General features: G+C 42.0%; 1 protein-coding gene across 1 annotated transcript; it reads left to right on the top strand.

Annotated features, from left to right (window-relative positions):
- The first annotated feature begins 23,303 nt into the window (after positions 1 to 23,303).
- On the top strand, positions 23,304 to 41,519 carry LOC126100799 (cuticle protein 8-like). Its single transcript, XM_049911423.1, has 3 exons — positions 23,304 to 23,431; positions 29,444 to 29,662; positions 41,186 to 41,519. The coding sequence occupies exons 1-3, from the start codon at positions 23,417 to 23,419 to the stop codon at positions 41,426 to 41,428; spliced, it is 477 nt and encodes a 158-aa protein (XP_049767380.1). The 5' UTR covers positions 23,304 to 23,416; the 3' UTR covers positions 41,429 to 41,519.
- The last annotated feature ends 30,570 nt before the right edge of the window (positions 41,520 to 72,089 follow it).

The following is a 72,089-nucleotide window of genomic DNA, read 5'->3' as shown; positions in this document are numbered from 1 at the left end:
GCTGGCCAATTCACAGGAACTGCCCTGCTAATCCAGCGACCATGGTAAAGTCGATCTATCACATAGAGCGTTACTAATGAATAATGAGCTGGACAACCATCATGTTGAAACCACATGTTTTGTCGACGTTCGATACTCAGGTCTTCAAGTAGCTCTGGCAGTTCATTTTCAAGTAGGTTTCGGTATTCGTTGCCATTCAAATTACCGTCGATAAAATATAGACCGATCAATTTATCGCCAGTTTTACCACACCAAACATTAATTGACCAAGGTCGCTGATGGTTGACTTCTCGAATCCAGTGTGGGTTCTGTTCACTCCAGTAATGCATGTTATTGCGATTAACTTCGCGTGGTTTGTGAATGTTGCCTCATCGGAGAAAAGTGCTATGGCCCAAAAAGATTTGGTTTGTTTGCATCCGCTGAACTGACCAGTGACAAAACGTTGGACGCTTTTGGAAGTCGTCACCATTTAGTTACTGATGCATGGATACATGGTATGGATGAAATTTGTGGAGCTTCAGAATTTTCCAAGCACTCACGTGTGAAATTCCTGATTGCCTCGATACTTCTCTTGTGCTCGCATGTGGATTATGAGCCACAGCACCTAGGACTGCCACTTAATTGTTTTCTCCACAAACAGTAGCTGCACGGGTTCTTTTTTTCTGGTTTACACTACCTTGCGCAGTAGATTGTTTAATAACGCTAACAAAAGAGGACCGTGATCGTACTTGGCCAGGAATACGTTGCGCATAAGGCGCGACTGCATCGTCAAAATTTCCCCCAATTTCTTCACAAATGTACACCATCTCAATTTTTTTTCCACAGAAAGATAATTCATAATAACATATGCCACCTATTAATTTCGAGAGAGGAAAGATAATGGGCGTCGAGAAAGGCAGGGTTAGAATTTCTATGAGCGAGAAGCGGCCCGCTCGGTGTAATTCCACCTAGCAATACTAACTCCGCGTCAAACGTGACTGGCAGCGAGCAAAACCCGTGAACGCAGTCACAAGGTATCAAACATAAGTCGACCAAAAGACAATCGTTATAACCGATGTATTGCTGTCTGAGTGCTCAGACGGGTAAAAGATATAGTGCGTTTATTACACTAATACTTATAATTTCTAAAGCCCGGTCTTATTACGAGAAAGGGCGAATTTCTCGTCCATGCGCTACCTATCGGCGGCACTCCGAAACATTGCGCCGTTCATCAGCAAGGGGTGGGTAAGAACATCGATTATCGATCAGGAGTGAGTGGGATATTGATTATCGTACATAATTCTAAAACTGTAAACGACGTAACAGCCGCGATATTCCGAAATAAAATAAAGGTGTGAACAATGTTATTTAAGTCAATAAATTTATGAATGTCGTTTACTAAGTTTTTCCACCCGAAACTAAAAGACTCAAATTAAGGAAGCACCCTAGTTGTGAGACTTCTCGACAGACTCTCCTCCCCCTCCCTCCTTCTGAGCGGCTTCCCCCTCCTACTCCCCCTCCATCTCTTGTGCCTCATTTCAGTGTCTCTGCGCTACCTGCTGCCCTGTCTTCCCTTTTCGTCTTCCACCCCACGTGTCTCCTGCCTCTTCATGTACCCACTGATGCCCCTCCTCTCTTCATCCCGCTGCTTCCCCTGCTGCCCTTTGCTCTCCCCTCCTTTTCCATACTCTCTGCCCTTTCCCTCTGCAGGTCCCACCTGGCAGTTTTCTTCGTCGTGTGTGCTCCAAGTGGGTTTTAAGTGTGTTGTTCCGGAGTGTTTTTACTACTGTGGCCGACTTTTAAAGTGCGCATGTCCATTCAGTGTCTTCTCTGAGTTTTGAAGAATCGCCAACTGTGTTTTTTAACTTTCTGGTGACTTTTTTTAACTGTCCTCCATGAACGTCTCCGTGTTAGTCTATATTTTTTACCTCCATTTTCTCCCATTATTCTGTTTTAAGTTCCCCTTTAACGCCTTATGTATGTACCATTTTATTCTTATTTTAAGTTCATGTCACTTGGCTGAAGAGCGGCGGATTGTGCCACTCACAGCTCTCCCCTGTCCATATGGGGCAGGGGAACGAAATCACAATAAAGAAAAAAAAGTTCTCGACAGACAAGAGTGATTATTCCGAATCTAATAAAAAATTAGGTTCATGAGTCAGTTAGTTTTTTAGTAAATGAGTTCACTCGTTAGTAAGTAGGATGTTTGGTTAGTAAGTTGGCTAGCCAGATGATTTGTTTGATAATTAAAAGTTGTGTGGCCTCATGATCGCGAAACAAACGAAACTTATCCGAATCTGCGGAAAAAAATTAATCTTTGGGTCAACATTTGCAAAACTCTAATTCCTCTCTCTCAAACCCCACCCTGTGGGGAGAGAGGAAGAGTTTTAGTTTTAACGAATCAAAATTTACGAAGTAAGTATTTTTATTTATCCATAATCATTTTCACCACTACCAAGAAACAAAACAAATGTTTAAGACAAAATGTAAGAAGTTTGTATGTAGAATCTGATTCTGCAATAAAAAAGTGGGGGTACTCATTTGAAATTTTAAAGTTGCCCCCCGCCCCACCCCCAGGGAGCTGTGGTGGTATGCTAATTTTAGCACCACGTTTAAATGGCTCTAACCACTATTGGACTTAACATATGAAGTCATCAGTCCCCTAGTCTTAGAACTTCTTAAACCTAACCAATCTAAGTTCAGCACACACATCGATGCCCGAGGCAGGATTCGAATCTGCTACCAGCAGATGTCCCCCTAGAAAATAATCAACTTTGGATTCTACACATTTTTTCGTGTGAAGATTATTTTTCGAGTTATTCTGGTTTGTCAACTTAAAATTTACACCCTGTATATATATTAGCCCTTCAGGCTGTGTGTGAAAAATTATATCTGGCTAGGTTGTTACTGCCTACCACTGTGGCCGAGTGGTTCTAGGCGCTTTAGTCCGGAACCGCGCTGTTGCTGCGGTCGCAGGTTCGAATCCTGCATCGGGCATAGGTGTGTATAATGCCCTTAGGTTAGTTAGGTTTAAGCAGTTCTAAGTCTAGGGGACTGATGACCTCAGATGTTAAGTCCCTTAGTACTCAGAGCCGTTTGAACCATTTAGGTTGTTAGCAGTGTTTTTAAAATAACTCATAAATCGTTAAATATCACAAGCTTGTACTGTGAAGGCTAACTTAATGTAAAATAAAGTCTACGTTACCTACCCATCAAGTATGTGCAAATGAACAAAAATCGGCCCAGTTCTTTAGTTGCGTGGCACCGGGTTTGGATACTGTTTACTTGCAAACTGAGTGCAAAAGTCCCATATATCACATCAGATGCAAAGAAAATGTGACACAAATGCTCTTATCCCATGTTTTTCAAGGTTTCCGTCTAATTCAGATGCAAAAGGGAGACCTTTGGTCCGATAGAAGAAATGTAACCTGCGAAAATTGAAGACCTCGGCTGTTTACGAATGTAGGGGAGATGTTGATTGTTCTGAGAAATTGTGTAGTAGATTTATAATAAAATCGCATAAACAAGGCATTTCAAATACATCAATTATGATTTTTTATTCAGATAACTCATTGTTTTACGTATTTCTAGAATATCGAAATTTGTATAAAATCGAAAATTCTACTCAAAAGTATATTCTTAAAAATGTGCAAACTGAGTGCACTTAACATGGGCTAGCTTTGACTTACCGTTGTTTACTTGCTGCGCGAGCAAACGAAAAATTCCTGTGGAACATCTGAAAAATACAAATTTAAGAGGTCCCAATTTTTTTCAGTGTATCATACTAAGATTAGCATCACCATTTTTTGCAATGAAGAAGTGTAACAGCCTCAAAAATTAATCCATGATTCAGCAGAAGTTATTAGTTCTCCGCCGAACTCGATTCTATGCAGCGAACTCGACTGTATGCAGCTCATTAATTAGAATCTGCCTACAGTTTAAAGGAAAGTCACCTACATATACGAAATAGTGCAACAGTTCCCACCAAAACTTTCAGGCGCAAAATATTATACATATGTATTCAAATTTATGAAAAAATTGTGTTGCTTTGAAATATATAGATACACTTCTGTGTGTAGCCATTATCACATAGGAATTAATCTACAGTCATCTTCAACACTACAGTCATCTTCCTCTACCATAAACCCACCATACTTCATCGAATGACTTACATAGTCACTCCATTTTTATGGTACTCAAAATTAAATTACTCCTAAACGAATTCCCATATGTGTGATAAATACTTGTAAATAGAGATATCAGGAACCTCACGATGTTGGCAAACGAAAAGTCTGTCTGGAGATGCGTAAAACAATTCATAAACCCCTGTTGATATAATTCACATTTGCTGTTACATACAGTAGCTGAGTATGGTAAACAGTTCATCAAAAAACAAATAACAAAACCATCTCGACTATGTAAAACTGTATATCTTTTGTACTGGGTGACTGTTTCAAAGCAAAGGCTGTGCTCAACACATATGACGAACAGTAGCCGAAAGTGTGAGAATTGTCGCACAATGAGAAACCTTGTCATGACGTACCCCAGGTTCCAAAAATGATTTACACTGAAGCGCCAAAGCAGCTGGTATAGGAATGCGTATTCAAATACAGTGACATGTAAACCGGCAGAATACGGCGCTGCGGTCGGCAAGCCGGCCGCGGTGGCCGTGCGGTTCTGGCGCTGCAGTCCGGAACCGCGAGGCTGCTACGGTCGCAGGTTCGAATCCTGCCTCGGGCATGGGTGTGTGTGATGTCCTTAGGTTAGTTAGGTTTAAGTAGTTCTAAGTTCTAGGGGACTTATGACCTAAGATGTTAGTGCTCAGAGCCATTTGAACCATTTTTTTGCGGTCGGCAACGCATATATAAGACAAGTGTTGGCGCAGATCGGTTACTGCTGCTACAATGGCAGGTTATCACGATTTAAGGGAGTTTGAACATGGTGTTACAGTCGACGCACGATCGATGGGACACGGCATCTCCGAGGCAGGGATGAAATGGAGATTTTCCCGTACGACCATTTCACGAGTAGACCGTGAATATCAGGAATCCGGTAAAATATCAGATCTTCGACATCGCTGCCGCCGGAAAAAGATCCTTCAGGAACGGGAGCAACGAAGATTGAAGAAAATCGTTCAATGTGACAGAACTGCAACCTTTCCGCAAATTGTTGCAGATTTCAATGTTGGGCCATCAACAAGTGTCAGTGTGCGAACCATTCAACGAAACATCATCGAAATGGGCCATCGGATCCGAGACCCACTCGTGTACCCTTGCTGACTGCACGCGAAAAAGCTTTACGCCTCGCCTGGGCTCGTCAACACCGACATTGGACTGTTGATGACTGAAAACTTGTTACCTGGTCGGACGAGTCTCGTTTCAAATCGTATCGAGCGGATGGACTTGTACGGGTTTGGAGACAACCTAATGAATCCATGGACCCTGCATTTCATCAGGGGAAAGTTCAAGCTGGCGGAGGCTCTTTAATGGTGTGGGGCGTGTGCAGTTGGAATGTTATGGGACACCTGATATGTCTAGATACGACTGACAGGTAACATGAACGTAAGCATATTGTCTGATCATTTTCATCCATTCATCTCCATTGTGCATTCCGATGGATTTGGGAAATTCCAGCAGCACATTGCGACACCCCACACGTCCAGAGTTGATACAGAGTGGCTCCAGGAACACTCTTCTGAGTTTAAACACTTCCGCTGGCCACCAAACTTCACAGACATGAACATTATCAGCATAACTGGAATGTCTTGCAACGTGTTGTTCAGAACGCATCACCAACCCTTCGTACTCTTACGGATTTATGGACATCCCTGTAGGATTCATAGCGTCAGTTGCCTCCAGCACTACTTCAGACATTAGTCGAGTCCATGCCATGTCGTGATACGGCACTTCTGTGTGCTCGCGAGGTCCCCACACGATATTAGGCGGATGTACTTGTTTCTTTGTCTTCTCAGTGTACACTGCAGTATGCACGCAAACATGAATGAAATTTTCACTCTGCACCGGAGTGTGCACTGATATGAAACTTCCTGCCAGATTAAAACTGCAGCGCGGACCAAGACTCGAACTGAGGACCTTTGCCTTTCGGGGGCAAGTGCTCTACCAACTGAGCTACCCAAGCATGTCTCACGCCCCGTCCTCACAGCTTTAATTCTGCCTGTACCTCGTCTCCTACCTTCCAAAGTTTACAGAAGCTCTCCTGCACGCAGTTTTAATCTGTCAGGAAGTTTCATATTTTGCACGCAAACATATTAGCCGAAAAATCTGACGAACAACGTGTGCAGGCTGCTGAACGCAGCATATCCATCTCAGCCAGATCGATGTTTCTCGCCAAAATAAACAAGAGAATTGCTCTCCAGGAAGAGTTCGAGTTCGAGGGAGGGTTGAAATACGGCTCTGATATTGCAGAGTAACGAAAACATTTTCTTTTGCTCATAGTTTGGTCAAAATTGCTCAAAAGATAATTTTTGGCCCACCATATTGGATAAGACAATTCTAATTTTGAAAATATAATTTCAAATTTTTGTTCAGCGACATCAAATATATTTAATAAAATGTAGATTTTATGCAAAGTGAAGTGATAATACATACAAAGGATTTCCCTAAATGTTAAACAAGTTTTTCTCCAGAAACGATTTCCCAAAACTGCGTGTAGCATAAAATAAAAGTAGTTTAATTTATTAACTTCTGCCTTTGATCCCCAAAAAGTAGACACTTTTCTTGAGATCTTACACCTACACTATATTAAATATGTTACTATTAACTAGTTTTTGTAAAGACATAAAGATAAATTTAAGGTTATTTCATTGCGGTCCGGTATAAGCTCCCATAAATTTAATGTAGTATCGACTGGTGTTTTCAGTCTTTGATGTCAGCGTACTTCAAATTCGCAGGACCTCAATCAAACCATAATTACTTACACCATTTTTAATTTAAAATTTAAAATAAATTTCAGAGTATAATCAATTATAATCCGCGTATAGATTCTTTGTATGTGTTTTCATTGTATCAAAAAAATCCAAATGTTGCCTATATTTTGATAATTTGAATGAGAACCTGGCCTAAGAACCATATCGTGCTTTTTTTTCTTTAATATCTATGGTTCACCATAAATCGCGTTGACTTCAGTGTAATTATTACGTCTGAACAGAAGAGTGATGTCTGTTCATCTTACTGTGTATTTCTTTCAGGTGCCTTCATTACTATACTGTGTCAGTTCTTTCTGTGGTTGCTCCTACTTTTACCGAGCTATATTACATGACAGTGACGCATCATTCGAAAGTTACTTTCGTCCGACAAACTTCGCTGATGCTAGAATTACGCTCACTTAACGTGAGGAAGAACTGCACAGCACCTGATAAATTGAACGAACAGTTTGATGTGCACACACTAAGGACTGAAAGCAAACTGAAAAAAGACAAAAATTATGACGATTTGCAGTAATGTGACTACCGATAAACTGAATGCTAAAATTGGAGATTAGAAGCAGACAAACTGAAGGAAGTCTGCTAACTTTGAAGCAAAATAACATATGACGACGGAGCAAAGAGGACATAGAAAGTAAACTATCGCAGACGAAGAGAGCATTCCTGTGCGAAATAAGCCTATTAAAGTAGAAGATTTATCTGAATTTGGGAACCAAGTTTCCGAGTATCTATGTTTGGAGAACGACATTGTACGCAAGTGAAATGTAGACTGTGCGAAAACCTGAAGAAAACTGATCGAAGCGTTTCAGATGTGATGTTAAAGAAGGATACTGGAAATTAAATCAACTGATAAGTGAAGAAATGAGGAGGATTTCCGCAGAATTGGAGAGGAGAGGAACAGTAGCAAGAAGGAAGGTCAGAGTGATATGACGTGCACTGTAACATCAGCGAATGATTTCCATGGTACTAGAAGGAGCTGTAGAGGGTAAAAATTGTAGAGGAAGACAGAGATTGTAATACGTCCAGAATACAACTGAAGACGTTGAGTGCAAATGCTACACTAAGATGAAGAGGTAGGTACGGAGAATCACGCTAAACGTAGTTTATAACCAGGCGTTAGAAAGGCTAACCACATTGTACTGTACACTCAAATTTTGTAACACTAAAGTAAATTTCGAACATAAATGTCAACCGTTAGAACACAAAGATTTCCATTTACATCATAAATTAAATGTAGAATCAAATACGCTGGTTCTTAATGCAAAAACAGACACACTTGATATTGTAAGTACAATGCCATCTACCACGGATGGAAAACAATAGATTGAGAAAATCGTACGTATTTTTTTGCGTAGAATCCGAATATGCAGAAATTTAGATCGTACAGTAATAAATTTTGCGAAACTAGGATAAAAAGTTCTTCTGTACAGTTAAAATAATATACAATGTTCCACCGAGAATCCACTGCTGAATCAATTTTTCTTTATTGCCATTTCATCGGTAATCTATGAGCTAACTTCAACTTGAGACGACAAAATATCTCGAAAACGACACATCATGCGAAAAAAATATTCTAGGTGAAATGTTGATATTAGTAAAGGGGACATATGTCTGTTCTAGAACTGGTCACCTCACAACCACTCTTCCTGAGTAGTTGGGGTCAAAATTGTATTTTCAAATGACAGCTTCCCAAATACAATTTTGACCCCAACTACTCAGAAAGAGTGGTTGCGAGGTGACCAGTTCTAGAACAGACGTATGTCCCCTTTACTAATATCAACATTTCACATAGAATATTTTTTTCGCACGATGTGTCGTTTTCGAGATATTTAGTCGCCTCAAGTTGAAGTTAGCTCATAGATTACCAATGAAATGGCACTAAAGAAAAATTGATCCAGCAGTGGATTCTCGGTGGAACATTGTATATTATTTTAACTGTACAGAAGAACTTTTTATCCTAGTTTCGCAAAATTTATTACTGTACTATCTAAATTTCGGGTTATAAGCCCTTTTCTAATACTGGAAATGGCCTTATAACCTGAAACCTAGCTCATACAGTAATACCAAAGTTTGCGAAACAATATTAAAAAGGTGTTTCGTTTAGTTAAGACAAAAAATAGTTACTTTTGCTCCTTCGTCTGTCAGTGCTACCCAACGCTTCTGTGCGCCTGCCGTATAGGCAACTCAAAGTATCAAACTGCACTGCGTGTTGCGTGAACTAGGCGAGGGTTCGAATGCTTCAATAAATATCAACTCTCCAGATACGTTGCTAAGAAAATTGTACGAACGTGTTTCTCATTAACGAGTACTATACATTTTAGTTTTAATGTCACTAATCAGACCAAATTTACGTGGCTGTCCAAATAAACGGTCCTTTCTCTTAAAGGAAAAACAGGAATGCATTCTACATTCACATACAAAGCAAGTACTTTAACATTCTGGATATGTTTTCGTTCGAAAACGCAGCGTATTTTCATACATAATAGCCTAGTAATAAACTGTAACTAAACAGCTGTTACTCTCGCGGGTGAATTGTTGCGCCAGTTCGATTTTGGAACGAACCCACCTGTGTCCAGTGGCTGGCCAGGCTCGAGGTGGGGCCCCAGACTGCCCCTCACATCCCACCAGGCGAATACCTGGCTGACAAGTCCCGCCTCACTTACACAATTCGCAAATACTTAGAAAACTTTCGCTTGCTTTCACAAGGATAAAAATTCTGGCTGCTCCTTGCGGGACAAAGGGACAACAAAAAGAACAAGTATCACTTTGTATTTCCACATGATCAGGTGCCTTGGTATCCATGTGAACGGCTGTTTGTGCAGCAGTGAAGGCTTAGTATTCATGTTTCAATACAATATACTTCTATATTAAGCAATATTCTTTTGCTGTTAGTTTCAATTCCGAACTAGTAATTGACCTCTTCAGTATCGGTGATTACTACTGTAATCGATTTAAAAGTGAAGAAACTAGCTTCTTCCGCATATTTTCATTCACTGCTGCTTTACTGAAACTTCCTTTTGGGGATCTCAGAATACAGAAGCATACCATAAGAATTACATGTTGTTAGTTGCATAACACGTGTAAAACAAAACTAGATCTAGGAAAATCTCTGCTAAGATTTCAAGGGGTTAAAATTGCAACAGAATTGAGTCAGTTACATGAATACTCATCAGCTATATGTCAAAGCATATAAAATTTTCTGTAGACAAAGTGGGAAAATTTAAGAATGACCTAAATAAACTTCTGTTGCTTAAGTCTTACTCTGTCACATCTACATAGAAACTCTTAAAATTAATGTTTTAGATTATTTAATATTTAAGGTTAGCACTACAATACAATAACGTTTCACAACGTTGTGCCATTTTCTTTGCATTTGTCTCAAATGGAATGTATTTTTTCAGTTTCTTCCCATATCTTAGATACCTCACTCCGAAGGATTCATTGACTAAGATTGCTGTAACTTAATTTTTAAGAATGTTTTCAAATGAAAAGAATTTCTTGGTTGTCAAATCTTGCTATCCTTAAGATGTACATGGATATAGCGTCGGGAATGACTGGGAAAACTAAATACTCTTACTGTTCGTCAGCTGATTGCATAGTCGTCTAGTGGAAGGATGTTGAATTCAGCTGAATACATTACTGTATGACTTTTTCTCTTTTGTGAACGTAAATTGGACATGGATTATTCTGTAGTGGAGTACATGGTGCGAAACAAAACTATGTTTCAGTCTGGATGTAGAAGCCGGGTGTCTGTCTCCCGCGGGCATGTAAACTTCGCTATACCCTAGTGGATCTCTTCAGGCATGGCAATTAGTTATTTAATCGATAACAATTTAAGCATCTTAACACGAAAAGTAATTCATAATTTAGAAATAATTTTCCACAAAAACTTCTAATATTTTTGCCTTCATTAGATCAAGATAAATCTCCTAGTTATCGAATGCTCTATGTGGCTTCAAAGCATCTTCTGCGAAGGTAAAATTCACGTACGCAGTGAGTTAACATCATAGATCGCTGTTCAGCCACAGTCGATCAGTGGACGGAACGAATTTATAATGGGCGAGGATTGTAGGGGACAGCAGGTTTGGACATTCTGAGATGTTACGGGTGGAGCACACCGAGAAAATCTTGTAGTGACATGATTCTGAAGTGGAAATATGAGAAAGCGCCTATCATTCTTCAGTTTGCCAAAACTGTGATGTGTACTGAAGATTTAGCAACCAACGTAAACATATTTCTCTCAACAACAGCATAAGAAACGTGTTGTACAGGATGCGACATAGCCGCGAATCAAGGAATCTGTTTAACTCTAGTCGATGAACAGAAAAACTCGTTAGACTATCGATTTCAGACCATAGCGATCATCTTCATATCTGTAGACAACATACAAAGCCTTATATTATCATGTTACAATAAAGCGAAATTGTCATATCTCTTGGCGATACACTATGTTTTTATTAGGATAACGTAAGGCTGCGTATGTTTTAAACAGATATGAAGATGGTCACCACAAAGCTAAATCGACAGTCATTTTTTGTGGTCTTCGATTGAAATTAATGAAACAAATGTATGTTCTACCTCATGTACGGACACAGTGACAAGATGATCCGTCAACAGTTTACAAAATCCAATTGTTTCCATGGTCTGTTTGTTGCGAAGCCAAGTGATCACAAGGCAGAATGCGCAGGATAGGCTACATGTCAGAGGACGTATGGTGAATTACCATTGTGCATAATATTATGTAACAGAAATTTCGTTCTTTTAATTAGGCAGCAGAGCATAATCCCACCTGAGAACCTTTAACACTTAGTTATTGTTGTTGTTGTTGTTGTTATGGTCTTCAGTCCTGAGACTGGTTTGATGCAGCACTCCATGCTACTCTATCCTGTGCACTGTGCAAGCTTCTTCATCTCCCAGTACCTACTGCAACCTACATCCTTCTGACTCTGCTTAGTGTATTCATCTCTTGGTCTCCCCCTACGATTTTTACGCTCCACGCTGCCCTCCAATACTAAATTGGGGATCCCTTGATGCCTCAGAACATGTCCTACCAACCGATCCCTTCTGCTAGTCAAGTTGTGCCACAAACTTCTCTTCTCCCCAGTCCTATTCAATACCTCCTCATCAGTTTCATGATCTACCCATCTACTCTTCAGCATTATTCTGTAGCACCACGTTTCAAAAGCTTCTATTCTCTTCTTGTCCAAAATATTTATCGTCCATGTTTCACTTCCATACGTGGTTACACTCCATACAAATACTTTCAGAAACGACTTCCCGACACTTAAATCTATACTCGATGTTAACAAATTTCTCTTCTTCAGAAACGCTTTCCTTGCCATTGCCAGTCTACATTTTATATCCACTCTACTTCGACCATCATCAGTTATTTTGCTCCCCAAATAGCAAAACCCTTTTACTACCTTAAGTGTCTCATTTCCTAATCTAATTCCCTCAGCATACCCGACTTAATTCGACTACATCCCATTACCCTCATTTTGCTTTTGTTGATGTTCATCTTATATCCTCCTTTCAAGACACTATCCATTCCGTTCAACTGCACTTCCAAGTCCTTTGCTGTCTCTGACATTTACAGTGTCATCGGCGAACCTCAAAGTTTTTATTTCTTCCCCATGGATTTTAATACCTACTCCGAATTTTTCTTTTGTTTCCTTCACTGCTTGCTCAATATACAGAATGAATAACGTCGGGGAGAGGCTACAACCCTGTCTCACTCCCTTCCCAACCACTGTTTCCCTCTCGTGTCCCTCGACTCTTATAACTGCCATCTGGTTTCTGTACAAATTGTAAATAGCCTTTCGCTCCCCTTTTTTTACCCCTGCCACCTTCAGAACTTGAAAGAGAGTATTCCACTCAACATTGTCAAAAGCTTTCTCTAAGTATACAAATGCCTTTCCTTAATCTATTTTCTAAGGTAAGTCGTAGGGTCAGTATTACCTCACGTGTTCCAATATTTCCATTCGTCTGTAAAGAATTCGCGTCAATATTTAGTACCCGTGACTTATTAAACTGATAGTTCGGTAATTTTCGCATCTGTACACCTGCTTTCTTTAGCATTGGAATTATTATATTCTTCTTTAAGTCTGTGGGTATGTCGCCTGTCTCATATATCTTGCTCACCAGATGGTAGAGTTTTGTCAGGACTGGCTCTCCCAAGGCTGTCAGTAGTTCTAATGGAATGTTGTCTACTCCCGGGGCCTTCTTTCGACTCAGGTCTTTCATTGCTCTGTCAAACCCCTCACGCAGTATCATACCTCCGATTTCATCTTCATGTAAATCCTCTTCCATTTCCATAATATTGTCCTCAAGAACATCGCCCTTGTATTGCCCCTCTATATACTCCTTCCACCTTTCTGCTTTCCCTTCTTTGCTTAGAACTGGGTTTCCATCTGAGCTCTTGATGTTCATACAAGTGGTTCTCGTTTCTCCAAAGGTCTCTTTAATTTTCCTGTAGGCAGTATCTATCTTACCCCTGGCGAGATAAGCCTCTACAGCCTTACATTTGTCCTCTAGCAATCCCTGCTTAGCCATTTTGCACTTCCTCTCGATCTCATTTTTGAGACGTTTGTATTCCTTTTTGCCTGCTTCATTTACTGCATTTTTATATTTTCACCTTTCATCAATTAAGTTCAATATTTCTTCTGTTACCCAAGGATTTCTAGTAGCCCTCGTCTTTTTACCTACTTTATCCTCTGCTGCCTTCTCTGTTTCATCCCTCAAAGCTACCCATTCTTCTTCTACTGTATTTCATTCCCCCATTCGTGTCAGTTGTTCCCTCATTCTCTCCCTGAAACTCTGTACAACCTCTGGTTTAGTCAGTTTATCCACGTCCCATCTCCTTAAATTCCCACTTTTTTTCAGTTTCTTCAGTTTTAATCTACAGTTCACTTAGTAGTAATCAAAAATCTGTGACCAAAAATGTACATACAACTGGAAAGACCAATGTTGTTACTTCTTTGAAGATTGTCATTATCTTACAGAAAGAACAAGAAAAATCTACAGAAAAAATGAGAAAGATGAGTGAAAACCATTAACTGTAATTTGCTGATAACTATTCATCACGTCAAACAGAAAATGGTAGGCATCGTCAACTACACTCCTGGAAATGGAAAAAAGAACACATTGACACCGGTGTGTCAGACCCACCATACTTGCTCCGATCACTGCGAGAGGGCTGTACAAGCAATGATCACACGCACGGCACAGCGGACACACCAGGAACCGCGGTGTTGGCCGTCGAATGGCGCTAGCTGCGCAGCATTTGTGCACCGCCGCCGTCAGTGTCAGCCAGTTTGCCGTGGCATACGGAGCTCCATCGCAGTCTTTAACACTGGTAGCATGCCGCGACAGCGTGGACGTGAACCGTATGTGCAGTTGATGGACTTTGAGCGAGGGCGTATAGTGGACATGCGGGAGGCCGGGTGGACGTACCGCCGAATTGCTCAACACGTGGGGCGTGAGGTCTCCACAGTACATCGATGTTGTCGCCAGTGGTCGGCGGAAGGTGCACGTGCCCGTCGACCTGGGACCGGACCGCAGCGACGCACGGATGCACGCCAAGACCGTAGGATCCTACGCAGTGCCGTAGGGGACCGCACCGCCACTTCCCAGCAAATTAGGGACACTGTTGCTCCTGGGGTATCGGCGAGGACCATTCGCAACCGTCTCCATGAAGCTGGGCTACGGTCCCGCACACCGTTAGGCCGTCTTCCGCTCACGCCCCAACATCGTGCAGCCCGCCTCCAGTGGTGTCGCGACAGGCGTGAATGGAGGGACGAATGGAGACGTGTCGTCTTCAGCGATGAGAGTCGCTTCTGCCTTGGTGCCAATGATGGTCGTATGCGTGTTTGGCGCCGTGCAGGTGAGCGCCACAATCAGGACTGCATACGACCGAGGCACACAGGGCCAACACCCGGCATCATGGTGTGGGGAGCGATCTCCTACACTGGCCGTACACCACTGGTGATCGTCGAGGGGACACTGAATAGTGCACGGTACATCCAAACCGTCATCGAACCCTTCGGTCTACCATTCCTAGACCGGCAAGGGAACTTGCTGTTCCAACAGGACAATGCACGTCCGCATGTATCCCGTGCCACCCAACGTGCTCCAGAAGGTATAAGTCAACTACCCTGGCCAGCAAGATCCCGGATCTGTCCCCCATTGAGCATGTTTGGGACTGGATGAAGCGTCGTCTCACGCGGTCTGCACGTCCAGCGCGAACGCTGGTCCAACTGAGGCGCCAGGTTGAAATGGCATGGCAAGCCGTTCCACAGGACTACATCCAGCATCTCTACGATCGTCTCCATGGGAGAATAGCAGCCTGCATTGCTGCGAAAGGTGGATATACACTGTACTAGTGCCGACATTGTGCATGCTCTGTTGCCTGTGTCTATGTGCCTGTGGTTCTGTCAGTGTGATCATGTGATGTATCTGACCCCAGGAATGTGTCAATAAAGTTTCCCCTTCCTGGGACAATGAATTCACGGTGTTCTTATTTCAATTTCCAGGAGTGTATATCAGTGAGTGAACTAATTGTCGGCTGCTCCAGTTAGAAATATAAGTGTTCATAAGTATGACTGATAGTCACAGATAACTACTGAAAACAAACAGTTGTGTGTGGAATAAACTCATCCACACGCGCTTAGAAGGAAAGATGTTTAGGTTTTACGACGTTGTCATTAAAAATGGCGCACAAGCTCTGACTGGAAAAAGAAGTCATCTGTTTCCTCTTCAAAGGACGTTCATCACTACAGGCGTTTGAGTTAATTTATTTCAGAGAAAGCGAATAAAACCGAAATCTGATCGCCAGAAGATAATTTCGACCACCGTCCCGCTTCACGTGAATCCAGGATCTTAACCCACTGTGTCACATCTACTTTATCACATCTACATAATCACTCCGCAACCCACCTAACGGTGTGTGGCAGAGAGTACTCCTGGTACCATTATCCGATTCCCCCTTCCCTATTCCACCCTCAACTGAAGTGTAGGATGAATGATTGTCGGTAAAGCCCCGTGTGAACACTCATTTTCTTTTTTTTATTTCGCCAACATATGTGGGAAACTGTAATAGGTTACCCGATTCGTTTTGGAGTATAGGATCTACAAATTCCAACAATGAATCTCTGCAACATGTACAATGATCTCGTGAAAACACGCGCCGCTATTCATTGGATCTTACGTCTCTGATTAAGGCACCTTCGTAAGAATCTCAGACTGTTATACACTCCTGGAAATGGAAAAAAGAACACATTGACACCGGTGTGTCAGACCCACCATACTTGCTCCGGACACTGCGAGAGGGCTGTACAAGCAATGATCACACGCACGGCACAGCGGACACACCAGGAACCGCGGTGTTGGCCGTCGAATGGCACTAGCTGCGCAGCATTTGTGCACCGCCGTCGTCAGTGTCAGCCAGTTTGCCGTGGCATACGGAGCTCCATCGCAGTCTTTAACACTGGTAGCATGCCGCGACAGCGTGGACGTGAACCGTATGTGCAGTTGACGGACTTTGAGCGAGGGCGTATAGTGGGCATGTGGGAGGCCGGGTGGACGTACCGCCGAATTGCTCAACACGTGGGGCGTGAGGTCTCCACAGTACATCGATGTTGTCGCCAGTGGTCGGCGGAAGGTGCGCGTGCCCGTCGACCTGGGACCGGACCGCAGCGACGCACGGATGCACGCCAAGACCGTAGGATCCTACGCAGTGCCGTAGGGGACCGAACCGCCACTTCCCAGCAAATTAGGGACACTGTTGCTCCTGGGGTATCGGCGAGGACCATTCGCAACCGTCTCCATGAAGCTGGGCTACGGTCCCGCACACCGTTAGGCCGTCTTCCGCTCACGCCCCAACATCGTGCAGCCCGCCTCCAGTGGTGTCGCGACAGGCGTGAATGGAGGGACGAATGGAGACGTGTCGTCTTCAGCGATGAGAGTCGCTTCTGCCTTGGTGCCAATGATGGTCGTATCCGTGTTTGGCGCCGTGCAGGTGAGCGCCACAATCAGGACTGCATACGACCGAGGCACACAGGGCCAACACCCGGCATCATGGTATGGGGAGCGATCTCCTACACTGGCCGTACACTACTGGTGATCGTCGAGGGGACACTGAATAGTGCACGGTACATCCAAACCGTCATCGAACCCATCGTTCTACCATTCCTAGACCGGCAAGGGAACTTGCTGTTCCAACAGGACAATGCACGTCCGCATGTATCCCGTGCCACCCAACGTGCTCTAGAAGGTGTAAGTCAACTACCCTGGCCAGCAAGATCTCCGGATCTGTCCCCCATTGAGCATGTTTGGGACTGGATGAAGCGTCGTCTCACGCGGTCTGCACGTCCAGCACGAACGCTGGTCCAACTGAGGCGCCAGGTGGAAATGGCATGGCAAGCCGTCCACAGGACTACATCCAGCATCTCTACGATCGTCTCCATGGGAGAATAGCAGCCTGCATTGCTGCGAAAGGTGGATATACACTGTACTAGTGCCGACATTGTGCATGCTCTGTTGCTTGTGTCTACGTGCCTGTGGTTCTGTCAGTGTGATCATGTGATGTATCTGACCCCAGGAATGTGTCAATAAAGTTTCCCCTTCCTGGGACAATGAATTCACGGTGTTCGTATTTCAATTTCCAGGAGTGTAGAACAATTGTTTTGTAAGCGACTTCTTTCATGGATGAAATATTTTTCTTTAAGGTTATGCTTTCGAATCTCAGGCTATTGGCTTTTACTACTATCTGTTTTATGTTATGTTTCTACTCTGGTGACACCACATGGTTACTCTTAGATATTGCACCGTAGTTATTGTTTTTTGTGCTTTGTCAACAACAGCGTATCCTGTAATAGTGCACCTTCTGATCTTCAACTACACTAAGGTGACAAGTCATGGCACAGCGATATGCACACATACAGATGACGGTAGTATGGCGTACACAAAGTATAAAAGTGCAGCTGTCATTTGTACTCAAATGATTCATTTGAAAAGGCTTCCGACTTGATCATGGCAGCATGACAGGAATTAATAGACTTCCAATGCGGAATGGTAGTTGGACCTAGACGTATGGAACACTCCGTTTCGGAAATCATTAGGGAATTAGATATTTCGAGATCCACAGTATCAAGAGGACACCAAGAATACCCCATTTCAGGCATTACCTCTCATCACGAACAACGCAGTGGCCGACGGCGCTCAGTTAACGACCGAGAGCGGCCGCGTTTCCATAGAGTAGTCAGTGCTAACAAACAAGCAACACTGTGTGAAATAGCCCCAGAAATCATGTGGAACGTAAAACGAACGTATCCGTTAGGACAGTGTGGCGAAATATGGCGTTAATGGGCTATGCCAGAAGACGACCGGCCTCGAGTCCATTTGGTAAAAGCACGACATCGCCTGGAGATATTTTCTGTGCTCGTGACCGTATCAGTTGGACCCTAGACGACTGGGAAACCATGGTCTGATCCGATGAGTCGCGATTTCAGTTGGTAAGGGCTGATGCTAGGGCTCTAGTGTGGCACGGACTCCACGAAGCCATGGTCCCAAGTTGTCGACAAGGCCCTGTGCAAGCTAGTAGCGGCACAATAGTGGCGTGGACTGTGTTTGAATGGAATGAATTGGGTGCTCTGATCTAACGTAACTGATAATGTTTATGTTCATCTACTTCAGACCATTTGCAACCATTCATGATTCAAATGGCTCTAAGCACTATGGGACTTAACATCTGAGGTCATCAGACCCCTAGACGTAGAACTACTTAAACCTAACTAACCTAAGGACATCACACACATCCATGCCCGAGGCAGGATTCGAACCCGCTACCGTAGCAGCAGCGCGGTTCCGGACTGAAGGGCCTAGAGCCTCTCGGCCAAGCGCCCCAACCATTCATGGACTTCATGTTCCCAAACAACGCTGCGCCATGTCGTCGGGCCACAATTGTTCAAGATTGGTTTGAATAAGATTCTAAACAGTTCCAGCGAACGATTTGGTCACCCAGATCGCCCGACATCAATCTCATCGAACGTTTATGGGACGTAAACGACAGGTCAATTCGTGCACAAAATTCTGCGCTGGAAACACTTTCGCATTTATGCACGGCTAATGAAGCAGCATGGCTCAATATTCATGCTGGTGACTTCCAACGACTTGTTGAGTCCATGTCGCGTCGAGTTGCTGCACTACGCCGGACAAAAGGATGTCCGACACGATAAGGTATCCATGACATATTTCACCTCAGTCTACAGTGCATTGTTAAGTGAAAGTCTTTGTGTCCGTCCTCAACACTCTGCAATCTTACTGCTATTCACAGCACTCATCTGGCACTTCATCGTCCACTAATAGCCTACCGGGACCTCCTGATGTTATCCTCAGATCATTAATGACCTGTAAACAATATCAGTCTTACGCTACTCCCAGAACAATCGTTTTGTAGATTTAGTTCCGTTAAGAACGACGTGGTGAGTTCTGTCCGCAGATAAATCCAGAATCCGGTCAATAATCTGGTTTGATACCCGGTAAGGTCGTATTTTGTTCACTAGACGACTGCGCTGATCCTTATGAGACGCCTCGGAGGAACTTAGTATAAATCTGGGCATCTTTTTCAATAGCGTTCTGGATCTCATGCACGTGGTAGATACGCAATACATTTGCTTTTTTACGTAATATAGAGAGTCTGAAAAAAGGAAGGAGTTGTGCGACATGAACGAAAGTTGGTAGGCGTGGTTCTATATCTGAATATGATGTGTATTCAGTTTTACCCCAGTCGCATAAGAGTGGCACTGGTAGCGCCACTATGAGGATGCAAAACAGGTCTGCTCTAAATACACCTTGTAACGGTCGTGAGCGTTAGCTACCTTTGAAATTGGCCGTGATGAGTTCATGTTAGTCACAAGTACCTTTAAGGCGACAAAGATGCTATTGTTAACATAAAGATGCGATTGTTAACACCTCACTGAGGGCGAGGTCGTTTAAGGGGGGTAGGACGTCAAACGGGCCGACTTGGAGCAGGAGAGGTCAAAAATGGCTCTGAGCACTATGGGACTTAACATCTGTGGTCATCAGTCCCCTACAACTTAGAACTACGTAAACCTAACTAACCTAAGGACACCACACACATCCATGCCCGAGGCAGGATTCGAACCTGCGACCGTAGCAGTCGCGCGGTTCCGGACTGCGCGCCTAGAACCGCTAGACCAGCGCGGCCGGCGCAGGAGAGGTACCACAGGACATTTTATTTTCCACTGTCTGTACTTTTACAAATAAATTCATAAAACTTTGTCAGCATGACCAGGAAGGATTCAGGATTCACACTCGTAGCAGCGGAAGATCAAACACATAACAAAATAATTTTTTTTACAGGTGAAATTTCATCATTTTTTCACTTACTGTTGGCTGCATTTGTTACTATAGGTACATTTTTCTTCATAAGTAAGAGAGACTGTTCGATGAATTTTGCACAGCATACAAACCATACTCACAGGTGTATGAAACTCAGGAATTTTCCAAATATATTAAAAACTGTGGTAAAAATTGAGATAATTAACTACAAAATTAGATTTTTTTCTAAACATAAAGTTTAAAACGTAACAGCTCATTCATTTTTTGATAAATTAAATAGATTCTAGAGTTTCAGACACCTGTAAGTATTGTTTGTATGCTGTGCAAAATTCATCGAACAATCTCTCTTACTTATGAAGAAAAATGTCCCTATAGCAACAAATGCAGCCAACAGTAAGTGAAAAAATAATGAAATTTCACATGTAAAAAAAATTATTTTGTTATGTTTTTCACCTTCCGCTGCTACGAGTGTGAATCCTGAATCCTTCCTGGTCATTCTGACAAAGTTTTATGAATTTACTTGTAAAAGTATAGACAGTAGAAATTAAAATGTCCTGTGGTGCCTCTCCTGCTCCAAGTCGTCCCGTTTGACGTCCTATTCCCCTTAATAAGGCTACGAGGAGCTGGATGTTCCTTGTGCGATACCGCAGAAAGAAAGAAAAATTTCCACTGTTCATGATTACTGGCAGCCGTGGTCGCGAGAATGTACGATCGCAAGAAGACCGAGCTCCGGATGGCCATGTGGCACTACCAGAGGAAAGAACTTCGCACATATACTGCTGTTGTAATCTTACATGCTCTACAGAGCGTCGACATGTTGCCTTGCCATGCCTGATCACCAGATCCAATCGAGCACATATGGGACATAATCGGACTACAACTCTAGCGTCATCCACAACCAGTATTAACCGTCCCTATATTGACCGACCGTGTTCGGAGTTGACTCTGGCGCATCGTACTGCATCTGCAGCAGCAATTTGAGTAAAATTTGGCACCACAGCGATGAAGCTAACTGACATAAATCGGTTATTTCAACGACAGCTCCGAGACAGACGCCCAATAGTGTGCATTTCACTTACCCCAATGGCCGAGCGGTTCTAGGCACCACAGTCTGGAACCGCGCGACTGCTACCGTTGCAGGTTCGAATCCTGCCTCGGGTATGGATGTGTGTGATGTCCTTAGGTTAGTTAGCTTTAAGTAGTTCTAAGTTCTAGGGGACTGATGACCTCAGAAGTTAAGTCCCATAGTGCTCAGAGCCATTTGAACCATTTGAACTTACCCCAAATCACCACCATTTGTGACCTCAGTGGTGCGAAGCGAGAACGCACTGGAGGGCAGGTGGAGACCTGTTGTGTTTTCTGATGAAAGCTGGTTCTGTCTGGGTAACAGCGATGGCCGAATGTTGGTCAGAAGGAGCCCAGTTGAGACCTGCACCCAACTTGTCTATTTTGGACCTATACCCGAAGTTATGGTCCGGGATGCGATTTCGTATGACGGCAGAACCACTCTGTTGCTTATCTCACGCACCATGATCAAATTCGTGCGTCAGTTTGGTGATTCGACCTGTTATCCTGCCATTCATGATCAGCATTCCAGGGGTTGTTTTCCAACAGGATAACCCCGCCCACATACTGATGTTGTAATCTAACATGAGAACGTCGACAAGTTGGCTGGCCCTGCTTGATCACCAGATCTGTCTGCAATCGAGAACATATAGGACATCATCGGACTATAACTCTACCACCATCCACAACCAATATCAACCGTTCCTGTATTGACCGACCAAGTGCGACAGGTATGGAACTCTATATCACAATCTAACTTCCAGCACCTTGAAACACCCCCTTAGAAAATTTTTGTAAATGACTGTGCTGGAAAATTTTACGTTAGTTGATTTTCAAACAGCTGAGCAAAACTTTACGTACTCAGACATGTCTTTCTTTACTTATTCTGGTCATCACTAAACTGATACACAATATTTTTTTTTTAGCGCAACGCAATCTGACTTTCAATAATTCCTACAAAAAATGGCCCTGACTAACAATAATCTATACCTTTCATGAACCACTTACCTCATAAAAATCTTCATTACTCGAACTACTGCAATACAGTGTGCGCCAATATTGCCACATGAAGAAAAGATTCTAACTACTGAAGGCACTAACTACTGATAGGCATATTTAGCAAATGAAAGATTTTTATAGAGAACAAACAATGTATTTACGTTCATAATGTTCAAAAGTCATCATATATATATATATATATATATATATATATATATATATATATATATATATATATATATATATATATATATCAGTTCATGACATCCAATATCAGAAATTTACTCTTTCTGATGGACACACGTCCAGATCATCCGCTCTCAAAATTCTGCCATCTCTCTCCCCACATCCACCACTGCTGGCGGCTCACCTCCAACTGCGCAACGCTACGCGCTGTTCACATCCAACTGCCCAACACCACAATAGCGAAAATTCTAACAATGCCAACCAGCCGCAGACTGCACACAGCACAGCCAGTGATTTTCATAAAGAGCGCTACATGACGTAACCAACATAAAAACCTAAACAGCCTACTTACAACCTGTACAACGGAACCCATGCGCGTGTGCACGCTTGTATTCAACATTCTGGCGATTATATCTATTATCAATGTACCAACGTTTCCATTTCCAATGGCTTATCTCGCTTTTATACTAGCCTGTGATCTCGCAATGTTAATCACTTAAATATGTTACCTATAGAAATGTATTCCCGAAAATTCATTACTCTACTCTAATTATGTTTAGTGGTACAGTTCCTTCCTCCGTTAGTGTATAATGTTTTTGACTACGAAACGTGCGTACTATGCTCAAAGCTCATTTTAGCGTAATGATACCAGGATCGACTAAAGAGAGGGCCTGACGACGGAAGGAGAGCCAAGGCGACCGCTGAGGACACGCCACGCCCGGCCCGCTCAGTGAAAGCCCGGCTGTGCTTTTTTACTGCCGCCAGCCCGCTGTGCAACCCCCGCCTGTCGCGACCTTGCGACCGGCGCCTATATAAAATGTGCCAGTCCACTGGCAGGCATCAGCGGCTCTCCGGCACAGCACCACCACTCACCAGCTATCAACCATGGCTCTCTTCAAGGTAGGTGCCTCCAGGCTGCAACGCTCGCCGAGTAAGCCTTTCGCGTCTACAAACCATTTCCGCTAGCCACGAGTTTTGTAACATTACGTACTACGAGTCTTTGAAATTACATTTATTTCGGCTTGTGTTACTGTCATTAATTTTTGTCAGACTGCCTATTCTTCCACACCAGCATTCCACAGACCGACCTAGGCTAGATAAAACTGGGAGGCACTATAACAAAAATACTAAGTATATTACATTTGTTATAGACGCGGCACGAGATGTCAGCGGTCAGAATGGCACGAGAAGAGGCAGAAGCCCTTTCCACATGCGAAACACGAATAGCGGCAATCAATAGCTGTCTCATTGTTAGTTTTGGTGGTTCAGGGTGTAGCTCCTGATCGTAATCCCGCATGTTGCATAGGAGAACTTCTGCGAAGTTTAGATTATAGGAGACGAGGTAATGGCGAGAATAAAGCTGTTACGACGGGTCGTGAGTCGTGCTTGGGTAGCTCAGTTGGCAGAGCATTTATACGCTAAAGACAAAGGTCCCGAGTTGGAGTCTCGGTCCGGCACACTGGTATAATCAGCCAGGAAGTTTCAGCAATGGTAATGTTTCCGATGACAGCACCCTAAAGCGAGGTTACTAAATACGGTTTACCGAAATTCCTTCACCAATGAAGACGCAGTAAATATTACAGATTTCGTACAAAGAGCAGTTGCCAGTACGAGTGACATAGAAGCAGATACCCTGGGCGTAGCGAGAAAATCTGTAAAGTCAAGTCTTCTCTTCCAGACTGTATACCAATAAGGTCCTTTTCAGAGTATTTTGACGTAATAACTCCATACTTAGCAATCATATACCACCGCTCGCTCGACGAATCATCCTTTCTAAAGGTTGGAATGTTGCACAGGTCATGTGAACAGACAAGAAAGGAAAGAAAAATGGTCCACTGAATTATAGATCCATAACTCTAACATCAGTTTTCAGTAGTAGGATGCTGGTACATATACTCTGTCTGAATATTACGGAATACCTCGAAGAAAAAGATTATTGGCTCATAGTCAACACCATTACATAAAATATCGCTCTTGTGAATCGGAACTGGCTCGATGAAATCTTTTCCCGAAATTTCAACCACGAATTTTCTGCTCCGAAAGTGAAAATATTTTTTGAGTCCCATAAATGACCATCGCAGTAAGAGGAATTAGAACTCGCAAGGAAAATTGAGCCCTCTGCCAAGCACTTAAGTGTGAATTGTATAATACTCATGTAGATGTAGAAGTAAAGTCACATGATGAATCGAATGAAACTGAAGCTTTACTGGTACACAGCGACATCTCTTTCGAAAGCCGAGTTTTATTATCTAGACCCAATGTAAGACTTTTAAAATGTAAATTTTTCCAACCTTATAGATGGACCTTTGGTTATGTGCCACTATCGACACATATTTGCTCAAGTATTTATTATTTCGTTTCGCAGCTGAGTTGACCCAGTTCCAGAAACTACCTTCGCAGAAAATAATCGAAATTGATTTCAAAAATCAAATTTGGCACTCGTTCTCTCTAAACTAATATTTTGGCTAAATACGATACGATAGACTTGATCGTGTTTTTGATTGGGACGTTATACGAGAGAAGTGTGCTGAGTGCTTGTTACGGGCTTTACTCCATCACTTCTATCTTGAATGATACAGACATGACTACACCTTAACAGTCACGAAGACCGGGCCCCCGGTTCATTAAGAAAACCGTTCCCATTAGCCAGTTGATCCACGTCTCCTTGACCCCCAACCAAGTTGCGAGCTACGCCTAACCCTTCCACACCTTCCACACATGAATCTTTTATATCGCTAATAACTCCTCATTTGTTAAGAGACTTATTTCCCTACGGTGATAATAATTCCATCAGCCTCGAAGCATAACTTCCTGTTGTTACTGACAGTCTAGGAAATGTAATAACTGATACATCTGAAACTACACCTGTTCTCTGCAAGCCACAGTACGCTGCGTGGGGGAAAGTACATGCTGTATCAGCATCATTTCCCCCTCCCTCTCCGCTTCCTTTTCAATTGGCGGATGCTGCGTGGTATGGAAATTGCCGGATTCTGGATATGTCCGATTTTCTCTTAACTGGCCTTTGTGGTCATTGCGTCTGATGTGTATTTGGATAATTACTACATTTCATGACTCTATTGCGACATGGATATGTAATAGTGAAGCTCTACATGATGTATTGTTCCTTTCGTGCAGTTACTTTTACTGAACATTTAAGTGAGTCTCAGGCTGGCGAAACGCGAAACGCTTCTTTTACTCGTCTCTATCCCTTCCATTAATAGCACTTGCAAAGAGTCCGAGAGGGACGCGCAATATACATCTCGTCGAATGAGGGTTTGAAAAGTTATTTACTTAAACTGCTCTGGGGAGATAACCATGCATTCTATAAGATTGTGACTGATTCCAGTGGTTGAATGCCGACATTATAGAAATGAGGCAGGCCCTTTCGTCTGATACTGAACAAATAAAAAGGACGACCATGGAAATATCCTATCAGCACCATCTTAAATTTAAAATATCATGCTACCTCCCCCCCCCCCCTCTCATAAGACGATGACGTTATATGTCACAGCATTACCTAATAACTGATGATTTTTGTTTATTTCTCACTTTTAGTAGACATCCATGCTCTTCAGCTACGTATTTTGCATACACAAACGAAAAATTAAGTGACAATGATTCGAAGCTTTGGAAGTAACTTTTGCGTATTCCTCACAAATCATTCGTTGCAGTGAGTACTGTTAAAATTATATTTTCGGGAAATCCGATTACAAAGGTTGAAGTTCTGTTGCACAAATTGGGAGTTTCTCTCCATTATGGAGTCGAAGTTTTGTATTTAATGAGACATGAATATATTCGAGTGATGGAAAGGGAAGTTGTGATGGAGGAATCACACAAAAGTTTTAATGATAACCGGTAGCAAGATTCTAATACAAGTAGAAACTGGTGTTGGGAATTATGAAGTAAAGGCTCATATATGGAACTTGTTATCCGTAATGCTGCACATCCTGCTCTTGGGCTAGAGGAGGTGTCGAACAAGAACCAGTGCTGCCAACACGTCTGAGCGAGGAGTCAAAACAGGAACCTCGGCGAATGGGCGCGGTTTGCCGCTACGCTGAATGCCGCAATCAGACCCACAATTGCGATTTCGTTCCGCCGTTTCTTGTGTTTCTCACGCGTTTGCGGTCTGCCTTTGTTTACTCTGCTAACGAGTGGGCGTGACGCATTGGTTTCCGAAACTGTTTTTAGCGTTTTAACCATACAAACCGCAGGACTCCTGTGTAGTTCAGTTGCAAGTACCGTCTGCCAAACAAGATAAATGGAAGGTGGTCTTCGATAGCGTACACGTACACTGAAGTGGCAAGGAAACTGGTATAGGTATGCGCATTCAAATATAGACATACGTAAACAGGCAGAATACGGAGCTGCGGTCGGCAACGAATATTTAAGACAACAAGTGTCTTGCGCAGGTGTTAGATCAGTTGCTGCTGCAACAATGGCAGGTTATCAAGATTTAAGTGCGTTTCAACGTGGTGTTGTAGTCGGCACACAAGCGATGGGACACAGAATCTCCGAGGTAGCGATGAAGTGGAGGTTTCCCCGTACAACCACTTCACGAGTGTACCGAGAATATCAGGAATCCGATAAAACATCAAATCTCCGACGTCGCTGCGGCCGTAAATAGATCCTGCAAGAACGGGGCCAATAACGAGTAAAGAGAATCGTTCAACGCGACAGAAGTGCAACACTTCTTGAAAAAGCTGCAGATTTCAATTCAACGAAACATCATCGATATGGGCTTTCGGAGACGATGGCCCAGTCGTACGCCACTGATGACTGCACGGCACACAGCTTTACGCCTCACCGGGACCCATTAACACCTACATGACTGTTGATGACTGGAAATACGTTGCGTGATCGGACGAGTCACGTTTTAAATTGTTTCTCGAGACAATATCATGAATCGATGGACCCCGCATGTCAGCAGGGGTCTGTTCAAGCTGGTGGAGGCTTTATAATTGTTTGGGGCGGGTGGAGTTCGAGTGATATGGGACTCCTGAATGTCTAGATACAACTGTGACAGGTGACAAGTATGTAAGCATCCCGCCTGATCACCTGCATTCATTCATGTCCATTGTGCATTCCGACGGACGTGGGCAATTCCAGCAGGGCAATGCGACACCTCACGCGTCCAGAATTGCTACAGAGTGGCTCCAGGAACACTCTTCTGAATTAAAAAACTTCCGCAGGCCACCAAACTAATCAGATATTAACATTATTGAGCATATCTGAGATGCCTTGCAACATGCTGTTCAGAAGAGATCTCCACCCCCCTCGTACTCTTATGGGTTTATGGGCAGCCCCGCAGGATTCATGGTGTCAGTTCCCTCCAGCACTACTTCAACACAACATTAGTAGAGTCCATGTCACCCCACGTCGACTTGCGGCAGTTCTGCGTGAACGCTGAGGTCCTACACGATATTATGCAGATATACCAGTATTTTTTTTTTTTTGGCTCTACAGTGTGGATATCATTCATTCAAAGTTTTTCGTCGATGATTTCAACATTTTCACCTTCTACTTCCCACATAGTGTGAGGTCTATTAAGTATGACTAACGCGTTTTCTTGTTTCCAAACAAACAGAGACCATACAGTACTGTCGGAATACGGAGGTTACCTTCCATGTTATCAGTGATTAAAGCCTCTTCCCGTTCCACTCAGGTGTGGAGTGGGTGAAGAATTGACTGTTAAAATGACTCTGTGCGCACAGTAATTATTCTAGTCCTCTTTTCGCAGGAGCAATAAGCAGATGAATGTGTATTTTTTTAGTTTCCTCACTTAAAGCTTGTTCTTGGAACGTTAAAGTCGGCTGCGCAAGATAGTTGTCTATGTTGAAGTGTCTGCAGATTCGGGTTCTCGGGCATCTACGTGACGCTGCCACAGTGTCAGGAAAGCCTGTGATTATTTGTCCAGCTGTCCTTTGCATGCGCTTGATATCACCTATTTGTCAGAGGTCCCACAAAAGCCACAGTTTCGTTCTGAGGTTTCATGATTTTATCAGCACAGAACCAGTTCAAATGAAGTTGCCCTACAGCTATTGACTACGTTAGTTTCTTATTAGTTTAATTCTGTTAGTTTATGTCTTTTTAGTTTCATTCAAAAAATAAGATATCCTGTGCCCAAAACCTTAGAAGCAATCAGCTAACAAAACATGTAGGTGTTTCTCCTCAACTATTCGTTCTTCTTTCCTGACCAATACTATCTCCTTCACATTCACTCTGTGTGAGATCCCGCGTTATACAAACGCTAAATGAATCACAAGTATAAGCGGGCCGGCAGACTATCGTATACACCAACGACAGGCATTCAAGACCAGTCAGAACACTTCATAGTTACTAAATCACAAGAACGTCTGGACAGTATCACCAGACAGAGCATCCGGAAAATCAAAATATTTGTTGCTGTCACGTTCGCTTCCACGCTAACACTTCTCTATCTTCAAATTAAACACACGGTTTCAACTCAGCATACAGTGGACCCATTCTTTATTTTCCCTTAAAAATAGATAATCAGTCGACGTTCTGCAGGTAAGTTAGTGGTAGCCAACGAGAAGCACTCCACGTGAAGAACATACATTAGGGAGCCTTTAGTCGAAACATCAAAAAGAAATCTGAAGGATCATATGTTTCTAATTATTTGTGGTAGTCTCTATGTCTGCGGATGCTTAGCTCTTTTAGAGGCTAAAACATTTCTTCGTATCTTTATCCAAGACTGTTTGTGCTTCATATAATTACTCACCAGAATTCTTAATACGTTTGCCGTTTACAGCCAGATCGCAGGCCGAAAACTTTTAACTCCCATTGACGTTCCTAGCATTGTAATTAGTACTCAAACTTCTTTTACACAGTTAGATCAAGTGTGAAACATTTCTACAGGTTGATAGTGATGTTGTTTCTTCTATATTCACGCAGGTGTGCGTCCTCCTAGTGGTGGCGTTGACGGCTAGTGCGACTGCCGGACTTGTCGGCTATGGTGGTTATGGTGGATATGGAGGCTACGGTGACCATGGGGGCTATGGGGGCTATGGAGGCTATGGCGGCTACGGTGGCTACGCCGGTTTGGGACACGGAGTCGCCGTCGCAGCGCCTGCAGTCGCCGTCGCCGCTCCAGTCAAAGTTGTCGATTACTACGTAAGTCAACATCACATCTATGACCAACAGAAGTTGTTCATGAAGGCGATATTTTTCCTCTCAGACTATAGTACTTATAAAGATCTCTTCTTAGCCTAATAGTAGGACTAAAAGAAAGTCTTAATGACTATTGCAGAGTAGAAAAATGTCACTTGATTCAACAAATTTACGACCGTGGTGTCGATAATGAAGAAGAGAATTTGTCCTGACCCCGTGTGCCTTCCTTAGTCCTTTAGGTAACTAACACTAATTAAACATTAATACAGCCTAAATATAAGAACATCCTACTTGTCATAAATTAGTCGCATATTACACGCAGGAGTCGTACTTTAGACGCACGAGTTGGGATGGTGCTTTAGTTAGGGCTTTCACGATGAGTGGCCTTCAAACAACCGTCAAGTTACCACGATTGCGGTACACTAGATTTCCAGTAGCGCAACAGCGATTACACAGTGTGTTTTGTTTTACTTCGTGATAGCTAAGCGCATCATAAAGGCCAAAAATATGCTGTAAAGTACGTCGCTAGATATTATTTAGCTGCTACTTTGAGCGCTGATAATGTCGCTTGTCTAACGATTACTATCACACTGTTAAATACGTTTTGATTAGAAGCGTTTTTGAAAATGTATCTCGAAAATTTGGTAATTATTAAATGAGTTTTTCGTTCAATTCTGGTTTTGGAAAAGATAAGTCATTCACGCATTATTCCACAATGTTCAGATTACTCCAGTAGCTTTCTGTATGCGTGATTTTGGTATAGCCACACGAAACACGAGAGAAAAGTTTTATGACTGAAAGTGCTATTCATTTATCACTGGGTAACATAATACTTCCAGCTTTTATCTTGGAAACTGCTGTAGACATCTTAAAGAATGTTATAATCGCCTTGTATTAATTATTGCGACAAAATAAGTACGAAAATCTTTGGCATCATCACAAATATTTCTACATTAGAAACGGAACTTGCTTATGAAGGCATTGCCCTTGTAATTTCGCAGTTAGGTAGTAAATATTCAGACTGACAGTTTGCGAAAACATTGTGATATAAGTACGACATGTTTTCGTTTCTTGTTGCATTCCAGCTGTGTCTCACTCAGACATGTAAATTTGTGTACTTCACGAAATGCAAGCAAGTACTACAGTTGGAAGCAGACGGCTCATACAAAGACCTGCCTGTAACAATTTGTGTGGATGTGAAATGGAGTGATCACGTGACCTCAGTCGTAAGCTAATCGGGTGGCAGAACTGCTTTCTCTGTCAGTATGCTGGGAAAATGCAAACTAATAAAGGATATTTCTTAAATGGATGATCACAGTCTATTTTCCTTTTTTTACCACGGGAGAGCGCTATGAATATCGTGAAAACCAGAGCTGATAGGAGCAAACTATCTCGTTAAAAAACGTTTCATAGGTACTGGCGGAATAAAGCTGAGAGGACGGGTGATGAGCAGGGCCTGGGAAGCTCAGTTCGTAGAGTAGTTGACAACAAGAAACAAAGGTCGTAAGTTCGAGTCTCGGTCTGACACGAAGTTTTATATCAGCGCACACTTCGCTACAAGGTGAAATTTTCATTCTGGAAATTTCCTGTTAGGACCCACTAATAAATTTTCAAAAAACAGTATTCTGTGAAAAATCTGAAATGTATCTATTTAGCAGGGATAGCGAAGACAATAACTGCAGCATGCTCAAAGGCATTTAAGCAGTTATTCTACCCTGCACAAAACCCCAACATGTGGTACAAAGGCAAGAACCCTCCGTTATGCACTTTACAGTGGTTTGCGGGGTGTATATGTATATGTTATCATTTTCCATCGTCCAGATCCGCCACAGAAAGGAACTGACACATCTCTGTTTCTTAGAGACCCGTGAAGACTTCATAAATGTAAATATCACTAAACCTCTTTATGTATAGGTGGTGTCAAGTACCTAATAAGCAAGAAATCCTATATGTATGGATTGTATACCAGTAGATGAAATAATGCAAAAACCAGTATTCTACGGAAAATATGAAAATGATTTAGCAGGGATCGAGAAGACAATAACTGCAGCATGCTCAAAGGCATTTAAGTAATTATTCTACCCGGCACTGTGGCACATAGTTGTCGCCACTTTTCGAGTAACAAACACATCCTTACTCAACGACATCGGAAGGTCAACCAGCCGTGTACTTCACTTTCGACGGACGCTAGAATGCACCTTCTCTGACTCTCTAGCTTAGTCACAACAGATGAACGACGGTCCGTTTCTTACTCGTAAACCTGTTGCACATTTCGATAAGAAGAACTAATTCTCCGCCAGTAAACTGTAACACAAGAATAATTGTCTACTTATGCACCACAGAAGATAGCTATGGTGAGCAAGCAAGCGTAAAATACCTCGTAAACTGGAGCGTGAGCAAGGTACACTGTGAGCGAGGCGTCTTGAGAAAGCGCTGGACCACTGAAGACAGTTGTACGGTGAGAGGAAGTTCTTCATGTCCAGTGCACAGTGGTTTGCGTAACAGCTTACTTTTTGTCCCTGACAAAGGACACCAATCAGCACTACAGAAAATGTCGACATCAGTTGTTCATTGCTAGGCTGTTTCGATTTATGCGTCGGCACTTTCATAAGTAAAAGAAACGGATCTCACGAGACTCTTACTGAAGCTTCGACACAGTCTGCTAATCACCATTTTCATAGTTAGTGAAAGGCTTCCGCTCAGAGTCACGTTTCCTTTGACATGGAAGGACCGAATGTTACCAGTGTTTAGTAAAGACTGTGAAACAACAGTCTGTCTGTCAGACTTTATTTACCTGATAGTGAAAATGAGTCAAAACTTAAGAGTTAATAATGATGTAACAGATTTCCCATATTATTTGCATATATCTGCTGACGGATCCAATACACATGATGAAGCTGGTTGCGCATATTATTGCTCTGCGTTCCAGACACCGAAATATTTTTCATGAGCACAATTATGGATTAAATTATGATGGAGCCGCAGAAGAGAACAAAACGTTAATTCTACTTGAAGTGCTTTGGAGCAATTTGTGCATGAGGAGTGGAAGTCTAATGACAGCTCCATTTATGACATAATGGAATTGATAATGAAACTTAAGAAACAAAATAAAACCGTTCATCTAATGTAGTTAAAGAGGGCTCTCAGATGTTTGACACGATGAACAAGCAGACGGCCTGGCGAAAGACAGCATCCAAAAAAGGAATTCACTATTTATACAGCCTTCACTTCATGGCTTCGTAAACGTAAAAGAAAAGAGGCATACCAGCAACGAGAACTGCAGTGGCAAATATCGAAAGACAGGAAAAGCGAATATCGTTCGTTTCAGTCCAGCACATTATTCCAGCAACGAAGACGTATAGCCAGTATAATTTTCTGAGGAGACATGTGACATCAGCTATCCGAATCTCTATAGGATCGTAGTGGTAGACTCTCCCACAAGCCGTGAACATCCAGAAAGACAGGGATTTCAACCACGTCACTTTAAGATGTTCTAAATATTCTCCACATAAAAATATACTGTGAGAAGACCTTGCAATATACTAAAAAACTAATGTGTCACTCCGATCTCAAAATCAATAGCTTAATACCACGGTACGTGCAACAAGCGGATGTAAATCTCTAGCGTATTATATAGTGACACCTATATTTATAAAGCTTTGCCATACTTTAAAGAAGTGATAAGTGAACAACACTTCTTTCAAGTATGGCAAAGTTTGCCTAACGTCAAAATGTTGAGGTGTACCGACAAACCTATGGCTTATGACTAAGTAAGTCCAAAGGTCGGAGGAAGTCAACAACATCTCAGTACGATGATGCTTAGGAAAGCGCTGTTGTATTTAAATCAGTCTTCGGATTGATTACAGCTTTGACATCCTTTTCCAAGCCAATGAAACTGAAGTCAAACAATGACTATTTTATTTTCAGTGCCTGAAGGAATATTAACGGCGGTTATAGAGTCACTGAAGCTTGATGGAAGATAATAGTACAGCGAACAGCCACGAGTATCGTGGGTGGGGCACTTTTTCTTCTGCGTGGCTGTCGCACAGCTATACTCTGTTCATCGTTAAGTTTAATGCGGAAGTAAACATTGTGCTTTATGCTTCTGCGTTTGATGTTATCTTAGTAGTGTCACCTTGTCACGCGACTTAAATCATGCTCTGTCAAGTAACATTGTTACAGTACGTCTATGGTGCAACCTCCGAGCTCGCACTTCTCCTTACTGGCGCAGTTAACCTGGGGCAGCGCTGGTATGGAGGTGCTGAGAATCGCGAAAGGCAAATAATAGCAATAACGTACGTCAGCAGCCGAATAAAATTACTTCAGAATTCCTCTAGGTGTGGTCGATAAAAATCTTGAACCGCAGGCAGACAAGCCAACTGCAAATTCCAATGAGTACAATTTTTAATATGCTTCACAAGAGATAAGGTTGAAAGAGGAAGTTAGGAGAGAGAATGAGCAGAAGGAAAACTCGTCGCAAACCTAGTTGTTTTATCTGCGTGAAAGTGCCTAGTATGTAACAGGACATTTCCGAGATTTCACAGTGTAAATAAATACTTCTGGTCAGTCGTCTGATAATGTGTAAAATCATTTCGTATCAGAATTGGAGGCGTCCAGCTAACAACTGGAGCCGTCATCAGGTACTTTGATGAGGATCCCGTCAATAGCAGCATACGTGAAGCCGTCAATTCCAATTCACGCATCTTCGACCGCACAGCACTGTTCACAGAATCGTTACATTTTCTAAGACACATAACTGTCATCTTCTCGTCTCGATACCTGCTTCATGACAGTGACAAACGAGCAATAATAATCACTTTAGGAATCAGTCCTCAGTGTATATTGTCTAAGATCAAATCTGTATTTACTGTATCAGTTATTTGAGGCATTCGTTAGCTGTTAAGGAATACTTACGCAGAACATCCACACACACAGTTAGTCAGTTCTCACGAAGCGTATCATTCCCTATTCTACGCAGATCGGTGGACCTGATATGAATTAGGGCACATAATAGTTATTTCGATGTGATGGTGGTGGCAAACAGTGTGAGACGTGAATATCTATACCAAGTCGATGGTAGCCATGCTGTGTTTGTGACTCCATTCTCAAGGTAGTAAGTAGTGACATGAGCCAATGGGAGAGGAGACAAGATGATGGTACTCTATCAGATTTTTACAGGGAAGCTTTGTAAAAGACTATTTGTAAGCTTCGGATTGATTAGAGCTTTGCCATTCTTTCTCAAAATATTTAACAAGTTATCCTGTTACAAATAACAAAAATCTGACGACATTTTATCGATATGCTACAAAACTTTCACAGATGCCTGTTGTCCACTTACGGCGGCGAGAGCCGATCCATTATTGTATCAAGCAGTCCAACTAAAAAGTCCTTAGCTAATATCCTATACCAGTGCCACATTTGTTTTCGCTACACATACTGTGACATTGCAGTATAGAACTTACGTCATAACTCTAGTCGGACAGAGTCAGTGACAGTATGTGGCTTTTATGTAGGATACCTTCCGTGTCTTCCGAAACGAATAATGACTAAAGGAGCATGTGTCCGATTTTATGACGAATTCACAACCACTTTCACGCTGCATTACGTAACTGCTTTTGCAGCTCTCACTTTGTAAGCGCTAGGCTTTTACAGCAGGCATAAAACAGAAGCACTTATGGACACCTGTTGAGGAAACGAGGTACGAGGGAAAAGACTTCTGCAAACAAGCAATAAAGGCCGAACCGCCTTTCCTGTGCCCGTAAAAGTGCTTTAAAGTAATAGAACTTCTCGTACTTTTTCCAAAAGACTGGAAGAAGAGAAATAGAAGTTTTGCAAACATCATGAATTACAATATTATTTTCTGTATCTCCGGTTAATATTCAAACGGTTGCGCTTTTTCATCTCTGCTACGAGATCACGTAACAGTTATAATCTGATAGCAGTTTACTCTGTCCTCTGTAGAAGGAAAACTATTATTACACTCAAGCAAAGGAAAAAATGTAGCCTGGTGGTCTCACAGTTAAAAATCGGAATCTAATTGTTAGGTGTCGGTCCTCGGATGCTACTAGCGTTTAACCCTGGATCTCGATGTGATTTTCTTCACTTGTAATGCTTTGACAGTTGGTATACTGAATTGTGATTATGCTTTCACGTTACACTGTAGCTTCCTTTCTAAATGGTTTTGAGGTTCATCTATTATGTCGGACGACTGCTAGGAAATATTATAATCCCTAGTGCAGGGACTTCCTTTTTACTCAGTTGCTGCTCCATCACTGCTGTCTATAGACTGTTCTCGGGACTGTGCATTATGGTTAAGCCGACGAGCAGGCCTACTTGCTGATGAATCTTTTCCATCACTATCCTAGACCATTGCCTTAACTTTGGCCAGTCAGCTCCCTATAAGTTGAACGATCTTAAAGTTTCTATCCACTGTAGTAAAGGTATCCGAATTAGGACGACGTCTAATGCGAGTAAGTTTCCTTAGTTTTCCTGCTGCAGCATATATTAAATGCCTGTCGTTAACTCCCTGTACCAAGTTATGCTACAACTTCGACGACCAGTCACCAACTGTAAACAGTGGTAACTTCCGCTTTGGACACAAATGATTGTGTGTTTGTTTTTTCTTTCCGTAGTGTCACCAACAACAACGTGGCAGACACTTTAGGCGTTAAAATTCAAATCCAAACATTTCCACTTTGCAATTTTTCAGGGGACACGGAAAATGAGTTATATGAAAACACTCCACTTTTTATTATCCTTACATTTTTAACATACCCGCTTTCGCCACTTTATCTGTGTCCAACTGCGTAATTTCGTATTCAGTAGACAATAAACACACACCCTTTACAAAATCAAGATAATTATATTTCGTAAATCTCTGGATTTGCTATTCAAACTGATTAAGCATTTATCGTATTTGGAGACTTAATAAGACTAAGAATGTCAGAGGTGTTTTAATGAATAATCTATTGGTTCTGTTCTTATAGTACCCGCTAAAAACATTTTAAAAAAGCGATATTTCAGTTTAATTTCAGGATTGATTTCAGCGTTATAAGCGTGCCTTAACACTCTAATATTCAGATCAGAAGAAAAATTAAAATCAGGATATCACTCTTAGAGCAGCAATAATGGCTTTCAGAGCATTGCAATGACTCGATAAACAATTTATCTTGCGTACGTTTTGCTTCATTATTGTTAGGCAGTTTCTGACTATATTCCCACGACTCACAGCACCTTTCGCAGAGCATAATCTAACTATACACGACTTTTCCCGGCACCAAAAATACTAAAATAATGATCTTTGCAAACAATGACAATTATTTCGGTTTGCTCGCGTGATACTTTACATTTTACTGGGACTGTACCGTGATTTTGGGATTGCTTCATACTTATCCCTTGTTAAAGGCACAACACTGACGGAAAACAAAATAAAATTACTCTCTTCGATTTTAATCTTATTGTTTAATAACTACTGGTGAAAAACTTTATATTTTTTCATCGTTAATAAATAGCACATGAAATAAGTATACCTATTATCTGTGTTCTTAATTTGGGGACCTAAAGAAAGAAAACAGTGTCTTTAAATTGTTGTTGTAGTCTTCAGTCCTGAGACTGGTTTGATTTAGCTCTCCATGCGACTCTATCCTGTGCAAGCTTCTTCATCTCCCAGTACTTACTGCAACCTACATCCTTCTGAATCTGCTTAGTGTATTCATCTCTTGGTCTCCCTCTACGATTTTTACCCTCCACGCTGCCCTCAAATGCTAAATTTGTGATCCCTTGATGCCTAGAACATGTCCTACCAACCGATCCCTTCTTCTTGTCAAGTTGTGCCACAAACTCCTCCCCAATTCTATTCAATACCTCCTCATTAGTGATGTGACCTACCCATCTAATCTTCAGCATTCTTCTGTAGCACCACATTTCGAAAGCTTCTATTCTCTTCTTGTCCAAACTACTTATCGTCCATGTTTCACTTCCATACATGGCTAAACTCCATACAAATACTTTCAGAAATGACTTCCTGACACTTAAATCTATACTCGATGTTAACAAATTTCTCTTCTTCAGAAACGCTTTCCTTGCCATTGCCAGTCTACATTTTATATCCTCTCTACTTCGACCATCATCAGTTATTTTGCTCCCCAAATAGCAAAACTCCTTTACTACTTTAAGTGTCTCATTTCCTAGTCTAATACCCTCAACATCACCCGACTTAATTCGACTACATTCCATTATCCTCGTTTTGCTTTTGTTGATGTTCATCTTATATCCTCCCTTCAAGACACCATCCATTCCATTCAACTGCTCTTCCAAGTCCTTTGCTGTCTCTGACAGAATTACAATGTCATCGGCGAACCTCAACGTTTTTATTTCTTCTCCATAGATTTTAATACCTACTCCGAATTTTTCTTTTGTTTCCTTTACTGCTTGCTCAATATACAGATTGAATAACATCGGGGAGAGGCTACAACCCTGTCTTACTCCCTTCTTAACCACTGCTTCCCTTTCATGTCCCTCGACTCTTATAACTGCCATCTGGTTTCTGTACAAATTGTAAATAGCCTTTCGCTCCCTGTATTTTACCCCTGCCACCTTTAGAATTTGAAAGAGAGTATTCCAGTCAACATTGTCAAAAGCTTTCTCTAAGTATACAAACGCTAGAAACGTAGGTTTGCCTTTCCTTAATCTTTCTTCTAAGATAAGTCGTAAGGTCAGTATTGCCTCACGTGTTCCAACATTTCTACGGAATCCAAACTGATCTTCCCCGAGGTCGGCTTCTACCAGTTTTTCCATTCGTCTGTAAAGAATTCGTGTTAGTATTTTGCAGCTGTGGCTTATTAAACTGATTGTTCGGTAATTTTCACATCTGTCAACACCTGCTTTCTTTGGGATTGGAATTATTATATTCTTCTTGAAGTCTGAGGGTATTTCGCCTGTTTCATACATCTTGCTCACCAGATGGTAGAGTTTTGTCAGGACTGGCTCTCCCAAGGCCGTCAGTAGTTCCAATGGAATGCTGTCTACTCCGGGGGCCTTGTTTCGACTCAGGTCTTTCAGTGCTCTGTCAAACTCTTCGCGCAGTATCGTATCTCCCATTTCATCTTCATCTACATCCTCTTCCATTTCCATAATATTGTCCTCAAGTACATCGCCCTTGTATAGACCCTCTCTATACTCCTTCCACCTTTCTGCTTTCCCTTCTTTGCTTAGAACTGGGTTTCCATCTGAGCTCTTGATGTTCATACAAGTGGTTCTCTTATCTCCAAAGGTCTCTTTAATTTTACTGTAGGCAGTATCTATCTTACCCCTAGTGAGATAAGCCTCTACATCCTTACATTTGTCCTCTAGCCATCCCTGCTTAGCCATTTTGCACTTCCTGTCGATCTCATTTTTGAGGCGTTTGTATTCCTTTTTGCCTGCTTCACTTACTGCATTTTTATATTTTCTCCTTTCATCAATTAAATTCAATATTTCTTCTGTTACCCAAGGATTTCTACTAGCCCTCTTCTTTTTACCTACTTGATCCTCTGCTGCCTTCACTACTTCATCCCTCAAAGCTACCCATTCTTCTTCTACTGTATTTCTTTCCCCCATTCCTGTCAATTGTTCCCTTATGCTCTCCCTGAAACTCTGTACAACCTCTGGTTCTTTCAGTTTATCCAGGTCCCATCTCCTTAAATTCCCACCTTTTTGCAGTTTCTTCAGTTTTAATCTACAGGTCATAACCAACAGATTGTGGTCAGAGTCCACATCTGCCCCTGGAAATGTCTTACAATTTAAAACCTTGTTCCTAAATCTCTGTCTTACCATTATATAATCTATCTGATACCTTTTAGTATCTCCAGGGTTCTTCCATGTATACAACCTTCTATCATGATTCTTAAACCAAGTGTTAGCTATGATTAAGTTGTGCTCTGTGCAAAATTCTACCAGGCGGCTCCCTCTTTCATTTCTTAGCCCCAATCCATATTCACCTACTACGTTTCCTTCTCTCCCTTTTCCTACACTCGAATTCCAGTCACCCATGACTATTAAATTTTCGTCTCCCTTCACTATCTGAATAATTTCTTTTATTTCATCATACATTTCTTCAATTTCTTCGTCATCTGCAGAGCTAGTTGGCATATAAACTTGTACTACTGTAGTAGGTGTGGGCTTCGTATCTATCTTGGCCACAATAATGCGTTCACTATGCTGTTTGTAGTAGCTTACCCGCACTCCTATTTTCCTATTCATTATTAAACCTACTCCTGCATTACCCCTATTTGACTTTGTGTTTATAACCCTGTAGTCACCTGACCAGAAGTCTTGTTCCTCCTGCCACCGAACTTCACTAATTCCCACTATATCTAACTTTAACCTATCCATTTCCCTTTTTAAATTTTCTAACCTACCTGCCCGATTAAGGGATCTGACATTCCACGCTCCGATCCGTAGAACGCCAGTTTTCTTTCTCCTGATAACGACATCCTCTTGAGTAGTCCCCGCCCGGAGATCCGAATGGGGGACTATTTTACCTCCGGAATATTTTACCCAAGAGGACGCCATCATCATTTAATCATACAGTAAAGCTGCATGCCCTAGGGAAAAATTACGGCCGTAGTTTCCCCTTGCTTTCAGCCGTTCGCAGTACCAGCACAGCAAGGCCGTTTTGGTTATTGTTACAAGGCCAGATCAGTCAATCATTCAGACTGTTGCCCTTGCAACTACTGAAAAGGCTGCTGCCCCTCTTGAGGAACCACATGTTTGTCTGGCCTCTCAACAGATACCCCTCCGTTGTGGTTGTACCTACGGTACGGCTATCTGTATCGCTGAGGCACGCAAGCCTCCCCACCAACGGCAAGGTCCATGGTTCATGGTTATTTGTGTAAAAATACAAATCCAGATGACGCAATAATGTAACAGTACTGATATCAACTAACTTTCTTAATTTTAATAAAGTTCTTTTCGTGGTAGCGTCATCTTTTAGTTCCTTCCTGAAATGGTACGAACTGTAACATTCACTGAACTGTTTCTACACGAAAAAGAAATACAAAAGTAAAGCAGCAGATTGTAGAGACTCAAACTGAGTATATTAACAGTAGCTGACGGGAGGTGTTGCTTGGAATACTTGGCCAAAACTTATTGCGTAACGGAAATATCTCTGAAACAGTCTAAGGAATCGGTCGAAATTAGCGTTTCGCCTGTGATTGTCATACAGCAAAATATCGAGTGACTGTTAGTGTATGAACGTTACTCGGAGCTCTGCAGATATATCTTAATAGAGAGACCACAGAAAAGCACGAAACCCGTTTTCACTTGAAAGTGGAAAGCTTTGAATTTGAACACCTCACTTTGAGCAACTCACGAATTATAATGAATTTATAAATATGCTTCTCATACGTTTAGACCTCTAATTTTCCGAGGAATTCATTTACGACCAGCGGTTCCTCTCTTAATCCCAAAGGTTTCATTTTAGGCAACAAGCTGCAAAACGTAGACAGAGTGGATGTGGTACTGACACTTGCCTTCGTTACCCCACAGGCGTACCCGAAGTACGCGTTCAGCTATGGCGTGCACGACGCGCACACCGGCGACATCAAGCAGCAGTCCGAGCACCGTGACGGCGACGTGGTGAAGGGCAGCTACTCGCTGGTCGAGCCCGACGGCTCCACCCGTATCGTCGAGTACGCCGCGGACGACCACAACGGCTTCAACGCGGTCGTCAAGAAGATCGGCCCGTCCCTGCACCCGGCGCCCGTCGCTCACCACGGATACCACCACTGAGGACTGACTCTCGCCACCCGCCACTCAGCATCGCTCACTGCGCCTCTGACTGTACATTAATGTATTGGCAATAAAGCCTATTCACCTTCGAGCTACTGAATTTCATTCACACACCACACCTTGGAAATCAATCATCCTGTTGGTTTCCCATTCCCATCCACTTTAATATGTAGTCTGGATGTGATATTGCTGTGGATTATATACTGATCGGACAGAAAATCATGACCGCCTACCTAACAGCCGGTACGTCCACCTTGGCACGGATAAGAGCGTAACGTGTCTTAGCATGGAGGCCTTGGTACGTCGCTGGAAGGAGTTGGTGCCAGATCTGCACACACAGGCCACTTAAGTCCCTCTGTGGAAGGGGGGCGGGGGAGAGGAGGCGATGATCTCTGACACCAAGTTCAAGCATATGCCAGATTGGGGTTCAGATATGTCAAGATGGGGGCCAACACATCAATTGGAACTCGCTGCTTGTGTTCCTCGAACCACTCTGTAATATTCCCGTCCTCATGACATGGCGCATTATCCTGTTGAAAAATGCCACTGCCGTCGGGAAACATGACGTCATTAAGGGTTCTACGTGGCCTGCAAACAGTGTGCGATAGTCCTTGGCGGTTATGGTGCCTTGCATGAGTTCCACTGGAACTATGGATGCCCACGTGAATGTTCCCCAGAGAATAATGGAGCCGCTGCCAGCTTGTCTCCTTCCCGCAGTACAGGTGTCAAGGGACTGCTAGTGCTCTGCCGATGGTCACTTGTCCATTTGAGTCGCAGTTGTCGATATCGAGGTGTTAACATTGGCACGTGCACGGAACGTCGGCTGTAGAGGTTCATCGTTAGGAGTGTTGAGCGTACTGTATCTTCAGACACAATTTTACTCTCAGCAGAACAAAAAACCAGTCTAAGCAAATGCTTACTTTTTATTCATTCGATGACTAGTTTCGAGCCGACATTCATTTTCCAATATTCCTAACACAGTTGAAAAGCGCACTTCCGAAGATGTCAAAAATTTGCAGTTAACATTTACAGTACATACAGTATGCACTATAAATGTTCATTACACATTTTCGACATCTACGGCAACGCCATTTTCGGCCATGTTATGATGATCTGAAAATGGGTCTCGGCCTGAAACAAGTCATCGAATGAATAAAAAGTAAAAATTTTCAACTTGGGCTAGATTTTTGTTCTACTGATTAACAGAAGTTGCTGATCGAAGCTACTCGAGCATGCTGTAAGTTCGTATACAGTTGTATTCTGCCTATCATTGAAGTCTGATATTAGTTCCACCACACTTCACCACCTGTCATGTTTGACCAGTATTCCCTGCCTACGACGTCCGACATATGTAACGAGGTGTGGCCACCCAAGTACAACGTTTGGACGTGATTTCACCTCGACTTTGCCACTTGTTAAAGACTCGCACCACAGCACTCCTCGAACACCCAAGTGGTGCAGCTTCAGAAATGCTCGTGCAGAGCCCCCGAGCCATCACAAGCTGCTCATCGGTCAAATTCAGATAGATCGTGCGCCTTCCCCATTCTATATACGGACAACACGCTCAGTAATACTACATTCATTCCTCGCCAGGTGACGCTGCTATCGCCTGGAGGGGTTTATATCGATAATAGGTCGGTGGTCATAATGTTCTGGCTGACCAGTGTATGATTCGTTAATCACGTGTTACAGTTTAAGAACTACGTGCCACACCCTGGTACAGAGATACGTTGCCTGTCAACTGCATGTAGTTTACACCCATTTGTGCCAGCTATATATGACTCTCTCACAGGCGCCTCGAGTTCTATAATCGTATTCATTTTCAGAGTGCTGAATCTGTGATTTGTAAGGCACACTCGGGTTCCGCAGATGGTGGCACATTTCTCAGGAGGAGTGAAAAACCAACTTCAAGAGAGGCACATAGTTGTGTGTGCTAACACTTTTGTTGAGTTGCAACCCTTCACAAGAGTCTTTTGTTCTGTACAGACTGTTTTCGGCTTTCCGTTTTTCACTTTATTTTATTTACTCTACTCCACAAAGATATATTCTGGAACGTCTGAAATATTGCGGAGCCATACTGATCCATGACCAGACAACAGGTGACAATTCATGGAGAAAAAGAGGGAAAGACACCCCACTGGTGTCACAGACGCACTCTGTGAAACATGCAGGGTGACCTGGGCGTTCAAACGGGATCATTTATGTCCTTGGTGCGATCTCAAATCTATGGTACCTTTGGCAGCAATACGCCATTCATCAGAGCTTCTTGTCAGTCTCTTACAGAATAAAAGCTTCTTTCCTTACTCATCCTCTTCCTCTTTATGTTTCCCACATCTAATCGTTGTCCATATGTATTTTCCTAGATGGCGACTCTCTGTCTACGAAAGACTTCTCTCAGAGATCTGTACATAAATTTCTTTTGATAAGTTTTCCGTTAGTCTTTTCTACAGCTGTATCGTTCTTGAGAATTACTCAATTTCATCAGAGTGCTGAAATATTTGCTGGTGGTATTTGCTATTATGAAGTATGAGTTCGTACTTGCAGCAGTAGAGAACATGGATTTCATATTTCGAAGCCGCTTATTCGGATCTTGTCTGGTTCCATTATTGTCTAAACTTCAGAGTGTATATCTGATTCCAAATAACAGACTCCTCTGTGATTAACATATTCTTCAAGATGCAGTACCATCTAACAACATACAGGTACTTCAGAAAATAAGAACCTATGTAAAACGATGAAAGATAATTTTTGTCACTGGAAACAGCCTGAATCAAACTGGGTATCGATAAACATTCTCCATGAATGGTGGACACCTGAATTTAATATATCTCCATGTAAGGGAACTATTCCTACTAAAATCACCTATTTAGTTCTTTTTTTTTCTTTCAACATCTCCACAATGGAAATGTCATGTGGCTAAGGCATCTCGTCGGGTAGACAGGTCGCCTGGTGCAAGTCTTTCGAGCTGACGCCACTTCGGCGACTTGCGTGTCGATGGGGATGATATGATGATGATAAGGACAACACAACACCCAGTCCCTGAGAGGAGAAAATCTCCGACCCAGCCGGTAATCTAACCCGGGCCGTTAGGTATGACATTCTGCCGCGCTGACAACTCAGCTGCCAGGGGCGGACATCTCCACAATGATAAAGTAGTACTGACATCCAAAAAAAAGAAAAGATTGGAGAATGTGTTGGTTGATCGTCATAAATGGCCATAGGTGAACGATTGTGTAGCAGCACTTTGATATAGTTGTATGCAGGAAACAGTGTCTGTACTACTGGATGGGCACATTGTCGTGAAATACATTCATAAGCTCTACTGTGTAGGATAAAATATAACCAAATAATTACGGTAGTTACTCCGGCCGCTGTGGCCGAGCTGTTCTAGGCGCTTCAGTCCGGAACGGCGCTGCTGCTACGGTAGCAGGTTCGAATCCTGCCTCGGGCATGAGTGTGTGTGATGTCCTTAGGTTAGTTAGGTTTAAGTAGTTCTAAGTCTAGGTGACTGATGACCTCAGATGTTAAGTCCCATAGTGCTTAGAGCCATTTGAACCATTCTTAAATTACGGTAATTCGTTCGTGTATCACTGCTGAAAAAGACAGCGAACATAAAAAATACAGACTTGTGGGGAGGGATGATACCTGTCATCTGATCATTAGTCCAATTTACGATCTCCTTGCACCACTAACACTCTAATTTGTTTTCACCTGATTTATAATGGATTTTTGGAATAACAGCAAATAATTCTTTTCACGTTAGTATACTGACTAGAGAACGTACATTATTTATTTATTTTATTTTACTCAATTGTCACAATCTACACCTACTACATGACCAAGATAGTCGATAGCATAATGTGTTCTTTCCATTTGATTTTGTTTCTGGTCTAGTATTTGACAGCTGTAGTATACTACGTTTCTGCACGCAGGCGACGTTACTAGCATTGTATAAAAAAAAAAAAACTTCACTCTGCTCAGTCTGGTAGCAACACTTTCACGAACGACTTTTTGCTACCGACTCGATAGTCGTGTCCGATGGTATCACGTCAATTGCTGTCGGCAGGCCTTGCGCCTATCCTGATTGCAACCAACCTTACACACAAGGGAAGCAGTCACATACATTAAAGGGGCCGACCTTCCTCATTCACGATCCGCCCGACCACCAGATGACATTCCTCTGCGGCTATGGGACTGAAGATAGTGGCTGTATTTAGGCCGGCGCTCGAGCTACGATACCGACGGGCTTCACGGGCTAGCTGCAGAATGCAGTCGCATTACATGAGTCAAGAGCTCATTTTGGATCCGCCTCAACGAGTACGCCCTATTTCATGTTAATAATCAGCTAATTCATGTCTTAGTTTCCACCCTGGTCTTGACTGTGTTTCGTCATAATGGGACTTCGCAACTCAACTGTCCTTCTGTGAATTTAACTCGTACTGTGTCTACTTTGAAACTGAACTGTCCTTCCGTGAATTTAAGTCGTGCTATGTCTACGTCTACACCTACATCATACTTCGCAAGCCACCTAATGGTATGTGACAGAGGGTACTTTTTGTTCCACTAACTGAGCTTCCCAACCCTGTTCCATTCGCGAATAGTGCGTGGGCGAAATGATTGTCAGTAAGCCACTGTATTCACTCTAATTTCTCGAATTTTCTCCTCCTGGTCTTTAAGCGATACGTGTGTGGGGGGAAATAATATGATGTCCGACGCTTCCTGGAAAGTGCTCTCGCGAAATTTCCATATTAAATCTCTCCGTGATGCACAATGCCTCTCTTGTTACTCTGCAAATGGAGTTTGTTGAGCATCTCCGTGACGTTCGCGTGCCGACTAAACGATAGCGTGACGAAACGTACCGCTCTTCATTGGATTTTTTCTATCTCTTCTTTCCTGTCTGTTAGGGATCGTATATAGATGAACAATGCTAAATAGTCGATAGAACAAGCCCCTAATAAGTCACTTCCTTCGTGGATGAGTTAGATTAGATTAAATTAGATTAATACAAGTTCCACGGATCATGAATAAGATATTTCGTAATGATGTGGAACGAGTCAAATTTTCCTTTTTTGTTTTTTTTTTTCTTTTTTTCTTAATTTATATCTAAACATTCCTCTATGGAGTAGAAGGAGTTGTCATTCAGAAATTCTTTTAATTTCTTCTTAAATACTTGTTGGTTATCTGTCAGACTTTTGATACTATTTAGTAAGTGACCAAAGACTTTAGTGGCAGTATAATTCACCCCTTTCTGTGCCAAAGTTAGATTTGATCTTGAATAGTAAAGATCCTCCTTTCTCCTAGTATTGTGGTTATGCACACTGCTATTACTTTTGAATTGGGTTTGGTTGTTAATAACAAATTTCATAAGAGAGTATATATACTGAGATCCTTAAATAAATGTCTGCAGGATGATCTTGGGTGGACTCCAGCTATTATTCTGATTACACGCTTTTGTGCAATAAATACTTTATTCCTCAGTTATGAATTACCCCAAAATATGATGCCATACGAAAGCAATGAGTGAAAATAGGCGTAGTAAGCTAATTTACTAAGATTTTTGTCACCAAAATTTGCAATGACCCTTATTGCATAAGTAGCTGAACTCAAACGTTTCAGCAGATCATCAATGTGTTTCTTCCAATTTAATCTATCATCAATGGACACACCTAAATTTTTTTTCCTTGGATTCTTCCTATAAATCTGAGTCTGGCATCTACTTTTCCCATTATTTGTTTTACGTGGTCGTTCCACTTAAGGTCGCTCTGCATAGTTACCTCTAGATATTTCACGGCAGATACTGTTACCAGCGGCTTGTCATCAATATTGTAGCTATACACTAGCGGATTTTTCCTATGTGTACTCATATGGCTCCGAGCACTATGGGACTTAACTGCTGAGGTCATCAGTCCCCTAGAACTCAGAACTACTCAAACCTAACTAACCTAAGGACAGCGCACACATCCATTCCCGAGGCAGGGTTCGAACCAGCGACCGTAGCGGTCGCGCGGTTCCAGACTGTAGCGCTATGTATGCGTACTTACGTTGAGGGTCAACCGCCAGAGCCTGTGCCATTCATCAATTCTCTGGAGGTCATTCTGCAAATCGTTGCTATCTTCTGGCGATGCTACTTTGTTACAGACAACCGCATCGTTTGTGAACAGCCTTAGAGAGCTTTCGACGCTTTCTACTAGATCATTTACGTATATTACAAACACTAACGGTTCTGTCACTCTTCCGTGGGGTACACCGGAAATTACCTTTACATCTTTCGATTCCGTTCCTTTAAGAGCGACGTGTTGAATTTCTGTCTGCAAGGCAGTCTTGAATCGAGTGGAAAATCTGGTCCGATACTCGATAAGCTGGTTTCTTTTTTTTTTTCACTAAACGACCGTAAAGGACGGTGTCAAATACCTTCCTGAAGTCAAAGAGCACGCCATCAACCTGAGCCCCGTTGTCTATGACGCTGTGGATCTCACGGAACTGAGTTTCGCAGGATCTCTGTTTGCAGAATCCATGTTGATTTTTATAGAGGAGATTTTTCTTCTCAAAAACGTCATAATTCTTGAGAACAAAACATGTTCTACAATCCTACAACAGATTTACGTCTACGATATAGATCTGTAATTGTATGCATCTGCGCTACGGTCCATCTTAAAAACGGGAATGACCTGCGCTTTCTTTCAATCGCTAGATACCCTTCGTTGATCAAGCGACGTACGATAAATTACTGCTAGAAGTCGAGCAAGTTCTTTCGCGTAATCTTTGTAGAATCTTATAGTTATCTCATCTGGTCCTGTTCTTATCTCAATATCTGTCATTTCGGCGTTCGCGCGACGATTGAAAGGAGAGACTTAAGATCTTCCGCGGTGAAACAGTTTCGGTAGATCGAATTCAGTATTTCGGACTTCTCTCTGTTATCTTCCGTTTCGGTTCCAGTATGGGCACTGATTTTACATACGACCAAAATATCTTAGGGTTTTTACTCAGATCGGTTGACAAAGTTTTCCTTTCAAAGTCATTGGAAGCTTCTCTCATTGTTCTCCGTACGCTTATTTCCGCTTCGTTCAGCTTTTGTTTGTCAGCTAGGTTTTTACTTCTCGTGAATCTGACATGAAGATCTGTTTGTTTACGTAGCTGTTTTCTAACTTGGCTATTAAATCGTAGTGGGTCTTTCCGATCCTTTAAAGACTTAGTCGGAAAATACAGGGTGGCACTTATATGAAAAAAACGTAAATTACTTACAATCTGGAGCGTGCACACACTTTATTCAACTTGTAAACGCCACTACAGGTATTTGGATTTAGGTTATGACATTCTCGATAAGCCTGCCATCATTGGCGAAGATGTTGCGCAGGCGACTATCGAAATTCTGCATGACCCACTGAAGTATCGGAACATCGATGCTGTCAATGACCACCTGAATGGCTGTTTTCAGCTAACCAATGATTTTGGGGTTATTGCTGTACACCTTGTCTTTAATATACTCGCACAAAAAGTAGTCGCGTGTGTTCAGATCCGGATAATATGGCGGCCAATCAAGGCCCATGCCAGCGGCCTCTTGGTACTCCAGAGCCAGAATGCTGTACCCAAAGTGTTCCTCCAGGACATCGAATACTCTCCTGATCGATGTGGTTGAGCTCCGTCTTGCTTGAACCACATATTGTCGAAATCAGGGTCACTCTGGATAATGGTGATGATATCATCTTCCAAAACCTTCACGTACCTTTCTGTAGTCACCGTGCCATCAGGGAATATCGCACCAATTATTTTGTGACTGATCATTGCACACTACACAGTCACCCATTGAGGGTGAAGAGACTTCTCGATTCTCCGTCTCCCAAATGCGCCAATTTTGCATATTGACGAACCCATCCAAATGAAAGTTAGTTTCGCCGCTAAACCAAACCATGGATGCGTATACCACGAGTAATTCTCATCATGCCCCGCGACCAACCATCCAGCTTGAACGTCGTAACGCAAACCATTCAGAAGTTATGACGATTTTATTTAACATAGTTCAATAACTCTCACCACGTATTTTTCTAGGGAATATTGCACAATTCCTTTGAATTATTTTAATTTGTTTTCCACATCTTCGTCTTCACCACCGAATATTTGATGCTGACTGCTCAGATTCTCTGAAATTTGTATCCTGTTACTCATGCTAACCAAAAATATCTTTCCACCTTTGTTAACATTTTTGTTCGACCCGTTGTAGTTGCTATCATATGTCACTGATACCTTCCTCTACGTTAACTGATTCGATAAGTTCAGGTCTGTTTGTTGCCAGGAGGTCTAAGACGTTGCCCTCAAGAGTTGGTCCTCAAAGTAATTTTCGGACATATTCAGAGCAGTGTTATCCGAATCCCTGTATCTAGCACCAGTGTTCATAGCATGACGCTCCCAAGCTACACCTGGCAAGTTGAGATCACCTCCTATTACAACAGCATGATCAGAAAAGTTACTAACTATATTCTGCAAGTTCTGTAAGACGCACTCTACCACTACAGCTCCTGCCCCAATCGGTCTACAAAAACATCCGATTAGCATTTTCGACCCGTCTTTGATACTTAGGTGGAGGTTAGAGTTTTCCCTCGGGCATGGGTGTGTGTGTTTGTCCTTAGGATAATTTAGGTTAAGTAGTGTGTAAGCTTAAGGACTGATGACCTTAGTAGTTAAGTCCCATAAGATTTAACACACATTTGAACATTTTGAACATTTGATACTTAACTTCCCCCACATTAATTCACAATCGTAATGCGTGATAACCTTGCTAGATGTTATCGAATTCTTTACTGCAAAAAGCATGCTGCTACCGATGGCGACTAACCTATCCTTACGATAAATATTCCAATCTAAACTTAGGATTTCGTTGTCATTAATTTCTGGTTTCAAACAACTTCCTGTTCTTGATAATATCTTTGCGTTATAACCTTCAGTAAGCGATACTAATTCCGAAACTTTCCTTGGATGCTCCTGCTGTTTACATTTTCTGTCCCTGATCTGCGGTGATGAACGGCATCAGACAACAGCTGCTCTGCTACCGCTGCTTGTGCGTCTGCTCGTCCTAAAAGCTTTCAACCTTCAGACAATATTGGCGTTTATTTGTTTTTCCAGGAACTGACTTTTCCCTCAGGCCTTTGGCCTCCATAATCACATCAATACTACTTCGCTACTTGAGAAGGAACTTTCTTTTCAATACTACTCACTCCTTATTCAAGAAGTAATTGTCTTCGTCGAGTGAGTAACTCTTCCGTCGTATTAAAATACACGTAGGTGAAAGTGTATTCTCTCTTGTTAAATAAGCTTCGGTCTACTAAATCAACGTGAACATTTCATGTCCGACAGACAAGACGAACATAAAATCAGCGCTGTCAAACAAATAAGAAATTTCATCTTGCAACTAGGAGTGTAAGAACAGTCACTGATGGCCTTGCAAAGAGATGATCCTAAAGAAAAGCTATTGTGAAACTTTGACATGGCAGCGCTCCAGGAAACAATTCTGGCTGATGGAGGTCATCTAAGTGAACTACGTGCAGTCGACAACGAATACTGGGAGTGAGATTCCCTGTCAAGAACAAGCTTACAACTAACCGAGAGATCTGTCGGAGGTTCCAGCTCGACATAATGAAAGCATCATGGCATTTAGAATTCGATTAAATGGGAACCAGCATGGTACAGTGATTAGCGCATATGGCCCCATTGTAAATTCTGATGATGAAATAAAACAAACATTCTGCGCGAATCTGAATGACGTCCTAATATTACTTGGAACTTTAAGTGCCAGAGGGGTAAGGACCAGAACGTATGGGGTAGTGACTGGCATTGACAACGTGGAAGTTGGCAATGAAACCTCAAGTGGTATTAGAATCCTTTCAAAACGTGGTGAACAAGGATTAACAATTACCAACACCGTCTTTCGTCGAATGGATGGCTTCAAAAAATAATTAAAACACGCCAAATCGATGCAGTAGCGTTCCATTGACTATGTAATTGTCCACAAGAAAGATGTACAAGATGTTTTCACCACTAAAGCGATGACAGGAGCGTTGCTGGGAAGATGACCGTCTTAGATAAGTCATTCATCTGTCCTTATGTGCCCAGAGGAGGAAGCAAAGAGGAGCTACAGTTACACATTTGATACCCAAAACCATGGAAAGTTATAATATGCCTCACAATACAGCAGCTTCATCAAACAGTGTCGAAAGAATGTCCTCATGATGTAAAACAACATTGTGAAAGCTTGAAGACCTCTATTCTCATTCTCTGGAGAGAAACGTTAGGGCATATAAACAGAAAACCTCAAAACTCGTTTGACGAAACTGATGAAGTTGAAGCATCGATCTCAGAGAAGAAGAAAGGCTTGTAATGCAAATGCACAAAAAATGTTCCGTGCGATGAAGAATGCGTAGTGGATAACAAAAATTAAAGTAACGCAATTTCTCGCAGATGAAAACACTCAACAATTTTCCCAGGCCACAAAAGAAATTTATGGTTCAATCAACTTTGTTAGCGGTCCAGTTTGGTCCAGTGGTAAGAGTACATTTCTAAAATATCAATCTTACATCATGAAAAGGTGGGAGAACATTTTGAAGACGTTCTGAATCCGGAATCAGTTTACTGACAAACAACTGTACGACTTAATGAGAAAAAAAACCATTAAAGGAAAACTTGGCTCCTTACCAGTATCCCATGAACTTACATACGTCGTTTGCCAAGCAAAGAGGTCATCGGTTTTAACGAAAATGAAAGAAATAAAATAGGTCTCTTTACATTAACTCTATTAATCTCCCTAAGGCATTTGACTCGATTAAACATGAACCATTATGGAAGATTTTAAAAATATGTTGTCCTCCAAAGAAGTTTATTTCCGTCTAGAAATTGCACTACACAGATACCGAAGCAACTGTTATTGGTATTAACGTTGTTCGAGGGGCCTTCCACATCAGTGCCTGTATTACGTAAGGATATGTAATTGTATGGTTAAACGATGATGACATCCTCTTCGGTAAAATATTCCGGAGGTAAAATTGGCGAATTTTCGGATCTCCGGGCAGGGACTACCCAGGAGAACGCCATTATCGGGAGAAACAAAACTGGCGTCCTACGTATGAAAAGTGGAATGTCAGATCCCTTAATCGGGTAGGTAGGTTAGAAAATTATAAATGGAAATTGATAGGTTAAAGGTAGATAGTGGGAATTAGTGAAGTTCGGTGGCACGACAAACATAACGTCTGGTCAGGTGAATACAGGGTTATAAACACAAAATCAAATCGGGGTAATGCAGAAGTAGGTTTAGTAATGAATAAAAAAATAGGAATACCGATAAGTCCGAGTACTATGAACAGCATAGTGAATGTATTATTGTAGCCAAGACAGACACGAAGGAAACACACCACGGCAGTACAAGTTTATATGCCCGTTACCTCTGCAGATGAGCAGGAGATAGAGGAAATGTACGAGTATGATGAGATAGAAGAAATTATTCAGATAGTTAAGCGAGACGAATTTTTTAGTCATGGGGGACAGGAATTCGATAGTAAGAAAAGGAAGAGAATGAAACGTAGTAGGTGAATAAGGACTGGAAGAAACGAATTAAAGTGGAAGCCCCCTGGTAGAATTTTGCACAGAGCATAATTTAATCATTGACAACACTTGCTTTAAGAATCATGAAAGAAGGCTGTATACGTGGAAGAGACCTGGAGACACCGGAAGGTTTCAGATTGATTCTATTAAAGTAAGACAGAGATTTAGGAACCACGTTTAAAATTGTAATACATTTACAGGGGCTCTGGAAAAAAATTATTGGTTATGAACTGCAGATTAAAACTGAAGAAACTGCAAACAGGTGGGAATTTAAGGAGATGGGACTTGAATACACTGAAAGAACCGGAGATTCTAACGAGTTGAGGGAGCATTAGAGAACAACTGACAAGAACAGGGGAAAGGAATACAGTAGAAGAATAACGGGTAGCTTTGAGAGATGAAATAGTGAAGGCAGCAGAGGATCAAGTAGGTAAAAAGACGAGGGCCAGTAGAAATCGTTGGTAACACAAGACATTTTGAATTCAATCGATGAAAGAAGAAAATATGAAAATGCAATAAATGAAGCACGCGAAACAAAATACATACGTCTACAAAGTGAGATCGACAGGAAGGGCAAAATGGCTAAGCAGGAATGGCTGGAGTACGAATGTAAGGATGTGGAAGTATATATCACTAGGGGTAAGATGGATACTACCTACAGTGGAATAAAAGAGACCTCTGGAGAAAAAAAAACTACCTGTATTAACAGTTCTAAACAAAGAGGGGAAAGCAGGAAGGAGGAAGGATTGCATAGAGTGTCTATACAATGGACGTGTATTTAAGTGCAATATCATGGAAATGGAAGAGTACGTAGATGAAGATGAGAGGGGGAGATATGATACTGCGTGAAGATTTTGACAGAGCACTGAAAGACCTAAGTCGAATCAAGGCCCTGGGGATAGACAACATTCCGTTAGAACTATTGATAGTCTTGGGAGAGCCAGCCATGGAAGAACTCCTCCATCTGGTACGCAAGATGTATGAAACAGACGAAACACTCCCGGACTTCAAGACATATACAAGGTGATTCACTAACTATTGCCACCTAGAATAACTCCGAAAGCATGCTAGTAGCTGAAAAGTTTGTGGGACAAATGCAAATGTTGGATGAGACAGCGAGGACCATAATAAGACGTTGGTCTTTTGTTGCTAGGTAGGGTCGCGTCATAGATATGAAGGTCAACTTTGTTTTTTTAATTGGGATGCTATAGTTTGGTACTAATTTTCTGATAGCAGCTATCGTGACGAATCCAATGATTTGTTACAGTAAGGTCTTTGAAGGTCAACGAAGGTCAGAAAGGTGCCATGAACGTCCATTTACGGAAGGTGTTCGAAGTGACGACCATTGCTATCGATGCAGTGCATCCTTACCATATCAGTCTCCACCAAGAACTAACTGGTACGGATTGTATGCGTCGCATTGAATTTTGCCTATGGGCTCAACTTCAGATTCAGAGGAATGACATATTTATTAATTTGATTTTATTTACTGACGAGGCTACATTCACAAACCATGGAAATGTTAATTTGCATAACATGCATTATTGGGCATCTGAAAACCCATGTTGGCTGCTGCAAGTTGCACACCAAAAACCGTGGTCGTCGAATATATGGTGTGAAATTCTGGAGGACAGAATTATACGGCCCTATTTCATCGAAGGAAATCTTAATGGTAGGAAGTAAACCGCATTCCTACAAGAAGTATTAGGTCTGTTATTGGAAGAAATAGCTTTAGGAACAAGGAACAGAATGTGGTATCAACACGATGAGTGTCCGGCAAATTTTTCGCTGATGGCTAGAAATGAGTTACAGAGACAATTCCCAATTTGTTGGAATGGACGCGGAGGAGACGTGTCGTGGCCGGAACGTTCGCCAGACTTGACGTCTCTGGATTTTTTCTTGTGGGGATTCGTAAAATACATTGTTTATAAAGACATTCCAATTACACCTGAAAATATGCGAGAGAAAACTGTCAAAGCATGTGCTTCGATAAGTGCCGATGTGATAAAGAATACCACTCACTCCATGCCATGATAGGAAGATTGCAGCACTGCATTGATACCAATGGTCATCACTTCGAACACCTACATCATATATTCGGAGTGGCAATTGTTAGTGACGCACCCCTGTACAATAATTCCAATTGCAGAAAAAGCAGATTCTGACAGGTGTGAAAATTACCGAACTATGTTTAACACGTCACGGCTGCAAAATACTAACACGAATCCTTTGTAGAAGAATGGAAAAAATGGTAGAAGCCTACCGTGGGGAAGATGAGTTTTGATTTCGGAGAAATCTAGGACCACACGAGGCAACACTGACCCTACAACTTCTCATAGAAGATTCGTTAAGGAAAGGCAAATCTATGTTTATAGTATTTGTAGACTTAGACAAAGCTATTGTCAGTGTTGACTGGAATATTCTCTTTCAAATTCTAACGGTAGCTGGGGTAAAATAAAGGGAGAGAAAGGCTGTTTACAATTTTTACAGAAACCAGATGACAGTTACAAAAGTCGTGGGGCACGAAAGGGAAGCAGTGGTTGAGAAGGGACTGAGACAGAGTTATAGCCGATCCCCAATGTTACTCAATCTGTATATTGAGCAAGCAGTAGAGGAAACTAAAGAAAAATTTGTAGAAGTAATTAAAGCCCAGGGAGAAGAAATAAAAACTTTGAGGTTTGCCGATGACATCGTAATTCTGTCAGAGACAGCAAAGGACTTGAAAGAGCAGCTGATCGGAACGGATAGTGTCCTGAAAAGAGGAAATAAGATGAAAATCAACAAAAGCAAAACAAAGATAATGGAATGTAGTCTAATTAAATCAGGTGATGCTGAGGGAATTAGCTTAGAAATTGAAAGACTTAAAGTAGTAGATGACTTTTGCTATTTTGGAGGCAAAGTAACTGGCGGTGGTCGAAGTAGGGAGGATATAAAATGCAATCTGGCAGTGGCAAGAAAAGTGTTTCTGAAGAACAGAAATTTGTTAACATCTGGTATACATTTAAGTGTCAGGAAGTCCTTTCCGAAATTATCTGTATAGCCATGTATGGTAGCGAAACATTGACGATAAGCAGTCAAGAAGAGAATAGAAGCATTTGAAATGTGGTGCTACAAAAGAATGCCGAAGATTAGATGGCTAGATCACGTAACTAATAAGGAGGTACTGAACAGAACTGGGGAGAAGAGAAATTTGTCGCACAACCTGACTATAAGGAGGAATCGCTTGGTAGGACATGTTATGAGGCACCAAGGGATCATCAGTTTAGTACTGGAGGGAAGCTTGCGGGGTAAAAATAGTAAAGAGAGACCAGGAGATGAATACAGTAAGATTCAGAAGGATTGATTGTAGGTTTCAGTAGTTACTCGGTCCGCCCCCGGTAGCTGAGTGGTCAGCGCGACAGACTGTCAATCCTAAGGGCCCGGGTTCGATTCCCGGCTGGGTCGGAGATTTTCTCCGCTCAGGGACTGGGTGTTGTGTTGTCCTAATCATCATCATTTCATCCTCATCGACGCGCAAGTCGCCGAAGTGGCGTCAAATCGAAAGACTTGCACCAGACGAGCGGTCTACCCGACGGGAGGCCCTCGTCACACGACATTTCATTTCAGTAGTTACTCGGAGATGAAGAGGCTTGTGCAGGATAGAGTAGCATGGAGAGCTGCATCAAACCAGTCTTGGAACTGAAGACCACAACAACAACATTTGATTACCTCCACTTTGTTTACCTTTTATGTTGGCGCTGTCATGCAGCAAGTCAAAGATGACCTAAATACAGTTAATTTAGATGACGGATGAGAAGCCGTTTAATTTGAGTTACAGTACGCTGATACAGTTGTAGCTCGGTCAGAAAATGAATAAATGATAATCCTGAATGCCCCTCACAGCGTATAACAATATTGGTCTCACCATTGGCTGCCCCAACACGCCATCAGTGATTTCGTCCAAATTGATGAACATCAGGGTTTGGGCAGAAATGAAAGTGACAGAATGGCAGAGGGCAAAGCGTTTAGAAAAAATAGCATTTTTCCCGCGGTTCGGAGGAGGCATTAGTCATTTCTGTTAGCGTAGTCTCCAGGCAGCGGTTGGCACAGGGGAAAGAGCACAGAACGGTAATCCGTGGGTCGTGGAGGTGAATCCATCGGCGTAAAATTTTTCTATTCTTTAAATCTTTACATTACTTTTACTAAAAATAAATCGAAATAATGCTCAATACATTTTCTTTGTGACGGTTCCTTTGCGTCACCAGTACCTGCGGATTTGATCGAGACGAAGTTGTTCTTTCACGGCTTGGAAGCAGTTTCACTGTAGCATTACGACTTACGGACATTGTGTTGAATTCGATGGTGAATGTATTATTTTTCATGTTTTATGATTTATGAACAAGTAGCGTTAGAACATTTTGTAATCCATTTGGTGACGTTAGTTCCAGTGGTTCATATTTATGGTCTAAGAAAGCTCTATCTGTTGTTGAAAGCATCTTTTTCGTGCTTTGTTTCGAATATCATCACTTGCTGCTACACATTGTTTCCTGAGTTCATTTCTAGTTCATCTATGTTCAATTAATAGTCTCCATGCCCGGTCCTGTCTAAATGTTACTATTTTAATAAAATTTTATTGGTGTAAATCTATTTTGTTTATTATTATAAAGTTCTTTAAATGGCTATGTCACTGCTGGACAACTTTTAAGAATGTTCTTTCACATCATTTTAATGATTCTATTCTGTTGGTTTCTAATTATTAATTAAGTACATGGTTAATCTGGAGGTCGCTCCTGCTGGCAGAGAACTTGTGTCTGAGGTTGTTTTAAGACAATAAATAAATGTTAAACTGTGACCGTGACGGTTCGCACACCTCTCGATCCCCGAACCAGCACCACTAATATCATTACAGGATTTTTAATATTTCCATAAAATGCATGAAAAGGAATGCATGAAAAGGGAAGGTTAATGAAAATTTGGGATTGCAAATAAACTTCCAGGAAGGAACTGTAAGCTACAGACTTGAACTTCGTGTATAAAATGATACTTTCGATTATTTCACAGCTTATCATTTACAAATGCTGGGATGATATTCACTGTGAAAACAGAGGAGGCGGCAATTTTATTGACATCTTGCACACTTCGTAAACGCTGCATTGTTATAATTAAGTGGTGATTTTAAAATTTCTATAGGAAAACAAAGTTGGTTTTTTAATTCATGAAAGGTTCTTACTCATCGTGAGTTGTGTCAGAACACCACCTCTAACGCATCATTTCATAAAATATTGGCAATGGAATGTATTTTGAAGCATTATTCTCGGGATGTGATTTCTTTTTCTCTTCCAATGAGACAATAGCAGTTTTGACGATTTTTTATCAATTTCTTTACCTTACCGTAAAAACAGATATCGCAGGCTTGTACTAGCGAGTGCATTTTGGGAGGAATCACTTTCATACCGCATAATGGCAATCTTTCTTCACCCGAGAAATCTCGTTGCGTAACTCTCGATTTTTTTGTCCTCCCCACGTGTCTATTTACAAAATAAATTTGCTCTCCTGCGCATCAGGCTTGTCACATTAGTCAAAAAAGGACTGTATTAATTTGTATTACTCTTTTTATGAACTAGTGACGGCATTCCTATATTTTGCTGCATGCTAATCTACCAATTTTTTCTTTGACTTTCCTTTCCATGCCTTTTATATATCATCATCATCATCATCTTCATCATTTAAGACTGATTATGCCTTTCAGCGTTCAGTCTGGAGCATAGCCCCCCTTATACAGTTCCTCCATGATACCCTATTCAGTGCTAACATTGATGCCTCTTCTGATGTTAAACCTATTACTTCAAAATCATTCTTAACCGAATCCAGGTACCTTCTCCTCGGTCTGCCCCGACTCCTCCTACCCTCTACTGCTGAATCCATGAGTCTCTTGGGTAACCTTGCTTCTCCCATGCGTGTAACATGACCCCACCATCTAAGCCTGTTCGCCCTGACTGCTACATCTATAGAGTTCATTCCCAGTTTTTCTTTGATTTCCTCATTGTGGACACCCTCCTGCCATTGTTCCCATCTACTAGTACCTGCAATCATCCTAGCTACTTTCATATCCGTAACCTCAACCTTGTTGATAAGGTAACCTGAATCCACCCAGCTTTCGCTCCCATACAACAAAGTTGGTCGAAAGATTGAACGGTGCACAGATAACTCAGTCTTGGTACTGACTTCCTCCTTGCAGAAATGAGTAGATCATAGCTGAGCGCTCACTACATTAGCTTTGCTACACCTCGCTTCCAGTTCTTTCATTATGTTGCCATCCTGTGAGAATATGCATCCTAAGTACTTGAAACCGTCCACCTGTTCTAACTTTGTTCCTCCTATTTGGCACTCAATCCGTTTATATTTCTTTCCCACTGACATTACTTTCGTTTTGGAGATGCTAATCTTCATACCATAGTCCTTACATTTCTGATCTAGCTCTGAAATATTACTTTGCAAACTTTCAATCGAATCTGCCATCACAACTAAGTCATCCGCATATGCAAGACTGCTTATTTTGTGTTCACATGTCTTAATCTCACCCAGCCAGTCTTAGGAGTCACTGGTTTGTCAGTTAGAGGTGGGATTCCGTGACCTCCAAAGGTCCGAGGTATTTTGCTCTGATTGTTGCCAGCATCATATTTAAAGTACCAGGGAAGCAGGCTGCTAGCCTTACTTGCCCCGAGTCCCATTGGGTTTTACCCCTAACGGCTGAGGGACTAACCGGTGGATTTGGTAGTCTTTGCCGTATGAGCACAAAGGTGACCACGACTCAGAATATGTCCGAGATGCCCAGCCTTATTCCAAAGTAATTGGTATCCCGACTGTCGGGACCACTTACTTGGCCACTCATACGTTGCCCGTGGTTTATGAACTAGGACATGACTACAGGAATCCACGCCTTTTATATATATGATAGATAATACAACATCTGAGGATATTTCTGTTTATTTGCAGTAAACGTAATATAAAAATTGAAAATAAAAACATTTTCTCATAGCGACTCAACCCGATGGCGCTCGGATTACCGTTCTGTTTCTTTACACTGCTACAAATGCTTGCTGGAAACTACGCTAACATTAATAGCTCGTGACTCATCCGACCCTGCCAAAAATAATATTTTTGTAAGCGTTTGGCCATCTGGATCTCAGAATTTTTTCATTTTCTTTTCAGTAAGCCTTACGTAGGCCGTAAATTTGGACTAAATCGGTGATGACGTGTGTGCGCGGCCCCCGAATCAAACGGGATACCACCAAAACACTGATCCTTCACGTTTACCAACCAGAACCTTTCGTTACCTTGGCACCATTTTCTCATAGAGTCCAAACATAGGACCATTACTGCGGCAAACACGGTACCTCTGGCATCGCACGGTACAGTCATACCGGACTCATAAATGATTGAAAGACAAATCTGCTGACTACAAGTGTTTCCTATGACGACAACGATGATGGTAATGACGGTTGTCATATGCTACAACGATTTCATCAAATCTGGCAGCATATCTTTGGTCGAGACTCTGATAAATGATTATTTGCTTGCGTAGAAATTAAATTTTGACACTTTCTTTTTAACAGAACATCAGTTCTACAGGAAATGTACATTACGATAGTTCCTTTACATCTCTGTCACAATTTTCAGTTACGTACACAAAGAATCGCAGTCTAATTAGTGGTCCTCAGTAAAAACTTGTCAGTATTTTTTTACGTTCACGTATTATTGTTTTTTGTGACACTGCTTTCCTCAATACAAGTTATTGAATTCATTAGTCTATTAAAGGTAGCAATTGTCTTTAATGACATCGTGTCGTAACAACTAACCTTATACGTTATACCACTGTTGCGTGTAATTTATAAATTCTTCCTGCTGTCCTTACGTGACATCAGATATAGTTTTTTACCTGTTCATACTCTTTTTAGTCTTTCTTGTGAAACAACGTGGAAACCACCCTCGTCTAATACCCTACGAGATAGCGTGGATTTCGTTGAGCTGCTCCTGTCTGGAATTTAAATGAAATGTGACTTGCGGCTAAATAAGTTTGCAAATATAAGGCTGAAGTTTTTTCTTCAGGATAAATTGAGTAAGACTTGGATTATACATGATCAGTTGCCTGTAGTAATAGAAGAAGAAAATCCTTTTTATTGTACATTTTGCTAATATGAATCCGGGTTTATGAGATTCCTTTATGATTAAAGCACACAGTAGATGAAGAAAAGGTCACCTTCAGGGAATTTTAAAAATTTTATTAAGCCATTAGCCATTTGCTAACGCACTGTGTTTATCCTCCGTAATAATAAAATGGAAGTAACAATTTCAATGAAGGTACACTAAATACACTCCTGGAAATTGAAATAAGAACACCGTGAATTCATTGTCCCAGGAAGGGGAAACTTTATTGACACATTCCTGGGGTCAGATACATCACATGATCACACTGACAGAACCACAGGCACATAGACACAGGCAACAGAGCATGCACAATGTCGGCACTAGTACAGTGTATATCCACCTTTCGCAGCAATGCAGGCTGCTATTCTCCCATGGAGACGATCGTAGAGATGCTGGATGTAGTCCTGTGGAACGGCTTGCCATGCCATTTCCACCTGGCGCCTCAGTTGGACCAGCGTTCGTGCTGGACGTGCAGACCGCGTGAGACGACGCTTCATCCAGTCCCAAACATGCTCAATGGGGGACAGATCCGGAGATCTTGCTGGCCAGGGTAGTTGACTTACACCTTCTAGAGCACGTTGGGTGGCACGGGATACATGCGGACGTGCATTGTCCTGTTGGAACAGCAAGTTCCCTTGCCGGTCTAGGAATGGTAGAACGATGGGTTCGATGACGGTTTGGATGTACCGTGCACTATTCAGTGTCCCCTCGACGATCACCAGTGGTGTACGGCCAGTGTAGGAGATCGCTCCCCACACCATGATGCCGGGTGTTGGCCCTGTGTGCCTCGGTCGTATGCAGTCCTGATTGTGGCGCTCACCTGCACGGCGCCAAACACGCATACGACCATCAGTGGCACCAAGGCAGAAGCGACTCGTCTCCATTCGTCCCTCCATTAACGCCTGTCGCGACACCACTGGAGGCGGGCTGCACGATGTTGGGGCGTGAGCGGAAGACGGCCTAACGGTGTGCGGGACCGTAGCCCAGCTTCATGGAGACGGTTGCGAATGGTCCTCGCCGATACCCCAGGAGCAACAGTGTCCCTAATTTGCTGGGAAGTGGCGGTGCGGTCCCCTACGGCACTGCATAGGATCCTACGGTCTTGGCGTGCATCCGTGCGTCGCTGCGGTCCGGTCCCAGGTCGACGGGCACGTGCACCTTCCGCCGACCACTGGCGACAACATCGATGTACTGTGGAGACCTCACGCCCCACGTGTTGAGCAATTCGGCGGTACGTCCACCCGGCCTCCCGCATGCCCACTATACGCCCTCGCTCAAAGTCCGTCAACTGCATATAAGGTTCACGTCCACGCTGTTGCGGCATGCTACCAGTGTTAAAGACTGCGATGGAGCTCCGTATGCCACGGCAAACTGGCTGACACTGACGGCGGCGGTGCACAAATGCTGCGCAGCTAGCGCCATTCGACGGCCAACACCGCGGTTCCTGGTGTGTCCGCTGTGCCGTGCGTGTGATCATTGCTTGTACAGCCCTCTCACAGTGTCCGGAGCAGGTATGGTGGGTCTGACACACCGGTGTCAATGTGTTCTTTTTTCCATTTCCAGGAGTGTATTTATTTCTGAAAGTCTCTGTGATATAATAGCAGGAAATGATTGCGTCTCAAAGTAAGGAAGGGAAAGTGATCTACCATCCCTACTTAGTACTTATGTCCCCTTCCTCCTTCCCTCATTCGCAGTAGTTACTTATACTGCCGTTGTAAAAGTTAACTGTTTATTGTCATTAACTAAACCATATTCCGGTAATATCAAACAGTTTATACAAATTAGCTGATCAGCATACTGTGCTTCCCGTGGATATAATCAGCTCTCCACATACCTCGACTATGCCCTCGGACGTGTTTTCTACAATCCAAACGAGAGTGGCTTTATGTTTTTCATGAGAGCCTCATATTTTTGTAGATCAAGACTGATGTTACAATGCGGCATGCCACTTACTACAATTTCATAACAAGCATATACAAAGATTATATAAGAAAATCGAGTTCAAAAACTTGTTTCTCAATAAATAATTCAAGTTTATAAACAAAATATTCACTTCTAAAATTGGTTCCATTCTTTACATTTGCTTCATATCGCCCGCGAAGAGGACAAATGCTAAATCTTTTAGAGGAAATGGAAACTCTTAACCTCTCCGGTGCTGAGAAATGTAGTTTATTGAATGACCAACTGGTTACCAGAAATCAGTTTTATTATTATATTGTGATATCCACTATACTAATAGTTCTTTATTGTGAATGTGACCCCACGTTATTCATTGCTTTATCTTGTAACCCTTTTTTGTAATTTTCTGACTTGTTATATTTTACTCTCATTTTAAGTTTTACTGTATGCAGGTTTTAAGAATTTCATGCTTTATAGAGGTCATTTTACTCCAACACAGATTGTGTCTTTGCACTTATTTTATCACTACACCTGCACTAATTTAATTTTAACAATTCTACTGTTTCCCTAATTTACTGTTTTCTGTACACGTACTTCAGATGTGCGACCGCTTTTCTTAAATACGTTGGTTATCTGACGCCCATCTATCCTTAACGTCTGTTACTAAGGTTGTACAATCTTGTCTTTAAGACTCTGTTTGTGTGGCCAACTGCGAGGTCTGGCGTATCTTGTGTTCTCGACCGCATTGTATTTACATTTAGTCCACTGTACGCGACGCTCCATGTTGAGTACGCCAGGATGCTGTTGGTCCTATACTGCGCAAGCTCTTTTAAATATTTTTATTGGTTTGCCATAGGTTCTCTTTCCAGTAGATTTGCAATTACACTTTGGCATTTTTTTCCCGGTTGCAGGTCCCTTATGCTTTTATTTGCCTGATGACGACATGACGACATTTCCTTACAATTTTTATCTTAATGCCATACGCTGGCATTGAAGAGCGAATGTTGGCTCACCACATTACTTCTTACTGTTATTGTTAGTTGCAGCGCTTTGCCTCGTGCAACCCCCATCCCCCGTTCTTAATGTATCTATGTCTCCAGTGTTATTTTACACCCCTAGGTTAATCTGAAGACGCCCACAAGGGCGAAACGCGTCATTGGCAATAAATAGATAACAGACGCAACCAAGACTGTCTTACTTTAACAAAAAAGAAGACATTCACGTCTACAAAGTAAGGTTTAATACTCAGTAATAAAATGTACAGGTCTACAGTTGTCAGTTAATTGACGTTGGCATAATAATACATTCTTAAAGTAAGCTGGTTTTACGCCCTGCGGAAATTGTTTTATGTCTAGACTAAATTCATGGACTGTCTAGCACTTGTTTACAAATCGTTTCAGTACTAAGCTACACTGGTCGTGACGAAATCTCGGAAATTGTGAGACATTCTGAGATTCAGTTCGTGCTAGCTAAATAGATTGTTTCACGAAATTCAAGACAACTTTGGAGTACGAGTGACAGATAAGAAATAAATATCTGATTTTGAAGAGAATTCAGCAGATTTTATAGTGTTCTACGACCTGCTACCTAACATTTTCTTATGGGGACTAGGTTTCTGGGTATTTATCAATTTTCTTGAGAAAAATAACGGAAAATGTAATATGACGAAAGAATAACGTTTGGCAAAGCGTCGAAAAGAATAGTATCAACCTGATAATATTCGACACTACATATCACACTTTTTTATTTCTTCGTAACGTTTCAGCGCATCACTATAAGACAATCTACTTAGAATGATGTTAACACCAAAATAGGAAGAAAAATGTAAGACACCTGCCAAAAATATACGCATTTTAATCAACGACTGAAAAATTGTGCAATGCCTGAACGATGTTGACATCTGCCTTTGGTACTTATGACTGCGACACTGTGCTTTACTTACTAAAAATTCTTCAGTGAAGGCGCAAAACCATAACCGGATACGAAGTAACAGTAAAGTACAGTTCAGTGCTACCTGTTAGTTAGAGACCGTCGACATTCGAGTGAGAAGAAGTGAAGTCAGAAATTGGGGTTACATCATCAGTTTGTACACACTTCTTGGTTCCCTAGTCCTCAACTGCTCAATCTTGTGAGCCTTCTGATGAAGAGAAAGAATTCACAGCGGGTGAAAAAAAGTATGGAAACGCCACAAACACATTACTAGGCCTAAAAGGTGTCGGAAATCCGTTCGCATTCGAAACAGCTCTCAGTCGTCTAGGAATGGAGAAATATAGGTTCTCACTAAATGGATAATAAGGTACTGTACAGGATGGCGGGTATGGGCAGGCGGTGGGCGTTATGGAATAATAGTGTAATTTTTAGAGAAAGGCCATTTATTGGCTAGAGCATGATGAAAAGGGGCTACATAGGCCTAGGGAGGTGAGGGTGAGCCAGAGCTTACAATTTGGCGAACATTGTTCGCGAAGCTACCGAAAGTGGTTGTCTGCCAAAACTAAGTCCACAGTGCCGCAGCACCGGGAGAAGCGGGAGATGTTCAATGCTACAGGGCACGCATCCGACTCGCGGGTGAGCAAGAATACAAGAGAGCGAGCCCGGCGACGGGCGGCCGGGTATGTTCGACGCACCACGCGTCTTCCTCCGCCCTGATTGGTCAGGACCGAGCAAACCGTGCGGGCGGCATGGAACTTTCCAGAGCGTTGCCTGCTAAGCGACGCCTGGGGCGGCGTTACCTCGTCAGCACATGAGAGAGGCGCGTGAACAAGGTGCCCTTCATCGGTGCTGACTTCCTGTTACTATACCGTGGGACGAAAGAATTTACAGGCAGCTAACACTGCCGGCCGTGCCTTGGCCGCAATGGAACAATGAAGTTACCGGTTGGAGGCTCGTATAATAAAGCAAAATCCCTTATTGTCTGGCTCATCCTTTACAGTACTGATACTTCTCAGACATGTTTACTACACAACGGAGAATTAACCGCGCGAGTCGGATAAATGCAACATGCGAAATTAAAGAAATTCCTTTACTTGACTAATACACTCCTATATTTGGATCGAGGTGAGGAAGCTCTTTCGGCAGCGTCAGAGGGAAGCCACAAATGCATGTAAGGCAGGCAGTCTTTGCCGAGATCTCTGTTCATAGGCAAGCATCTGAGGGTAGTACTAACGATCATTCCACAACTCTTTTATATTTTAGTGTCAGCTTCATACGGGGGTAATACTAACTGCTAGGCTATGACTATTTGTGTATGTGTGTGTGTGTGTGTGTGTGTGTGTGTGTGTGTGTGTGAGTGAGTGTGTGTGTGTGTGTGTGTGTGTGTGTGTGAGGGAATGAGGGTTGCAATATGTGGTCTATACGTGCTGTATCGAGTACATTTTTAAATTAAAGCACTTCATTCATCTTTCGATTCTCCTGTGACTGTATTTTCGGTTTAGTTTACTTTCATGATTTTGGGCATGAATCGTATTTACATAAGCATTATTATAAATACGCCATATCAAACAACGCGCGAGGTGGGGAGTTGGTGGCAGCGGAAAGAAGAGTGTTCGTGTAGCCACTCTGTAGCAATTCTCGAAGTGTGGGGTGTCGCATTGTCCTGCTGGAAGTGCCCAAGTCAGCCAAAATGCAAAACGGATGTGAATGGATACAGGTGATCAGACAGGACGCTTACGTACGTGTCGCCTGTCAGAGGCGTGTCCAGAAGTATCAGGGGTTCCGTATCACCCCAAGTGCACAAGCTCCACACCATTACAGAGTCTTACACAGCTTGAGCAGATGCCTGCTGACATGCAGAGTAGATGGATTCATGAGGTTGTCTCCATACCCGTAAACGTCCATCCGCTCGATGTAATTTGAAACCAGACTCGTCTGACCAAACAATATGTTTCCATTCATCAACAGTCCAATGTTGGTTTGGACGGGCTCAGGCGAGACGTAAAGGTTCGGGTCGTGCTGTCATCAGTGTACACTTCGGCTTCGAAAACCCATATCGATGATATTTCGTTGAATGGTTCGCACGCTGACATTTGTTGATCGCCCTGCATTGAAATCCGCAGCAATTTGCGGAAGGGTCGCACTTCTTTCACGTTGAACGATTCTCTAAAATCGTCGTTGGTTCCGTTCTTGCAGGAACTTTTTCCGGCCGCAGCGATGTCGGAGATTTGATGTTTTACCCGATTCCTGATATTCACGGTTCACTCTTGAAATGGTCGTACGGGAAAATTCCCACTTCATTGCTACCTCGGAGATGCTGTGTACCATAGCAAGTGGTCCGACTACAAAACCACGTTCAAACTCACTTAAATCTAGCTAACCTGCCACTGTAGCAGCAGTAACAGATCTAACAACTGCGGCGGCACTTGTCTTATATAGGTGTTGCCGACCGCAGCGCCATATTCTGCTTGTTTACATATCTCTGTATTTGAATATGCATGGTTATAACTGATTCTTTGGTGCTTGAGTGCGTCAATCAGAGGAAAGATAGACAACGGCTGACAGTGGATATTGAAATAAATCGAAGGGAAAAGTTTAAATTTGAGTCGGATCGGGACTCGACCAAGGATCTGCCGTTTTCTCAGGAGCGGTTGCCGTAACCGCTTCGTCCATCTGGATACCGTCCCTCACCGACGCTAATTTCCAACGTATCCTCACATTAGCTACCTAATGCCCCAGCGCATAAGCCTCTATACCCGCAGCATTCGCTAATTCCCGTATGAGTTGGAGCATATGTGTGCACCTACACAAAAGGGACATTGAGCAGTCTTATTAAATCTGCTAGTGGGTACTGAAATAAATGTATGTGGAATATAGGCATGGGGCTAGATGGCCCCAATAATCTCTTCTGTGTAGATCCACATACATGCTCGAACTTATACTAGAATCGGCAAATACTGCGAGTACATAGGCATTAATGGGAGGTATCACTATGTCGGTAGTGTGAGGATAGGTTGGAGATTTGCATCGGTCAGGCACGGTGGCCGGATGGCCGAAGCGGTTAAGGCAACCGCTCATGATAAAGGGTGAATCCGGTTTCGAGTTCCGGTACGGTACAAATTTTCCGCTTTCCCCTACTGATTTATTTCAGTGTCTCTTACCTATTGTTTTTCCTTCCTAAGACTCAGTCATTTAACGCTGCAGAGTTAAATAAATGGTGCCTGCTCTTTCGAACACTACCGAAACAACAGACACCATGTCGATATATGTATAGGTTATCGTGTAGTCTAATTTCCTCTGATTTCCTTGCCCTAACTGGACGCCATAAATTATCCGAGAACTACTTACCCATGAATTTAACGAAGCCTACCATACATTGTAAGAGGACCTCTTAAGCTAGGCAGCAATTCGTATCTCAGGTGACGTATCAATTCTTCGTCAGCTTAAAGTTACACCCCCATAAAAATCGTGTCTCATCTATGAGCGACGATTATTTATTTTTGTCAGGTTCTATTAACTTTCAGCGTATTTAATGTGGGCATAAGTCTGTACTGTACCAGTTAGATTCGATTCTTTCTCCAAGCCAAAGCAGAAATTAGTTGCAAACCGGATTAGTAGATTTTTTCACGTCTCTGTACCGACGGAGCGATGCTGTTTTACAGCAGTGTTCTTTACAACCCGTCATTTCTGGGAATCGCAATACTTTTGTTTTCTGCTAACACGTAAATAGTGCATCGTTTATTTCTTATTAGACGTTGTCTTTTCAAACTTAACTATTCTTCACATATAGGAGAGCTAATGAACCTATAGCCTCTTGTAATCTCATGTATTAGCCTCTTTTAGCTAAAATTGGCGTAATTAGTTTCCACCTGAGATCATCCTTATTTCCTGAATCTGAAGTGAATAATCTCTGGTACGAAATATCGTTCTTTTAAATAAAATGCAAATTGTAATTAAATTGCAATAATCTATTCACTGAACATTTATGTGCTCCTAATTAATTGGTGCTTTAATATTAATGATCTCTTTAGACTTTTTACTAACACAGAACGAATTAACAAATACCATTTGCTATATTACGCCAGCTTTTATAATTCTATTGCTTAGCGTCGATGTGAACTTCGTATTTAACAATGAACCTTAATGAAAATGGAGATAACTATTTCTAGTAACAATTCTCCATACAATTCTCTTCACCAAATTTTCACAAAAAATCGGAACACTAATTCGTTCCAATTAAATTCGACAACGTCAAACAGGTTTGCACTTGCGTGCAATACGTATAGAGTCACGCAAGTAAATAACAAGACAGAATACATGTCTTGATCATCCGAAGATCGATTGTCAATTGTTTAGATACGGATTATGTCTTTCATTCTTTTACATTGTTACAAAAAATAGGGGTAACAAGACTTGCAACTCTCGGCATCTTCTCCACCCTTATGACCTCCGACTTGATGGCGAAAGATGTCCGATGGCGTTAATTCTTTCTCGCATGAGAAGAACTCCCACAGATGCCAACTTCTTGCTCCGCCATCCATGAAACAAAATAACACATTTTGTTGTCACATGTAAATAATCCAAAATACATAAAATAAAAATTATAAATCATATTGTCATAAAAATGTAAATTCGACTTATCACACATAGTTGCCATCGGAATGACTCGTAATAATATTACAAAATATTACAAAATATTACAAAATAACACATTTTGTTGTCACATGTAAATAATCCAAAATACATAAAATAAAAATTATATATCATATTGTCATAAAAATGTAAATTCGACTTATCACACATAGTTGCCATCGGAATGACTCGTAATAATATTACTGACTATCTTGTATCACTGTTACATGTAAGACTGACTCGAACAAGAATTCTATTTGCTCATAATGTGCAACGATCTTGTAGATAAATATACTATACAAGAAGACAGAAAAGTCAGTCATATTTCATTGCTCACAGCAACTGGAATATTACTGGAGATATTTTGACGTCTGGCGTCAAGAACCAGTTTCTCACATGTCAGATAGAGTTTTGGCTCGAATGATATTGACAGAAAAAGAAAATCACTACGAGAATGGAACCGAGGCTTTACATATAAAGATAATTAAGGCCGTCTCCCTTCTTCAGCTACAGTTCATCAGCACCCTGTCTTTCAGCCTAAAAAATAAACGAACAGCTCCATACATTCACAGATCTTACATAAGATTTTGGTTGCCTTGGGCCACCGCATGCTTTAACAAATTAATAGATTTTTAGGGTTTCCGTACACACAAAAATTTACTTGCAGTTTATCTTAGAGAATCAGACAGGTTTCCATCGGATTTACTACTCCCACTGTTTATGCAACACTTCCAGTAGTGCTGTCAAGCGGGCTACCGTCAGAATGAAGGTAGGCGTCGACCATCTCCTCGCCAAACTACGGTTTCGCTTCAACACCTAATCAGTCATAACGTCAGATGGACATGGTTGTTTGAGATTTCATATCATAGTGTGACTGTGTTATAAGAAACAATATAGTTGGTAAACAACATCAGCGATCGTTTTAAGTATTTTGTTAATTATCATTCTCGATGTTACAATTTTATTTAATTGTTACTTATTTAATTGTTATTTAAAATTGGGATGCATCAAAGATGTGCAGAACGAAGCCTGAGAGAAATAATTATGCTGTAGGTGACATGGTCCTTAGTTTTCAGGGGTAACTGCTGCATTTTTCGAAGTGGATACCTCCTCGGCGGCAGTGTTACTGTTACGTGTGGGACACCGTCGTACGAGTAAATGGGCTGTTCCATCCACATGGCACCCCAAAGATCTCCAAACAACGACTCTGGTCACGAATTTCAGGAATTATGCGAAAAAAGTTCATGTATTTTTAAAACAAGTACTTTTCTCTTTTATGAGATTTCAGATTCAGCTGTGCAACGTATGTTTACAGATGAGACAGTTTTCGACACTGAAGTGATAGCGATTTCCCAAAACCGATAGACTTGGTGTATATGGACAGCATTGTTGGTTCTGTAATTTCCAAGCAACGATTTCCATAAAATTGCAGAGGGCTTATAATGCTTGTATGTGCTTCGTTACCAACGAATGCGTGAAAAACACATGAGTATGTCTAGAATATTTCTCACAGTAGTTATCATCATTGGGAACAGGTTTTCAGATTGCTGAAATTGATACAACGCCATACTTGGTGAGCTTTTATCTTTACGGTCACCCTGAATCGGTAGCGGGACGCTAATGGCCTACCTAATTTGGCAATAATTCCACCTGTTCCCCTTGCGAATGCTCTTTATTGTTCTCTAGATGTGCCACATGTTACATTTACAGGTGTTAAACGAAAATATGGACAAAAGCACGCTTGAACATGTATGCGGATGCTAGCCAAGCCTGCGCCAACGGCCTTGCCACAGTGGTAATACCGGTTCCAGCCAGATTACCGAAGTTAAACGCTGTAGGACCGGGCCAGCACTTGGATGGATGACTATCCGGACTGATGAGCGCTGTTGGCAAGCAGACTGCAGTCAGCCCCTGTGAGGCTGAAACGAACATAACAATACAGATAACATTTGCAGTAATATGGGCTTTACAAAAGAATCAAAATAACATATATATCAGAGTTACAGGAATTATGACATAAGTACATACATAAAAGATCAGAATAACTTTTGAAACATCAACTTCACACGTGAGCAACAAAACAGAACAGATAAATAATGTCTAAACATCTTTACAAAGTAAATAACATAGTATTAGAAAAATGCTACAACATAACTCTCATCAGCTAAACACATAAAGACAGGAAAAACACAAATACACAAGAGTACACAAACACATAGCAGAATAACACAAGAGGAAAGGGCAGTGTTTGTTTTCAGTGTAACATTTGGTACTGCAGTCCAACCCAAAACTTCATTCCATAGATCTTTCATCTTATTTCAACATTTGTTTCCACCAAAAAAAATCCTATCCAAGCACGCTTTCTGTATTTATATGTTCACATATTTCTTACCTCATTATTTATTTTCCATTATCTTACCTCATAATT

The sequence above is a fragment of the Schistocerca cancellata genome, chromosome 9 (assembly GCF_023864275.1).
Source record: "Schistocerca cancellata isolate TAMUIC-IGC-003103 chromosome 9, iqSchCanc2.1, whole genome shotgun sequence".
Taxonomy (NCBI): domain Eukaryota; kingdom Metazoa; phylum Arthropoda; class Insecta; order Orthoptera; family Acrididae; genus Schistocerca; species Schistocerca cancellata.
This window is presented reverse-complemented; position numbering and strand designations above follow the sequence as displayed.

Bases quoted from the DNA above. Each gene is read 5' to 3' on its own strand.
- LOC126100799 (XM_049911423.1), top strand. The intron at 29,663-41,185 runs GTAAGTCAACAT...GTTACCCCACAG, and splicing joins TCAAAGTTGTCGATTACTAC to GCGTACCCGAAGTACGCGTT.